Here is a 55,445-nt window from a genome sequence, read left to right as displayed (position 1 = left end):
GTTTCCTGTCCCTGGTCCCCTGCCCCTGGTCTAGCTTGCCCCTGGTCCAGCTTGCTTCTGGTCCCCTGCCCCTGTTCCCTTGTGTTTGGGTCCTTGCCCCTGGTCCAGCTTGCTTCTGGTCCCCTGCCCCTGGTCTAGCTTGCCCCTGGTCCCCTGCCCATGGTCCAGCTTGCCCCTGGTTCCCTTCACCTGGTTCAGCTTGCCCCTGGTTCCCTTCCCCTGGTCCCCTGCCCATGGTCCAGCTTGCCGCTGGTTCCCTGCCCCTGGTTCAGCTTGCCCCTGGTTCCCTTCCCCTGGTCCAGCTTGCCCCTGGTTCCCTTCCCCTGGTCCAGCTTGCCCCTGGTACCTTACCCATGGTCCCCTGCCCCTGGTCCCCTTTCCCTGGTCCAGCTTGCCCCTGGTCCCTGTCCCCTGCCTCTGTTTCTGCTTGCTTCTGGTCCCCTGGTCCAGCTTGCTCCTGGTCAGATGGCTGGTCAAAGCACGGGCACAAATGTTGGAAGAGTACAGAGAGTAAAGTGGCTCCATACCTTCTAAAACTCTCTTTATAAATCTGCAGGAGGAGGCGCAACCCGCCAGTGAGAATGTTGTGCAACTGGCAGAGAGCATCGAAGTGGATAAAAAAAGGGAAAAAACTTCGGGTTTGTTTATGGGCGCAAATAAATAAATGAATGAGCACAAATTCCCATAGACATACTTTAGATTTTGTATAAATCCTTTACAGAAGAAGAGAAGTGTTTTTTCTGACTCGTGGTCAGGCGTCCATGTACTTTCAGCCACATTTTTGTTGTATGTAGTCTGTTTTACTTTGTCAGTATAAACATCATGTGTTGCATTACAAGACCTCGGTCAGGTCGGTGTCTCTACACTGCAGGCTTTTGGTCATTGACTCACTGTTTCTGCCCCAAATATGGGCCTGGAATGTGCAGGATGGCGTCACCACCATGGACCAGACAGGGGGTGGGACAGCAGTACTTCGTCCACGCCCCCTTTTCCAGGCTGTGTTCCAATCCTAATGACGTTTTACCTAGTGCACTTAGATTAAAACCCGAGCGCAATCATCAGTGGTTGATCCAGAGTTCCTCTGTTGCACTTAGTTCCAAATGTCCAAAAGTATTCACACTCCTCTAATAGCAAGACTAGCTTTGATCTCCGTTCTTTCATATTTTTTGTTGGTCTGTCTCTTTTTGAGGTCTACCAGTATGGTAGAGGCTGTGTACAGAACAAATCAATATTAAGCTGCACATATTTAACAAAGGAAAGTCAAGTGTGGACTGCTTTTCATCAGCATCCATTAAGAATGTGGTCATGATTTAAAATGAAAGAAATAGTAAAGGGTACAGGAGATCTTTATATTTATTTAGATGGGTAGCACTGCACAGCAAGAAGGTCCTGGGTTCGATTCCCAGGTGGAGCGGTCCAGGTTCTTTCTGTGTGTGCATGTTCTCCCCGTGTCTGTGTGGGAAGCTCGGTTTCCTCCAGTCCAAAGACGTGCAGTCAACATTACATTCATTTATCTTCAGTAATGGTCAGCATGGTGGTGCTACTGATATAGTGGGTGCTGTGTAGCACATGGGTCCTGAGGATCTAAGTTTAATCTTCACCTCCTCTTATCAGCTGTAAAAAGCATCGTTCTGTGTTCTCTCTGTGTCCCACATTCTGTAATTTTCCTCCCATCCCCAAACATGCAGAAGGTGGATTGGCTGCTTTACAGTAGCCCTTGGTGTGGGTGACTATATGTGCGTTTGTATGATGCCTTTTTCAGGTTCTGTTCCTACGTGGGCAGTGTTTTCAGCAATTAGAATTTAAAGATATTTTCATTTGTTTTCACTAACAGTTTGATCTTGGTCAGGATCACAGTGGGTCCGGGGCCATCTCAGAAACACTGAGCCAAAGGCAAGAATTAAGAATACAACCTCGACAGCAATCTCTTGCAGGGCATCATGCACTCATACACACCAGCTGGAAGCATGATGCATGATTTTGGGAGATGGCAGGAAGCAAAGGTGATTAAGGGTTCGAATCCAGGTGTCCAGGATCCTATAGCTGTGCTGCACCACCATCCCAAACTATTCTACATTTTACATTTATGGCATGTAGCAGATGCTTTTATCCAAAGCGACTTACAATACACAGTTCAAGCAATTAAGGGTTAAGGGCCTTGCTCAAGGGCCCAACAGTGGCAAACTGGCAGTAATGGGGTTTGAACCAGTGACCTTCTGATTACTAGTCTCCTCCCTATTTGTGTCATTTATTGCAAACCTCATCTTCAGTTTATTATACTTGCACCGCTCATCGTAGTTCACTGAAGGTTCCTAAAACGAACACCATTTTTGGTCAGTCATCATTTCAAGTGGCTGCAGCCATAGACTGGAATAAACTGCAAGAAACTCTAAGGCTGGATACATTTATTTCTAAGACAACTTTAAAAAACAAATTACAGATATCTTAAGAGATACATGCAGCTGTATGACAAATTGATTCTCCTTTTATACTGTTGCTGGGTGATTCGACTATGGGTTGTGTGTTATATTGTGATCATTGTTGTTTGTTTAAAATGTCTTATGTAAATTTGTTTGTATGATTGTTCCTTAGGAGGCTTTGCCTTTTGCCAGGCCGCCATTGTAAATAAGAAGCAGTTCTTAATGACTTGCCTGGTTAAATAAAGGTTAAATAAAATAAATAAAATAAAATAGTCCAGTACTTTAACCACTAGGCTACAACTGCCCTTAATTCTATACTGTTCTGTGAGATAAATGTAGACGTTTTTACAGAAGTCAGTGGCGCCCTGTCTCACACCACTCTTGTGTTGTATAGGAAAGCTCCGGACTCGCCACGATCCTGAACAGGATAAAAAAAAAAATGCGATACCTTGTCTAGGGGCAGTTGTAGCCTAGTGGTTAAGGTACTGGACTAGTAATTCTAGAGTCTATTCACTCACAAAGCTCTCCATAATCAGGCCCCATCCTACCTCACCGACCTGCTCCATCAGCACATTCCCTCCCGTAGCCTTCGCTCTTCTGAGGCTAACCTACTGTCCATACCCTCTAGGACCAAGCACCGGACCTGGGGTGACAGGGCCTTTTCCATAGCTGCTCCATCTTTATGGAATGCTCTCCCCAAACACCTACGAGATTGTCCTGACCTGTCCAAATTCAAGTCACTTCTCAAAACTCATCTATTCAGAGTGGCATTTAACTTGTAACAACACAAAATAAATGCTTTTATTTTTTGCTATTCTTTTTAATAGTTTTTATACTTAGATAGATATACTTATAAAAGATATACTTTTATAGATCACGACAGAAATGTGAAGTCCTAGATCCTAAAACTTGTAAAGTTTTCAGTTTCCTGATTGCATGTAAATCTGTCCTGTTTCTGTCTAATTTTAAGAAATTGTTCTATATTTGTTGTTCTCTCTCATAATTTAGCTAATTTTTAATGAACTGTCTTATGCTGCTCTCTTTGTTTTTATCTTAATTATTCTTGATGTTGATGTACTATTTTGATTTTGTACTGTGATTTGTATGGTGTATGTACGTATTTGTTTTGATTATTTGTCTTATGTAAAGCGTCTTTGAGTATCTTGAAAAGCGCTATATAAATAAAATGTATTATTATTAAATCAAGCCCCACCACTCCCAGGTTGCCACTGTTGGGCCCTTGTGCACGGCCCTTAACCCTAAATTGCTTAGATTGTATACTGTTGCACCATTGTAAGTGTAAATGTCTATTAAAGTGCACTAGCTAGTGTACCTACTGTATTTAGGACGCAGCCCTGTGTGGAGAGGGGCGACAGGAAAAGGGGGCGGGGATTAGGAGAGGAAGCCACGCCCACAGCTCACAGAGGCTGCGGCGCGCCGTCAGGGAATAGCGGTCCAGCCCGCACAGCGCGAGCCCCTCTATCAATAAGAGGATCAAGTTTATTATAGAACAAATTCTGGATTTTCTCCCTTTTTTATTATTTCTTTGCACTGGAAACGACTTTCAGGAGTTCCGATGGACGATCTGGGTATGTACTGATGTTTATCTTTGGCTTTTTTCTCTGTCTTTTTGCTTTGGTAGCTCTCGGTCTGGTTGGCATCCAGATGATGAGGAAGAAGAAGGGAGGAGTAAAGCAGGAGAGAGGAAAAGAAAAGGAAAAAAAGAAGGGCATGCATTTCCTCCAGAACATGCAGAGTGCTGCATATCAAATGTTAAATAATATCAAGGGTAAAAATCATAACCGTAGCAACACCAACCAGACGAATGCACACACTGCATGACATAGTATACAAACATTTTACTGATAAAAGAAAACTGATAAAAGTCATTAAAATGTCTAAATTGTCCCAGTGTGCAGCCAGTTGTCCATTTGTCTGACCTTCAGTCACTTTTGCATTTTCATGCATAAGGTATCTACAGTTTGGTCAGGGTCTCACTGGATCTGGTGCCACCCAGTAAGGCAAATGTATTTATGTAGCGCTTTTTACAACAGACATTGTCTCAAAGCAACATTACAGAATCCAGGACCGACAGACCAAAACCCCTGTTGAGCAAGCCGAGGGCGACAGTGGCAAGGAAAAACCTTGAGAGGAACCAGACTCGGCAGGAACCGCCGTCCTCCTTGGGTGACCTGGGGGATCATTTGAATGAATAGGATTCATACAGGGCGGCACGTTGGCTCGATGGGTAGCACTCTCGCCTCACAGCAAGAAGGTCCTGGGTTCGATCCCCAGACAGGGTGGTCCTTTCTGTGTGGAGTTTGCATGTTCTCCCCGTGTCTGTGTGGGTTTCCTCCGGGAGCTCCGGTTTCCTCCCACAGTCCAAAAACATGCAGTCAGGTTAATCAGAGACACTGAATTGCCCTGTCGGTGAATGTGTATGTGTGTGTGTGTGTGTGTGTGTGTGTGTGTGTGTGTGTGTGTCTGCCCTGCAATGGACTGGCGCCCCGTCCAGGGTGTTACTGTGTGCTTGCGCCCACTGAAAAGCCGGGATAGGCTCCAGCACCCCTCCTCGACCCTAATTGGATAAGCGGTTAAGACAGTGAGTGAGTGAGTGAGTGAGTGAGTGGATTTAATACACCCTGGACAAGGTGCCCGTCCATCTCAGGGCACCACACCCTTACACGTTCACTCCATCACTCACAGGCCACAGAAATCTACAGCCTTCAATCAATTTTATGTGTTTGAAAGCCAGACAGTGACAGTGTCCTTGGGGCTCACGTTGCTGTGCAGCTCTCACTCTAACAGATCCATTTCAAGTTCTGATGGATTTGTTCATTCTCTCCAGTGCTACTTTGGGTCAGGGTGGTTCATTATATTGCCAAGAGACTTTCTTTCTGGGTAAAGAATCAGAATCAGAATCTTTTTATTTGCCAAGTAGCAGATGTACAAGGAATTTCTTTTGGTGCAGGTGTCAACATACATACAAGTTAAATAGTAAAAGGTAAACTATATCTAAACGTATAATAAACAATAAACAATGGTATATATATACATAGAATAAAATAAACAATATAGTAGTGATAAAAAATTGTGCAATAGAGATTATTTACACATAAGGTGCATATGTGCATTAACTATTAAAATGCGAGAAGCTTGTGTGAAACCCACAAGCATTTATTAAAACGGAGGGATGTGGGAGTAGTCCTTGTTGAGTAAGCTGATTGCCTGGGGAAAGAAGCTGTGGAGGTGGCGGTTTGTACGAGTCTTTAATGCTCTCACTCTCTGTCTCCGCTGAGATGAGAACCTCTGAAAAAATGAGTGACCGGGGTGAGAAGAGTCTGCCATAATCTTCCTTGCCCTCTTTTTCATCCTAGAGGAGTATAGATCTTCTAGGGTGGGAAGACGACAGCCGATGATTTTCTCTGCACATCTCACTGTACGCTGTAGCTTACGTTTGGTGTGCAGAGACGCCAGATTTTTTTTAAAGGCAGATTTTTAAAATCTAGATCTGTTTGTTTTGTGCACCAGTTATTTTACCTTCAAAAAATGAGAAGGCATGATGCTACCACCACCAGATTTTCAAGTGGGAATTAGTGTTACCTGGTTAGACTGGCACCACAGATGCTGCTCAAAAGGAAAGAAACAAAGGAACATTCTTCCACTTTGCAGCCAGTAGTCCATTTGTCTGACCCTTAGTCAATTTTGCATTTTCATGCATTAGGTATCTACAGTTTGTTCAGGGTCTCTCTGGGTCTGATTAATTAATACACCCTGGACAAAGTGACCGTCCATCTCAGGGCACCACATGTTCACTCCATCACTCACAGGCCACAGAAATCTACAGCCCTCAGGGCTCACGTTGCTGTGCAGCGCCCACTCTACCAGAAACATATTTGTGCTATTAGATTAATTTGACCAGATCCATCTCAAGGACATGTTCAACATATCCAGTACTACTTTGGGTCAGGGTGGTTCATTATATTGCCAGGATACTTCTTTTCCAATTAAAGGCTGATTTTTAAATTCTAGATCTGTTTGTATTGTGCAGCAGTTATTTTACCTTCAGTCCTGAGAATAGAATAGAATAGAATAGAATAGAATGGAATAGAACGCCTTTATTTGTCATTTATACACATGTACAGTACAACGAAATTTTTTCTTTGGGTATCCCAGCCATTGTACAGCGCCTTTGGAGCAGAGAGGGTTAAGGGTCTTACTCAAGGGTCCACCAGTGGCTAGGATTCAAACTCTCAACCTTTCAGTTGATAGCCCACTAGGCTACCACTGTCCCTGAGAAGGCATAATGCTACCACCACCAGATTTTCCAGTGGGATCAGTGTTACCTGGTTAGACTGGCACCACAGATGCTCAAAAGGAAAGAAAAGAAGGAACATTATAGTTAAATGTCTCACCATTAATCCATATTCACAATATACTCCATCATCATGACAGGGGGCAAGTCAGATTACCTATCGAACCCTCTGCATGTTTTTGGGAGATGGTGGATGTGGAAAGCATGTGCATTACTCCTCACAGAAAGTGACTGTAATCCAGGTACTAGTCTAGAACCTCAGAACCAGGTAGCTGTGCAGCACCCACTCTACCCACTGCGCCAGTCACAAATGTCTCATCATGGTAATTCCACTGTGGTTGTGTCTTAATCCACATCACTTGTTCACTAAATATGGTACGGACACTACCACAATGCTTTGTCTAGATCAGTCAAACCACACACCCTACTGTAAATGGAATGTGTGGTTCTAAATCCACTTGGGATTGATAGCCAGGCATTGTACTACCATGTGCCATTTTTCTTTCCTGTTGAGCAGTATCTGTGGTGCCAGTGTAACCAGATAACACCGTGCCCACTGGAAAATCTGGTGGTGGTAGCATCATGCTTTCTCAGGATTGAAGGTAAAATAACTGGTGTGCAATACAAACAGATCTAGAATAAAAATGAGAATAAAATGACTATGAACTACACAGGCTACCTGTTATATCATCATCAGTCCAAAGTGGACACGTCCCAAACCACACATACATAGTACACAAAGTATAGGTTATGTACATCCCACCATTCATAGTCCACTCTGGTTGTGTCCCAAACATTTACATTTACATTTTCAGCATCCAAAGCGACTTACAGTCCTGTGACAGTATACTGTCTAAGCAACTGAGGGTTAAGGGCCTTGCTCAAGGGCCCTACAGTGCCAACCTAGCAGTGATGAGGCTTGAACCAGCAAACCTTTCGAATACTACAAGGCTACAGCAGCCCAAACCACGCCCTATTTAGAATAGAATAGAATGCCTTTGAGTTCATGAGTGTTCTAATCATGCCGAAAAACAAAAACAAACAAAACAAAGTACCGTTCAGGAGAGCAAAAGCCGCTGCGTCTGTGCGTGCCGCCATCCACTACTCCACCACTACTGCCACTCCATTTCATATATAGACCAGCGTGTCACATCATTGTATGTCCACTGTGGACGTGTCCCAAACCACAACACGTTTTGTAAACCGTAAGCATTATTTCAGGATAAATTAACTGGCAGCCGGGCGTGTCCAGTAGAGCATAAGGAGCTGGATCAGTTATGTTTAGAACAGGGAAACCTTAAAACTCAGCAGGCGTGTGGACCTACAGGACTGGAGCTGAGGAACCCTGGTCTACACCCTCTGGAGCGCCGTGTATGATCTATGGAAGTCATTTTGGGAACAGACAGACTATCTTGAGTAATTATAGCCCAAATATGCCTATTGTACATGAAACCGCCATTCACGGACCATCTGGCAGCGATCAGAGAGCATTAAAGAGGGCGGGAAGAGATGTAACATGGTTGCTGTACTTTTTAACGGGCACCAAAATGGCCTCTGCTGTACTTGCTCACAGTCGGAGTCGGGTTAGAATTAACGAGCTTCCTCGTGATTTTACGGCCAGATGTTTTACCGTCGGATGTGAGCTCACTATGGTCCGATATTAATTATTAGGGTACACTGCGGGGTCCGTGGGTGTGTGATGTTTTCGAAAGACCGTAAAAATACCTTGTAAGCGCGGTAAAGTGGCTGCTGTTGTTTCCTGAACTACACACATCTGGATTAGATTGGAACTCGACTTGTTTTCTTTACTGTCTGTGTGTGTGTGTGTGTGTGTGTGTGTGAGTGTGAGTGACTTGGCTATGCCACGCCAGACGAGCGTGGAGCTCTAAATATGGTCAGAAGTCCTACGGAGGGGATTTTTAGCTCCTTACATGAACACACTGGTGTGTGTGTGTGTGTGTGTGTGTGTGTTTATGTGTGTATGTTACACACCATGAATCACTAAGGCTCGATGCCAAACACACTTGAGTAAGCCGGTCTTCATCGCCTTCTGTGGATGTTAACGTCTCGCACATCCATCCAAACTGCAGTGCCCGATCGATCCCTGGCTCCTTACTCCCTGTACCCTATCTAGTCAACCAACAAATGTCCCGTTATCATAATTCCACTGTGGTCGTGTCTTATTACATTTACATTTAGGGCATTTAGCAGACGCCTTTATCCAAAGCGACTTACAGTACTGTTACAGTGTATTGTCTAAGCAATTGAGTCTTAGGGGCCTTGCTCAAGAATGATCCACCACCTAAATAATACCTGCTCTGTGGGGGTCCTGTGGGGGTCCTGACCATTGAGGAACAGGGTGAAAGCAGGTTAAAAAGGTATGTAGAGAAACTGATGGACTACAGTCAGTAATTGTAGAACTACAAAGTGCTTCTATATGGTAAGTGGAGCTGATAAAATGGACAGTGAGTATAGAAACAAGGAGGTGGTTTTAATGTTATGGCTGATTGGTGTATAGCTTGATTGACTGTGCACACAAGTTCCATCAGCTTCCAATTAACAGCAGATGATAATGAGAGTAAACGGTGATCCTGGTATATCATTACAGCCTGACTGAACTTTTCATAGGAAGTAATTACACACTATCAGGCGTCCTGCACTCTTCCCCTTTGGCTTGCTGCTTCCGGTTTGCTGCCGCCTGATTCTCTGTCTCTGTGTGTGTGTGTGTGTGTGTGTGTGTGTGTGTCCGTTCTTGTAGGACCTCCCGAGGCTTACTACCCTCTCAGCCCTCGTATTGTTGTGTTTGGTATGTAACTGTCAATCTGCCAATCCTCATCATTTCCATCTCTAATCTCTGTCTATCATGTATGTAGCTGTATGTATGTATGTATGTATCTATGCATTTCTATTGTTCTTTCCATCTCCCAGCATGCCTTGCGTCTGATTGCATTAAGCTCATTTGAGTCACTGTTTTGTGGTTTACATAATTACATAAATACATTACATAGTATTCGTGGTAACTACATTACTGTGAGGCTGTTGGCTATGAGATGAAATGTGTATTTTTTTTTTATTTGTGTGGCAGCCGCTGCCTGTTGCATGACCCCATCGCTGGCTGAGAAGGTCAGCAGGCTGGCACACACCTCCTCTGGCACGTGTGATTCTTACACAGAGCCTCAGCATGCATTGCTGCTCATGCCGACTCCTTGACCTGACACTAGGGGTCGCTGTCGCAGCAACAAGGAGGTGATTTTTCCAGAACAGGCCAGTTGCATCTTTTGAGCACCCAGCCTTGAGACTCAAGTTTTTGCGATGGTTGGCATTCATATCAGTCTGCTGCGCCACCTGAGTTTTGTGGTTAAAGCTTTTAACATTTGAAAAATTTACCTCAATTGTACCTCAAATAAATCCACTGGACATGGCATGAAATGCACCACATGCAATACTGCCAATGTCCCAACCACTGACCTTTGATTTGAGATAGAACAGCAACCGTGAGCCAGGCTTAATCTTCTAACATTTGTGCCTGACCTCACTAATGCGCCAGTGCAATCGTGTCATAAAATGTAGTTAAATGCCTCCTGAAAGAGTGCTGTTGGTGGTGGGCGCTCCCAGATCTCTTAAAGATACCAAAGATGGCGTGACTGTAAAGGCCACAGCATATAATAACATTCATTCATTATCATCCTCATCAAATCATCCATCGTCTCTTGTTTTCCCTGGTATCATCCTGAAAAAGACCACTCCCCTAGAAAATCACCAAATTTTTTCCCCTGATTAGGATCAGGATTCATTTTGTCATGATCAGGGTCACAGCAGTTCCAGCTTTGATGGGAAATGTGCAGACGCCGGCCGACAGCGTCACCAATATTTCACTAGCACACCAGCGCCAAGATTCTGAACACTCGAATCTTGCCTCTGTTACCGATCAACTGGGCGCCATCTAGCAGGCACAATTGGCATAAAATGCCAGATAATTGGCCACCGAGTCTGCTGGGTGGGGAAATGACCGGACTAAGTGGGTGGGGTCTTCAAACGCTGTGTAAGGACCCTGGTTAGCAGACTGAGGCACCTGTGCAGAAAGTGGATGAACCTCATGTGCAAATCCACCGAAGCAAATCCACGGGCGTTAAAAAAGGGGTCTGCTAAGACGAGGAGGGCATGTGAGCAGCAATACACCCTCCTCGAATGCTACCAGGGATCCACAGCAGCGAAAGACAAATTAACTACGCAAAAATCGGGAGAAAAAAGGGGAAAATGCAGAAATAAATAGAAAAAAAAGATTAGAACCCAGATCTCAGCGGTGGTGGGCTACTGCTGCACCACCTGAGTGCAAGAATAGAAATGTTCATCAGGAATTATATTGGTCAGGTGATCAGTCACATGGGTCACATGGGCCCAATGTTCTTTGTATTTTCTCCCTTTTTCTCCAGAATTTTAGCGCCTCCAATTTTTACCCAATTGCGTTACGCTTTCTCTCTACTGGTGCTGACCCCCGCCCTGATTGAGGAGAGCAAACTGACACACACCCCCTCCGACACGTGTGCAGTAGCCGACTGCATCTTTTCACCTGCACAAGGCGAGTTCTCATGCCAATCAGCCTTGTGCACAGAGAGCCACACCCTGATCAGCTTTATTCCTCTACTCTGTGCAGACGCCATCAATTCACCAGCAGAGGTTGTAATTGCACCAGTTATGAGGTCCCTATCCGGCTCCCTACCTGGATGAACAACAGTCAAATATTGTTCATATAGCCGCCCAGCCCAGAGCTGAGATTCGATACGATGTATTTGAAATCCCAGCTCTGGTGTGCTAGCGTATTTTACCGCTGCGCCACCTGAGTGGCCTAATGTTCTTTGCTAAGGGTACAAGTGGACTCATGCCAATTTCGGTCCCCCACTAACGATAAAAACGTGGACCTTATGAGCATTTTTTACCTTTATCTCTACACGTCACCTTTCTGTTTAAATCCATCAGTTCTTCATTCATCCAAAAATCTTCTCATCATTTCCCATGAATCTCATCATTTAGTCATCGCTCTTTCTCTCACTCTCTAGACGCTCTCCTGGCTGATCTGGAAAGTTCCGCCTCTCCTCTCGCCCGTGTCCCCGTCCTCCTGACCTCGGAACCTCCGGTGACTGCCAACAGCTCGCCCACTGCTGGCCAAGACTCCACCCAAAATCGACCTCCTCCGCCCGCGTACACGCCCCAGCAGGTGAGCGATGATAATACGTTTATTACATTAGAACCTCCTGAACAGTGTTTCAATTACAATTAAAATTTGCATTAATTAATTGTTGAACTGTGTTGTATTGTGTAGTGCTTCGGGATATTTACTGAATTGTACTAATTTTTGTATACTATTTTAGTCCCTTACTTTATAAATAAAGAATATTATGACGTGTGTGTACAATTTTAATTTCTGAATAATTATATTTCTAAACACGTCCTTGTTTACAATTTTATCCTCAGACTGTTTCAGCCGCCATGAAGTCCAACGGCTCTCAGAACCCAGACAAGCTTTACAGGTATCACTGATCTCATAAACAGATTTGTTATAACACTCGCTTATTACAATCTTTTGTAATTCTAGTCAGCTGTGTTTGTTTGGCAAGACTCAGAACCATGCCACAGGGTGCGTGAGTTTACATACCCGCTGGTTTCTGTAACTGTGCTTCACATCAAGCTTTACATAGCAATGGGTTTAGGGCCTGCTGTGCCAGGAAGGTGTCTCGACTTCAAAACCAGCACCGTCGACCTTCAGTGAAGTTTGTGGACTTAAAAAAGTAGGAGAGGCGCTCAGGTGGTGCAGCGGGATATTCCTCTAGCACACCAGCGCCGAGATTCTGAACTCCTCGGTTCGAAACTCGGCATTACCACCGGTCAGGTATAATTGGCAGTGCCTGCAGCAGACACTAATTGGCCACCTTGTCTGCTAGGGTGAGACGACCGGACTATGTGGGTGTGGTCTTAAAACGCACACCCTGTTCAGCAGATAGAGGCGCCTGTGCAGAGAGCAGCAGTATACCCTCCTTGAATGCAAACAGGGATCCCCAGCAGTGGAGGACAAATTGACTACGATAAATCGGAAGAAAAATGGGAGAAAATGCAGAAATAAAATAGAAAAAAAACCCATCTGCATGTAAAGGCTCGGTTGACTGTGGTCTCTGTCAACAGGGTTTGTCATGTTTTGGGGTTCCTGGATTACCTCTGGCCATCCAAATATATATATTTTTTAATTGTCTATTTTTCCAGCCTTTTCCCCCAAATTTTCTTCCCTAATCTAGTCGTGTCCAATTACCCTGATTGCATCCTCCACTGATTCAACCCTCCACCGCTGACTGAGGACGCTTCTCACTGACACACGCCCCTCCGACACATGCTCAGTACAGACTGCATTTTTCACCTGCACGAGTCGAGTTCATATATACTGATCAGCACTGTGCACGGAGAGGCAGACCCTGATCAGCATTGTTCCTCAGCCCTGTCAAGAGAGTCAAGAGTGGTTTTATTGTCATTTCAGCTATATACGAGTACATATTGAAATGAAACGGCGTTCCTCCAGAACCAAGGTGCAACATAGAACAAAGTGCAAGATCATCAATCAGTGCAGGCGCCATCAATCAGCCAGCAGAGGTCGTAATTGCATCAGTTATGAGGACCCATGGTCCGACTTGCCCCTAACCCTATGAACAACAGGCCAATCGTTGTTCGTGCAGTCGGATGGCAGAGCTGAGATTCGATACGATGTATTCGAAAACCCAGCTCTGGTGTGCTAGCGTCTTTTACCGCTCGCTGCGCCACCTGAGCGGCTATCCAAACACATTTTTCTTAGCATTCAACTTGTGTGTTTTTCAAATCAATCCTATTTATATAATGTCTTCAACTGCAGATTTTGATCTCTGGAATAAACAAAGACTTTAAAGAGGTCAGCAGATTGAAAATTGAAGTCTTCTAATTATTCAGTCACAGAAAAGAACACTTGCAGAAGTCGTTGTGATCTCGTAAGTGCATGAAAAGTCTGGACTGCATGTTAACGTTGAAGTATGTCTGAGGTTTACACGATTCTGTTCTTTCTCCTTCTTCTGTCTCTCAGTACGGTGTGTAAGCCTCGTTCTCCACGTTCTCCAGATCCTCCTCCTGCGTTCTCCTCCTCCTCCGTGTTGGGCGGCGGCCTCAGTGAACTCGACCACCTACTGCAGGAGCTCAATGCCACCCAGTTTAACATCACCGGTGTGTGTTTGTGTGTGTGTGTGTGTGTGTGTGTGTGTGATGCTCATCTTTGGTGTGTTTTCCTGCTGTTGAATAATGTCCCTGTTTGATCTTCAGTCTTGTGATTCTAATAATTTTCTTTTTCTGTAACTGAATGACAGGAACACGTACTTCATTATCTGAGAAAAACACAAACAAACAAAACCGTTTATCCATTTCAGTTTTACAAGTTTATTGAAGGGTTTCTCAGCACTTTTCTCCCTCTTCTTTGCCCCTCAACTCTCAGTCCTTTTCTGCACATGCCCAAACCATCTCAATCTTGGCTCCCTAACCTAAAACTCCTTCTTAATCTTTTCCATCCTCATAAATGATAAAATGATTAAAACATTTTGAATGGGGGTCGCTCGGGAGGCGCAGCTGTTTAAAGCTCTAGACACTATGGATGGGGAGGGGGATTTGCCTCTGCATAGCACCCTCCCTGTGATTGGCTAAGACACCGACCTCGCAATAGAGAAACTCAAGCAGAGTCTCCTAATGTGATAAAGCTCTGTTTGAGCCCTCGCTTCTGGCTGGCGAATAAGAAGTGTTCTGACAGTCTGCTGCAGTTCTGCGGCCAGAGGATTGCAATATGCATGGAGAGTTGTGGAATTGTGAACCACTAGAGTGGACCATAAAGTGGAAAAAAAATCTTACAACTATTAAAGTTCAGCTACACATCATGCTATGTTGTAATGCTAAAAGTCTGTCTCTGATTGCATACTGCACACTACAAAGTATGTTTGTTTGTTTGCTTATTAGGATTTTAACGTTCATCAGTTCACAAGGTTTTATCGAACACAGTCTTGGACAATTTATTACCTACAGTTCACTTCACTTGCATGTCTTTGGACTGTTGGAGGAAACCCACGCTGACATGGGGAGAACACGCAAAATCCACACAGAAAGGACCCGGACCGCCCCACTTGGGGATCAAACCCAGGACCTTCTTGCTGTGAGGCGACAGTGCTACCCACATAGCCACCGTGCCGCCCCACACTACAAAGCATAACACCGTAGTTAGTGCGTAGTTAGGTGGCTGCCTGGTGTTACTGATTGCCAGAGACCATGGCTGTGTTTCTAATATATTCTACTGTTGTATAGAAGGGAGGTGAGGGCGACAGGCAGTGTCATCTGTCTCCATGTCAATTGCTATGGTTAATACGGCTGATTTGGCTGGTCAGGTGTCCCCCCTTTACCCTCACCTTACTTCTATAGTAGGCATTGCTGCCTGTATAGGAGTACAACCCCCAACAAACCCCAAGACAAATGCATCCAAAGGAGCACTGCTTTTCTTTTCTTTACTTTGGGATCAGTAAAGTATATATCTATCCGTCTGTCTGTCTGTCTGTCTAATATATTCTCCCTGTTATAACTCACACTTACCTGCTGTTCCTCTCTTATGTTGGTGTTCTCGTGCTAGATGAGATTCTGGCGCAGTTCCCCACAACTAAGAAAGAGGATAAAGAAAAGTCATCCAAGCCTGCTAACGCCTCTACTGGGTCAGTTTATGTCTATATTACAGTCATTCTTTTGGTTACTATTTTCTACTTCCATGCACTACATTTTGAATGAAAGGTTTATGTATAACTAGCTGTGATGATGAGTTTTCAAACCTCCAATCCTCTTAATAAACAGTAATGTTTGTTTATGTGTACAGCTCGGTGAAACCGTCGGCCACGTCGGCCACTTTGGAACTGGACAAGCTAATGGCATCATTGTCAGATTTCCGTGTGCAGAGTGCAGTAAGTAGCAGTTCAGTGCTCAGTGACTGTGTATCTTTTATACAGCGTACTTATAATTACTGGTCTCAGTTCGAGGTTAATCTAAATTCCCACACTGACCTGCTGTTTCTTTTTGTGTTGAATATTAGCCGGTGTTTCAGGCCAATCCTCCGCCTTCGCAGCAACCGTCAGCCCCACCACCATCCTCCTCTGGCGGCTCATTGGACAGCATGCTGGGCCTCCTCCAGTCAGATCTGAGCAGACAGGGAGTGTCCACTTCCTCCAAAGGAAACTGCTCTGCATGTCAGAAACCGATTGTGGGACAGGTTAGCTTAAGCTAAAGACAATTATTGCTAACAATGCAGTGTTTCAACATCCGTTATGTGTGTATATAATTTGCATGTGTGGTTTAAGTCAAATGTTGTCATAAACCTGACAAGTACAACGATCAGCCATAACATTAAAACCACCCCCTTGTTTCTACACTCACTGTCCATTTTATCAGCTCCACTTACCATATAGAATCACTTTTTATAGTGCTTCTATATGGTAATTGGAGCTGATAAAATGGACAGTGAGAGTAGAAACAAGGGGGTGGTTTTAATGTTATGGCTGATCAGTGTATATTGGACTTAAATGTCATAATTTCTGCAAGTGTCATTCACAGTTTTACAACGTCATTTAGCTTTGTAACATTTCCCCCAGTTTCCTTTCCAGTGATTATGATTGACTATTATATATGACTTCTGTATGTCATATATAAATAGGGCTAGTATGTCTGCACCCATCAAAAAGTACATGGAGCAGTGGTTAAATGCCAAAGTCAGGAAGAAAAACCCCACCCATAAAAACAAGCATTACATCCACATGGGCTTAGAAGAAATTCATAAATATGATAAAAAATTGTGAAAGCTTTTTTGACGTTCAGTCATTCATTCACAGAACAGTTGCAGAAATCCCAAAATGACATAGTTTGACTTCTGAGTAAATAGTGTGCCTTCAAACCTTTTTTTTGGCTATGATAACTAATGCTGGGTCGAAACCATGGAAGTTGTCCAAAGCTTTCTCATGAAAACACATAGTGTAGTTTTTGTGTGTTAAAAACACAGAGTTTCTTACATTTACTTTGACTTTTATTTGATCTCAGACAGGATGAACCTGAGATATTTCATGTTTTATCTGCTCAACTTCATTTCATTTATTAATAAACATCCATTCCTGCAGGTGATGTTGACAATCACAGGCAGGGCAGTTGTAGACTGGTGATTAAAGTACTGGACTAGTGATCCAAAGGTTGCTGGTTCAAGCCCCACCACTGCCAGATTGGCACTGTTGGGCCCCTGAGCAAGGCCCTTAAGCCTCATTTGCTTAGACAATATATGCTGTCACAGTACTGTAAGTCGCTTTGGATAAAAGCGTCTGCTAAATGCTGAAAATGTAAATGTAAATGACAATCACCTGTTGACATCACCTATTTGGAATCACATCATTATTATTTTTTTTTTACCTCATTACCAGCCTAAAATTGCCCCAGTCCCATTTTTGTTTGGAATGTGTTGCAGGCCTGAAATGCAGGAATGGATGTTTATTAATAAATGAAATGAAGTTGAGCAGATAAAACATGAAATATATCAGGTTCATCCTGTCTGACATAAAAAAAAAGTCAAAGTAAATGTAAGAAATGTAAGAAGCATTTTTAGTTTATTTGCATTTTTCATACTGTCCCAGCTTTTTCTGATTTGGGGATGTACATTGTAGCCGTGCAGAACCAGACTTTTACTGGTGATTTTGGTTTAAAGGAAACTTAGTGCAGGTCTGACGGTATAGTTACACACTATGTAGCACATACTGCAGGATGCAGCCTTGAAATTTCCAGTAAACAATGTACACAAAGATTAAAATCAGCAGATAAGATGTAAGTTGAGTTTGAAGTGGTTTGTGATATTCTGTAAGATACAAGGACTGATACTGTACTGTAGTATGAGAGGAAATGTCTAAGGTAAATGTGAAATTTTCCGGTGTTAGGGTGAATTTTGGAAACACTTGGAAGGTTGATCTTCTAGCACCATCTAGTGACAGGATGGTAGAATTACATAACATTCACTCAGCCAGTGTGTTCTGTGGTACCACCTACTGTAGGTTCTCGTACAAAAGCACATACAGTACAGCAGTACCTTGTACTTCGACGTCCCCTAAACTCGAAATATTTGAAACTCGACGCACTTAGGGGAGAAATTTGCACCCTTAAACGTTCCCTTAAATAAGACGTTCCCTTAAATTCGATGACATTTTAATTTAATTTCAAATTAACAATGAAAAGCCTCTTTGTTCAGCGCTCGGCTTGAGCGGTGTGGTAAAACATCATCAAAGTGTGACGAATATGAGACGAATAGCAATTAAATCCGCTCTGTTTTTAGCTGTACACTTCTTACCTCACTGTATCACTTATGAACTTGTGTTACGGTGGGGAGGGGTTCTGAGAAATTGTGAGAATCAGCTTCTCCGGAGCTAAAACGCTTCTGGTTAAAAATAAAGCGTAACGTGGTTTAATGTAGTAAAAGAAAAACACAGGAGCACTAAACTTCTCTTCATTTTTACTGCTTATAAGTTTCTCCACTAATGAAAATCCTTACTCGCTGTTTTAGTACAATAAATCTACACAGAAGTACAATAAAAAAACAGTTAAAAATCTATATAAAAATACAATAAAACCTGCACTTTACCTTTACTTCTTTATTGTTTCCTTACGCTTAATTTTTTAACTGTTTTTTAATTGTATTTCAGTGTTTTTATATTATATTTGTGTTATTTTCAGTGTATAAATGTCAAAAACAACCCCATTATTTTACATTAGCCTAAAATATATGCAGTTCCACGGGACCATGGAACACTTTAACAGGTTTCCCCATACATCCTTATGGGAAAAAATACCATGAAACTCAACGTCTTTAAAACTCAACGCCACTCCCAGAACCAACTGACGTCGAGTTTAAGGTGCCGCTGTATTCTGATTTGTGCTGTTTTTTGTGACTTTTGCAACAATTATTCACTCGTTACTCATTATAATGCGTCTGTATTGTAGGTGGTGACAGCGCTCGGGCGAGTTTGGCACCCTGAACACTTTGTGTGCTCCGAGTGCGAGTGTGAGCTGGGCAACCGCAACTTTTTTGAGAAGGATGGACGACCGTACTGCGAGCCGGATTACTTCAGCCTGTACTCACCACACTGTGCTCAGTGTAATAAACCTATTCTTAATGTGAGTGTGTGTTTCATTCGAGAACAGTACATGTGCAAAAGTATGTGGACACTCGTCTCACCCACATCTGCTTACATATGCTTACTAACTCCTCAGCATCAATGAATACCCTTAGGAAGAATTGGAAGGGTATTGGAAGCCTGGGTATCTCCTGTAACCCTAGTGCCTGACCTTACAGATGCTCTTCTGACTGATTGGGGACTGAATCCCACAAACACACTTCAAAATCCCAGTTTAATGCCCCTGGGTGGCACAGTGGCTCAGTTGGTAGCCTCACAGCAAGAAGGTCCTGGGTTTGATTCCTCCCAAAGACATGCAGTTAGGTTAACTGGAGATACTAAATTGGCCTAGGTGTGTGTGTGTGTGTGTGTGTGCACGTGTTATCCCTGTGATGGATTGGTTCCTGAATTTCGCCCAGTGAATTGTACCCACCACGACCCTGAATCGAATAAAGTGGTGGTAAAACAGAAAATGAATTACTGAATGAGTTTAATGCCCATGGTTTTTAAAGGGATGTACAACAAGGTCATGCTCAGGTGTCCACATACTTTCAGCCATAGAGTGTACTTTAAACCATTCTAACCTGTAAGAGAATTTTCAGTAAGTGAATATTTGTGTTTATTCTGTAGAAAATGGTGACAGCGCTGGATAAAAACTGGCATCCTGAGTGCTTCTCCTGCGTTAAATGCAGCCGAACCTTCGGAGATGAAGGTAATGCTCATCCACACCAACATCCTAGAGCACTGCTCATATACTCATAAATCAAATCAAGCATAAGGAAAAAATGGTTCCTGTTTTGGCACTGGAAATGTCTGACATCCAGTTGGTGTAAATACAGTAATGTGAAAAAACCACAAACCATCACTTTGTATGCGGGGCACAGTAATGATGGAACACTATAAGAGCTTTCCTCAAACCATTGATACAAATCTGAAAGCTTATCATTTATTTTACATCATTGATTGTATTCACCTGTTAGTCCAAGGTAAAGCCTAAGATGACCGACTCAAGCAGCAGCAATAGATGAGCGATCGTCTCTGACTTTACATCTACAAGGTGGACCAACTAGGTAGGAGTGTCTAATAGAGTGGACAGTGAGTGGACACGGTGTTTAAAAACTCCAGCAGCGCTGCTGTGTCTGATCCACTCCTACCAGCACAACACACACTAACACACCACCACCATGTCAGTGTCACTGCAGTGCTGAGAATGATCCACCACCTAAATAATACCTGCTCTGTGGTGGTGCTGTGGGGGTCCTGAGCAGGTTAAAAAAGCATGTAGAGAAACAGATGGACTACAGTCGGTAATTGTAGAACTGCACAAAGTGCTTCTATATGGTAAGTGGAGCTGATAAAATGGACAGTGAGTAAAAACAAGGAGGTGGTTTTAATGTTATGGCTGATCAGTGTATACATATATGGTGAAATTAAAACTTTTTATATTCTATGTACTTATGACAGTAAAATCAGCCACAGACATATAAAAAGTGCCAGTGATTTACCGTGAAACCGTCAGAATCTTAAAAAATACCGTGATACAAATATTTGGTCATACCGCCCAGCCCTAGTGTCTACATACTTATGATCATATAGTGTGTGTGTAATTCTTTTATTTCCAGTGTTTTATGTCTGTTTCATCTCAGGTTTTCATGATCGTGAGGGGCAGCAGTACTGCCAGCAGTGTTTCCTGGCTTTGTTTGCATCCCGCTGTGAAGGATGTTCTCAGCCCATCGTGGAGAACTACATCTCTGCTCTGAACGTGCTGTGGCATCCTCAGTGCTTCGTCTGCAGGGTGAGCTACTGATTCAGATGCTCAGAATATGTTCAGTTCATTTCTCCTCCACCGTTTAACATAGAACCTCCAAACTCAAACTGATTTGAGCTCATATAGCCAGAAGGTGTGTTTGAAGGTGTGTTTGAAAGTGTTTTTTACATAGGAATACTTGGTAAAATGTTTGGAAATGTTAGATTTCAAGTCACTGTAAGTATCTCACACTCGAGAAACCACACACAAAATTGTATCGAGTCACATGAAAATTATTTAGACACATTTATACCCCTAATCTATAAATGTGCCCCTGAACAATGAATACTGAGAAACCCAAATGCTTAAAAACCCTAAATATCCAAATATCCAGTCTATGCCTGTTCCAGCCAGCATGTTTGTTCACAAACTCCTACCTCTCTATGATCATTCAAAGATTTTAAAACAATTCCAGACCATTTAAACTAGATGCCACCACAAACCCCCGCTGTGAAGGTAAAAATCAGGTTTGATATGTTTGAGGGGTAAAACGATACTTCTGTGGCAGATCTTTAAAAAAGGTTAAAAACTGATGTTTAACAAAAGATAAATTGAGAACATGAATTGAGTACTCTTGCACAGGATTATTCTAGTCTATCTACTTTTCTGTTCCCAGTTTTCTCCCTACATTAGTTGTTTCCAATGACCTGATTCGTATTTCGACCTCTACTGCTGAAGTCATCTATTCCTGATCTCCGGCCACCTCTCATCACCCATATGCGGGGGGTTCATATGGGGATCCGTATCCCGTATGGAAAGCCGTAACTGCAGCAGTGAGGAGGAATCACCTCCGGCAATCCCACCCTCAGACGAGCACATCATTGTCCTTATAGGTTCCGGACCTGTCTGTAGCAGAGCTGAGATTCAAACTCATGCCAGCTTTGGGCTGTTAGTTGCACCACCCGAGCGCCCTATTTGTTTTTTAAGGGTAGAACAAAATATTCCAAATTTTATGTTGGAATAGGAGTAAACTTGGGTCTATGTTTAATAAATATACTTTTACAGTTAATAATTTATGTTTAAATAATCAAAATGCATTTTGTCTTTAGTTTTAGCAGCTTCTCTATGTTTAAATTTTAAAATGTCTTTTAAATTTTAAAAAAGGTACTTGTAGCGATGGTAAAATGTCCTTTTTTAAAGCAGATTTTGCATTTGAAAGATTTAAATAAGGATTTAATGGTGAAATGAAATATAAATAGTATCTATATATAGCAAATATATGCACGACCCGTTTTTCTATTTCTGTTTGTTTGTTATTTGATTTTTGATCTTGAAACAAAAAAACAAATAATGTCCCGTTTCTTGTTTTTAATTTTGGGATTTGAAGTGAAAAACGAATGACCAAAGGTACACGGACTGTTTAGATACTTAATTGTAAAACAGCTTTTTTAAAATTTTTATTTTTGTATGTTTAAAAACTAAAACCAAGTATTTTTATGGCAAATTATATATTTATGTTTATGAGATACTTTTGTATAAAAAAAGTGTTAACTTCCGTGTTCTCTTACAGGAGTGTTTCAGCCCGTTTGTGAACGGAAGCTTCTTTGAGCACGAAGGCCAGCCACTGTGTGAGGTTCACTACCACCAGTCCCGGGGCAGCATGTGCCAGGCGTGCCAGCAGCCCATCGTGGGGAGGTGCGTCACCGCCATGGGCGCCAAATTCCACCCCCACCACCTGGTGTGTCACTTCTGCCTGAAACCGCTGAGCAAAGGCTGCTTCAAGGAGCAGGACAACAAACCGTACTGCCACCCGTGCTTCCTCAAACTGTTCGGCTGAACACCAGCGTGTGGGGCTCGAGCTCCAGTACAGTCAGAATCTCCTGCTTCATTTCACAAGAAAACATAGAAAACATATCTCGTGTGCTAAAGAACAAGTGAAAATGAGAAATAATGGAAATTAAATGATTTTTTAAACAATGTTGCTTATCATGAACCTAAAACCATGTGTTATTTTATATGAAGAAGTTTTTTTAAAGGAAACTTGTTATATAAATAAATTGTTTAAATGCTGTTCTGTAACAGCAATAAGTGATTGCTGTTAAAGTGACCCGACAATCCTGGATGTTTTATAAGCCTGACAGAATTTTGCCTGAATGATTTTTTAAATAGGTTCAGTTTCAATTGAATATGAAGTAGATTTTTTTAAAACAAAGAGCTGAAAATAAAATGGTTTTGTTTAATATATTTGCTTCATGCAGCATATCGTCACTGCTTTTGCATACTTGTTATAGATTTTATATTTTGTTTTTTTGTTTTTTTTTACCAGCAGTGAGAGATGTAACAAAGTGCCAAAGATTTTTTAAATGTTTACGCTTGCTGTTATGCATTTCTCACTCAGATAAGCCGTGTTTTTGCTGTTGATGCCAAACGATGCGAAAAACAATAAACATTTTACTTTATACAGTATGGGTCTGTACGTTCTTTTAATATACCTGTCAAACTCAGGGCCCGACACATCATTTATGTGGCCCACGAGAGCTTAAAATACATATGATTGTCTTAAATACACTGTAAAATCGTACATAAACTGCATCTCCCACAGTGCATGCCGATTTTGGGACTGGCAGAGTTTCCACATCAGCGTTTAACTGAGGCGGTTTTCCAACAAGTGATGCTAAGAAATATTTACAAACAATCCCAAAATGCACAAGAAGAGAAAATTGAAGCAGAAGGAGGAAATTTAATGAAAGATGGGAAAGTGAAAACAAGTTTGTGCTTCAAGAAGAGAAACCGGTACGTCTCTTGTGTTATGAGGCGTGTCTGTGGTACAGGAGTACAATATAAATGTCGATATACATTATAAATATACAGAATAAATTTGGCATTTTGACACCAAACGCAAAATTTAGCCTCCAAGAAAAACAACAAATTGTCCAAGACTTAAAAGTCAGACTGCAATCACAGCAGGATACGTAACAATCGGCCCTTTGAGGGCCACCATAAGCAGATGTGGCCCTCTGTGAAAATGATTTTGACACCCCTGACTTAATATATAAGATATATTTTATTTCATGTGTCGATTCATCTTCTTTGGTTTCAAAGTTCCACGAACCTCCTAGTTTATGAAGTTACGTTGAATCTTTGGTGCTAAAGGCACAGTTATGTCACTGGTCCTGCTCTATTTTTTTATTGATAAATTTTTACTAAAAGCTCTGGCATTTACAGCCTTTTTTATTGAAATATTAATATAAACTAAACCCAAAATAAAACCGATAAAAAGATCATGATGAATGGAGTACTGCATAGAAAAAAGGGAAAAAGCTAAAATGTTATATATATATATATATATATACAGTGTATCACAAAAGTGAGTACACCCCTCACATTTCTGCAATTATTTCATTATAACTTTTCATTGGACAACACTATAGACATGAAACTTGGATATAACTTAGAGTAGTCAGTGTACAGCTTGTATAGCAGTGTAGATTTACTGTCTTCTGAAAATAACTCAACACACAGCCATTAATGTCTAAATAGCTGGCAACATAAGTGAGTACACCCCACAGTGAACATGTCCAAACTGTGCCCAAATGTGTCGTCGTCCCTCCCTGGTGTCATGTGTCAAGGTCCCAGGTGTAAATGGGGAGCAGGGCTGTTAAATTTGGTGTTTTGGGTACAATTCTCTCATACTGGCCACTGGATATTCAACATGGCACCTCATGGCAAAGAACTCTCTGAGGATGTGAGAAATAGAATTGTTGCTCTCCACAAAGATGGCCTAGGCTATAAGAAGATTGCTAACACCCTGAAACTGAGCTACAGCATGGTGGCCAAGGTCATACAGCGGTTTTCCAGGACAGGTTCCACTCGGAACAGGCTTCGCCAGGGTCGACCAAAGAATTTGAGTCCACGTGTTCGGCGTCATATCCAGAGGTTGGCTGTAAAAAATAGACACATGAGTGCTGCCAGCATTGCTGCAGAGGTTGAAGACGTGGGAGGTCAGCCTGTCAGTGCTCAGACCATACGCCGCACACTGCATCAACTCGGTCTGCATGGTCGTCATCCCAGAAGGAAGCTGACGCACAAGAAAGCCAGCAAACAGTTTGCTGAAGACAAGCAGTCCAAGAACATGGATTACTGGAATGCCCTGTGGTCTGACGAGACCAAGATAAACTTGTTTGGCTCAGATGGTGTCCAGCATGTGTGGCAGCGCCCTGGTGAGAAGTACCAACACAACTGTATCTTGCCTACAGTCAAGCATGGTGGTGGTAGCATCATGGTCTTGGGCTGCATGAGTGTTGTTGGCACTGGGGAGCTGCAGTTCATTGAGGGAAACATGAATTCCAACATGTACTGTGACATTCTGAAACAGAGCATGATCCCCTCCCTTCGAAAACTGGGCCTCATGGCAGTTTTCCAACAGGATAACGACCCCAAACACACCTCCAAGATGACAACTGCCTTGCTGAGGAAGCTGAAGGTAAAGGTGATGGACTAAACCCAATTGAGCACCTGTGGCGCATCCTCAAGTGGAAGGTGGAGGAGTTCAAGGTGTCTAACATCCACCAGCTCCGTGATGTCATCATGGAGGAGTGGAAGAGGATTCCAGTAGCAACCTGTGCAGCTCTGGTGAATTCCATGCCCAGGAGGGTTAAGGCAGTGCTGGATAATAATGGTGGTCACACAAAATATTGACACTTTGGGCACAATTTGGACATGTTCACTGTGGGGTGTACTCACTTATGTTGCCAGCCATTTAGACATTAATGGCTGTGTGTTGAGTTATTTTCAGAAGACAGTAAATCTACACTGCTATACAAGTTGTACACTGACTACTCTAAGTTATATCCAAGTTTTAGTTCTATAGTGTTGTCCCATGAAAAGATATAATAAAATATTTGCAGAAATGTGAGGGGTGTACTCACTTTTGTGATACACTGTATATATATATATATTTACACACTGATCAGCCATAACATTAAAACCACCTCCTTGTTTCTACACTCACTGTCCATTTTATCAGCTCCACTTACCATATAGAAGCACTTTGTAGTTCTACAATTACTGACTGTAGTCCATCTGTTTCTCTACATGCTTTGTTAGCCCCCTTTCATGCTGCTCTTCAATGGTCAGGACCACCACAGGACCACCACAGAGCAGGTATTATTTAGGTGGTGGATCATTCTCAGCACTGCAGTGACACTGACATGGTGGTGGTGTGTTAGTGTGTGTTGTGCTGGTATGAGTGGATCAGACACAGCAGCGCTGCTGGAGGTTTTAAATACCGTGTCCACTCACTGTCCACTCTATTAGACACTCCTACCTAGTTGGTCCTCCTTGTAGATGTAAAGTCAGAGACGATCGCTCATCTATTGCTGCTGTTTGAGTCGGTCATCTTCTAGACCTTCATCAGTGGTCACAGGACGCTGCCCACGGGGCGCTGTTGACTGGATATTTTTGGTTGGTGGACTATTCTCAGTCCAGCAGGAACAGTGAGGTGTTTAAAAACTCCAGCAGCGCTGCTTTGTCTGATCCACTCATACCAGCACAACACACACTAACACACCACCACCATGTCAGTGTCACTGCAGTGCTGAGAATGATCCACCACCTAAATAATACCTGCTCTGTGGTGGTCCTGTGGAGGTCCTGACCACTGAAGAACAGAATGAAAGCGGTTTAACAAAGCATGCAGAGAAACAGATGAACTACAGTCAGTAATTGTAGAACTAAAAAGTGCTTCTATATGGTGGGGCTGATAAAATGGACAGTGAGTGTAGAAACAAGGAGGTGGTTTTAATGTTATGGCTGATCGGTTTTATTTTAATAAACATGGCACAATGCATATATTTCTTAAGTGTCACTACGATTTCCGACTCTGGTTATACGCGCATGCGCGTTTTACTCTGCGCAGGTAATTGCAGGTAGTGAATGCAGCATGGTTAAGCCACGCCCCCACAGGTGAGCGCAGTTATAAAGGAGTTAATGAGCTGCACAGCGTGTTGGATGCAACATTTTGGCGGTTGGGCAATTTGGCAGAATTAAAACTTTACAGAATAATTAACACGTCGAGGCCAGATGAGTGACTCTGAACATCCGGTAAGAGCTTCTGTGTTGGAACTGTGCGCAGTATGTGGGGTTTAAATCTGTGAACCAAAGCTATGGGGGCTGTGTTGCACCCACCTACCCACCCACTCACCCACTCTCTCTCCCACTCCTGGTTTCTGATTTATGGGGTTGCACAGTTTTGCTTTGTGCAGCCATGTGAGTTTAAAAGTTATGAACAGATAAATGCATGTTCTAGACTAGACCAGACCAGACCAGGGGTGTCCACACTTTCGTGGCTTGAGATCTACCATTACAGTCCACAGGTCATCTACTTTTTAAGGTTGGCTTTGAAGCTTTTTTTAAATGCACTTCAGTTCCTATATTGATATTCAGCCTTACAGGACAAGCAACTGAAAAATCACACTAACCTTAACCTGATGATTTGCTATCCAGCCTCTCAAGCAGCTTCCAAATGTTCATCAGTAAGTGTGGACTCATATTTAGACTTCATTATTTTTAAGTTGAAAAATGCTGATTCACACAAGTAGGTTGATTCAAAAATGCTGTCAAATATGTGGAACATTTTCTCATGTTTGGATGTTTTTCCTCAGCCAGTAAGTTCCAAACTTGTCCAGCAGAGGTGCATAACTTTATATAAATATAAAATTTCTCCGTCAGCTCCCTCTTTACAGTGAACTTACCTGAATCGAATTGTTTTTGGTTTCTTTGTGCTTGGTTGAGCCCTCATCTTCACAAACAGTGCAGGTTACAAAAGGAAAAATGGTGCAAACTGGCTACTGATGAATGAAAAAACTTTCTAGATTAATGCAGCTTTATATGGGATGAGGTGTAGCTACTGTAACAAACTGCATATTAAAGAAACAGCGGCCACATTTCATGTCCATCATGTTGATCTGTTTGAATTGGGCGCAATGGAAGTATTGGGCACCCCTGGTGTACAGTTACTGACTAGTTCTTCTGTTGCTCTGTGCAATCGATCAGTCCCCTTCTACCCTGTCCATTAAGAGAAAGATCACTGAATGACTACTGAAAGTTTCTCAGCACGTTTATCATTGTGATTGTAACGTTAGTGTTTTGGTAATAGTGTTAGTGTATCGTGGTTGGGTGTTTGGTGCTAGTACCAGTGTATTCTAGCAGCTGTGATGTGGTAGTGTATATGGTATACGAGAGCGTGGTAGTGACTGGGGTGCTGGACTGGTACAAGCATATAATGGTTGTAGGTGTTGTGGTGGAGACTGTGGTGGAGACTGTGGTGCTGGTACAAGCATGTATTTGTAAGGTTTAAACATTTTGCGTCTGTGACCATTTCTGACCACTGCTTACTGATTTGGTTGGTGAGCCATAGACCTGCACTGACACTGTGGTATATCAAAAACCTAGTAACATGATGCACTACTGCCATAAAGGCTACCACAATGCACTGGTACCATGCCAACACTAGCACTGCACTCCCGTACCTGTATCATATGTTGTTATTAAGATACACTTGAACCAGTGCTGCTCATACAAGCACTTTGTAGTTCTCCAATTACTGACTGTAGTCCATCTGTTTCTCTGCATGCTTTGTTAGCTCCCTTTCATGCTGTTCTTCAATGGTCAGGACTCTCCCAGGACCACCACAGAGCAGGTATTATTTAGGTGGTGGATCATTCTCAGCACTGCAGTGACACTGACATGGTGGTGGTGTGTTAGTGTGTGTTGTGCTGGTATGAGTGGATCAGACACAGCAGTGCTGCTGGAGTTTTTAAACACCTCACTGTCACTGCTGGACTGAGAATAGTCCACCAACCAAAAGTATCCAGCCAACAGCGGCCCGTGGGCAGCGTCCTATGACCACTGATGAAGGTCTAGAACAGGGGTCGGCAACCTTTTATGTACACTGTGCCAATAAAAAAAAAATTAATTGAAAATGAAGTACTCAGTGTGCCATGGAATACATTAGTCATATAACACAAACAGTTGATGTGTATGTGACATAAACCAATAAATCAGCTAATTAAACTTACATGTCAGTGTGATCCTTGTCCCTGACTTTCTCTGCAAAGATGATCTATCTGTGGTGTATATGAGGTGACTTTGAGCTGAACACAGTTCTCAGAGTGGTCTGCAGTAAGCCTGCTTCGTGAGGGGTTGAGGATGGAATTCATGTGTGAGAAGATCTGCTCACACAGATATGTTGATCCAAAGACTGACAGCATCGCCAATGCAACCTTCTTCAAACAGTCATATTTTTCTGGCAGTGATGTCCAACACATGAACAGGGACTGTGCATTTTCTTTAGATGTTTCAAGTGAAGTCCGCAGTTCACAGAACTTCATTGTCCACAGAGATGAGCTCTGAAAGTCAATCAGCTGCATTTCAAAATCATCACTGCCTATCCATTGGAAAATTGACAAGTCCATGTCTTTCACACTAAGTTTGTCCGGATGAATGAGAAAGGAAAACATTGGTCCATGTGTCTGGAAATCTTGGAATCTCCTGGCAAATTCCAACTCAAGTTCTCTCATGTACATGGAAATGTTGGCTGTTCTGACTGAATTTCGAGTGGAGAGCTCTCAAGTGTTTGAAATAGCGAAATGTCCCCTTTTCTATATCTTCTGCAAAAACTTTAAGCTTGGATGTGAATGACTTCCATGTCTCAAACAGCCCCATGACTGTTTGTCCAGTTCCCTGCATGCAAACATTGAGTTCATTCAAGTGTGATGTAATATCAGTCAAAAACATAAGTTTCTCAAGCCATCTGACATCTTCCAGCTCTGGATAATTCTGGTCCTTGTCAACAAGAAATGCTTTGATTGCATCAATGCAGTTCACAAAACTCTCAAGCACTTTTCCACTACTCAGCCACCGGACACTGGAGTGAAGCGGGATGTCTTTGTATGCACAATCCATTTCATCAAGCAGTGCTTGGAACTGCCTGTGAGTTAAGGCAGAGCGAGCTCGCAGAAAATTCACGATTTTCACAACCGTTGCCATCACTGTGTTAAGATCAGAATTCGACATCTTTGCACACAGATTTTCCTGGTGTATTATGCAGTGAAATTTAAGAACAGGGTGCCCAATTTTGTCTTCAATTATTTTGACGAATCCTTTTTGCTTTCCCACCATTGCAGGGGCGCCATCAGTGGTGATTGCAACGATTTTTCGAATATCAACGGCAATCCTTTCAAAATATTCAACAAAGGTTTTAGCCAAGTCCTCACCTTTTGTGGTGCCGTACATGGGTTTTAAACAGCATAACTCCTCTCGTACTCCAACAGAGTCACAGAATCTGGCCACAACTGCCAAACGAGGCAAATCATTAATATCCACGCTTTCATCAAGCGCAACGCTAAACACAGCGCAGTCCTTCAGTCCGGTCACCTGCTGCTCCCTGATATTACCCGCCATATCTGTGATACGGCGCTCAACTGTTCTTGCTGAAACAGGCACGTCTTTAATCCTAGCAATGATAGTGTTTTTGTTCGGCAAACCGTCAAACAAATCACTTGCTGCACAAAAGGCTTCTTTAATGTATTCTCCATCAGTAAATGGCTTTCCACGTTTAGCAATGCACTGAGCTATCTTGTAACTTGCAAGTGTGGCATAACTTTTACCATGGCTTAAATTTTGAAGAACACTCGTCTGTTTATAGTACCTTGAAATTGCTCGTTTGATTGATTCGTTTTTTTCAGCATCATCCCTAAATGAGCTTTGGTGCTTTGTCTCAAAATGACGGCGCACACTTGATGTGCGACTAACGACGCTTTCACAGCATATGGCACATACAGCCCGGTCTTTTTGTTGAATAAATCCATACAAATCTGTCCAGTCTTGTTGAAATGAACGAACATCCACTTTTGCGCGTTTAGCAGCCATATTATACTAAAGTTCGCATTGAAAGTCGACTCACTCCGACACCTTGATTACCTTAAACAAGCATAAATCATTCCACCTTAATTGGCCATAGGAGGAGGTGGCGAATGGAGTTAAGGTGGAGTAATTTATGCTTGTTACGGTTAATCAAGAGGTAGGGAACGAGGCATAAAGTGTAGGGACGGATCCAACTAATAACTCGCAGCCCTGCACATAAAATACACTTTTTATGTGCAGGGCTGCGAGCGTGCCAGGCAAACGTGTATCGCGTGCCAGCTTTGGCACGCGTGCCTTAGGTTGCCGACCCCTGGTCTAGAAGATGACTGACTCAAACAGCAGCAATAGATGAGCGATCGTCTCTGACTTTATATCTACAAGGTGGACCGACTAGGTAGGAGTGTCTAATAGAGTGGACAGTGAGTGGACATGGTATTTAAAACCTCCAGCAGCGCTGCTGTGTCTGATCCACTCATACCAGCACAACACACTAACACACCACCACCACCATGTCAGTGTCACTGCAGTGCTGATGCATTGAAGAACAGGGTGAAATCAGGCTAAAAAGGTATGTGGAGAAACAGATGAACTACAGTCAGTAATTGTGGAACTATAAAGTACTTCTGGAGCTGAGAAAATAGACCGAGTAGAAACAAGGTGGTCATAATGTCCATTTCTAATCACTATGCTGGAATATCTCCCACTCTGTGATACCTGCTGAATACTCGTTTCTACACATACTAGCTGAATGCACTAAATATAAATACAAAAGACTGACAAAAATATTTAACCAAACCAAAAGGAAAGCAGTTCTTAATTTCTTGAGAAAATTGGTGTGAAAGAGTGCATTTAAAAAAAAAAAAAAAAGACTGACATGAGAATCATCTACCCTTCCTGCCATGAATATAACCATAGCACGAATTATTAAATATCACTCTGCCAAGAATGATTCCTGCTTAGTGGAGATCCTCTTATTGTCACATCCCTTCTCTGTGTCATATTTTAATGTAATGCTTCCCACTTCTTCAGAAGGAACAGACAGACTCTGTTCCTGAGGCTAGCTGGCCTGAAAATGGAGGTCAGTGGAGTGATGCGGAGGACCTGGAAGAATCTGGGCTCGTTCAGGAGATGGTGGAGGAGGATGAAGATATTGACCTCTATAATGAGGAGACCTTTGGATTAGGTTGTTGCATTTCTTGTTGGTCACTCAAGTCTTTAGTTGCTTAGTCTGGACTTTTACTAATTTGTATGTTTGTTGTAGACCTTACTGCTGAAGAACTGGCAGCAGATCCTGTAGATCTTCTGTTCATAGAAGGAACCAAACCCTCCTCACCCCCTCCATCGCCATGCGAGCCTCCTTCTCCTCCCAGTCCTAAACCTGGAATCAAGCCCCAGCCTCCGGCAGGCCTGAGCGAGAAGACCCGGAGCCGCAGGGAGCGAATCATCAGGGGGCAGCTGCTGGATGACCCGGCCGTGATGAGGACTGTGGAAGGTCCACCCAGTCTTAAGGTTTGACTTGTTGGTCCTGCTGATTGCACTTGAACATTGTAAAAGTACCTCATGATGTCTGGCATTCAGTCAGGAGGGGCATTTGTGGTTTTGCCTCTAAGTGTTTGTTTAAAAATATCAGTTTAAATGCTGCTTTTATTCTGAATGTTCTTGCAATTTGTGTCACCTGATTAAAGCTACATCAAAGCAAAATTTGATGTCCATTGGTCTAATTGGCAGTGGGGCAACTGCATTTCTTTAAGCCTACTTGCACCGATCAGCCATAACATTAAAACCGCCTCCTTGTTTCTACACTCACTGTCCATCTCATCAGCTCCACTTACCATATAGAAGCATTTTGTAGTCCATCTGTTTCTCTGCATGCTTTGTTAGCCCTTTCATTCTGTTCTTCAGTCTGTAATTGCTGAACTACAATGTTCAGGACTCTCCCAGGACCACCACAGAGCAGGTATTATTTAGGTGGTGGATCATTCTCAGCACTGCAGTGACACTGACATGGTGGTGGTGTGTTAGTGTGTGTTGTGCTGGTATGAGTGGAGTTGTTACATCTACAAGGTGGACCAACTAGGTAGGAGTGTCTAATAGCGTGGACAGTGAGTGGACACGGTATTTAAAACCTCCAGCAGCGCTGCTGTGTCTGATCCACTCATACCAGCACAACACACACTAACACACCACCACCATGTCAGTGTCACTGCAGTGCTGAGTGATCCACAGCCTAAATAATACCTGCTCTGTGGGGGTCCTGTGGGGGTCCTGACCATTTGAAGAACAGGGTGAAAGCAGGCTAAAAAAAGTATGTAGAGAAACAGATGGACTACAGTCAGTAATTGTAGAACTACAAAGTGCTTCTATATGGTAAGTGGAGCTGATAAATGTACAGTGAGTGTAGAAACAAGGAGGTGGTTTTAATGTTATGGCTGATCAGTGTACATCTTTATTGGTTGCCTTCACTTAAAGCTGTTGAAACACAAATGCGCAAGTCAAGTGAGCTTTCAGGCTTGGTGGCTGCTGTGAAGAAGCAAAGAAGAAAGTAGCTGCTGTGCTAGAACTGTTCATTCTATGGTGGTTCTAAGAAAAAGCAGGAACATGGGTTCCTTTCTCACACAACAGCCTCTATGCTCATAGTAATCTAAAGCTTGCTTTACCATGGTGTCTGTGTTTTGAGCAATTTCTAATTCTTGGCCAAGTTTTAACCTCCTTTTCCCTTTGACATGGTAAACTAAAATGTTTTTGTTTTCCTTATTTTGTTGAATGAGCTACTGACCTTGTCCCTTTACCACAAATCTGTGTTGTGTTCTTTGATGCAAAATCCTGCCCTGTCTCTTAAAGTTGTTCCAATTTGACAGTCATTGTTTTTATTGCTGTTTTAGAGTTTGGACAGTGCAATTGTAGACTGTGGACGTAGCTCCTGCTGGGGAGATCTAAACGCTAATACGGTGAGTGGACCACGCCTGGCTTTACATTGTATGTAATTTAGCCTAGATTTGCTCTTATTATTGAGAATAACTGCAGACTGTTTAGTCCCTCTACAAGCAGACAGCTAATGTAAGTTCTGAGATATTTCAGTGCCTCAGAGGTTGGCTTAAAATCCATCTTTTATGTAAAGCAGTTGCATCTTTTTACTGACCGGTGGCAGATGGAACATGCTGTCCCCTCCATATTCCTCCACCACTTGTGCTACTGCTTTGACCAAACAGTATGAGTCCCTATTGTTGCAGCCATTTGGACACCCTGAATCAAACCTTCACCCCTTAATCACGGTCAGCTGCTTATAGAGCACTCAAGCTCTAAGTTTTGCTTCTTTTCCTCACGTCTTTGAAAGTAGGAGTCAGTAGTCAAAGAAAGGAAGCTAGAAAGTGATGTTAAAACGCACAACCCAGTCACTACATATTCTTATAGAATAGTTTTGCTATCCACTTGGGCGTGTCTCAAACCATACCACTGTGCAGTACGAGTACCCGCTAGGGTTCCTTGTTTTGCTTGTTGATGTTCCATTAATTAAATGTGAGTTTGCTGATTTCTCTCAGTGGATGATGTCCCCTTACTCCTCACCAAGACCCACACCAGGACCCCTCTTACAGGTACCAATACAGAGTCATCTATGATGTACAGTGGGGCCAAAAAGTATTTAGTCAGCCACTGATTGTGCAGGTTCTCCTACTTAGAAAGATGAAAGAGGTCTGTAATTTTCATCATAGCTACACTTCAACTATGAGAGACAAAATGAGAAAAAAAAAATCCAGGAAATCACATTGTAGGATTTTTAAAGAATTTATTTGTAAATTATGGTGGAAAATAAGTATTTGATCACCCACAAACAAGTGGGATTTCTGGCTCTCACACACCTGTAACTTCTTCTGAAGCTCTTCTGTCCTCCACTCGTTACCTGTATTAATGGCACCTGTTTGACCTCGTTATCTGTATAAAAGACACCTGTCCACAGCCTCAAACAGTCAGACTCCAAACTCAACCATGGCCAAGACCAAAGAGCTGTCGAAGGACACCAGGAAGAAAAATGTAGACCTGCACCAGGCTGGGAAGCGTGAATCTACAATAGGCAAGCAGGTTGGTGTGAATAAATCAACTGTGGGAGCAATTGTAAGAAAATGGAAGACATACAAGACCATTGATAATCTCCCTTGGGGTCAAGATCTCATCCCGTGGGGTCAAAATGATCATGAGAACGGTGAGCAAAAATCCCAGAACTACACGGAGGGACCTGATGAATGACCTGCAGAGAGCTGGGACCAAAGTAACAAAGGCTACCATCAGTAACACTACGCCGAGAGGGACTCAAATCCTGCAGTGCCAGGCGTGTCCCCCTGCTTAAGCCAGTACATGTCCAGGCCCGTCTGAAGTTTGCCAGAGAGCATATGGATGATCCGGAAGAGGATTGGGAGAATATCATGTGGTCAGATGAAACCAAAATGGAACTTTTTGGTAAAAACTCAACTCGTCGTGTTTGGAAGAAGAAGAATGCTGAGTTGCATCCCAAGAACACCATACCTACTGTGAAGCATGGGGGTGGAAACATCATGCTTTGGGGCTGTTTTTCTGCAAAGGGGACAGGACGACTGATCCGTGTTAAGGGAAGAATGAACGGGGCCATGTATCGTGAGATTATAAGCCAAAACCTCCTTCCATCAGTGAGAGCATTGAAGATGGAACGTGGCTGGGTCTTCCAGCATGACAATGATCCCAAACACACCGCTCGGGCAACGAAGGAGTGGCTCCGTAAAAAGCATTTCAAGGTCCTGGAGTGGCCTAGCCAGTCTCCAGACCTCAACCCCATAGAACATTTGTGGAGTCCGTGTTGCCCAGCGACAGCCCCAAAACATCACTGCTCTAGAGGAGATCTGCATGGAGGAATGGGCCAAAATACCAGCTACAGTGTGTGCAAACCTGGTGAAGACTTACAGGAAACGTTTGACCTCTGTCATTGCCAACAAAGGTTATGTTACAAAGCATTGAGTTGAACTTTTGTTATTGACCAAATACTTATTTTCCACCATAATTTACAAATAAATTCTTTAAAAATCCTACAATGTGATTTCCTGGATTTTTTTATTTATTTATTTTTTATTTTTATTTTTTTCTCCTCATTTTGTCTCTCATAGTTGAAGTGTACCTATGATGACAATTACAGACCTCTCTCATCTTTCTAAGTAGGAGAACTTGCACAATCAGTGGCTGACTAAATACTTTTTGGCCCCACTGTATGCACTCTAGATGTTCCAGAAATGGTTTGCAATATCTGCGTTCCTCTTTCTAATCAGGACCAGGCCATCGTGGGTGTGATTGATCGATCCTCTTGCGGCAGGATCCCATTCGGTTCTCCTGCCTTACGAACCCCCATGCAGAGGCGTCTCCCTCAGGTACTGGTTAACTGGTGGGTTTTGTGCAATCCACAGTTTTCTTACAGGTGTTGGAATTTAATGTTTTTTTTTATTCCTTCTTTCACCCCAAGTCCCCTGTGTGTCCTGTGATGCCTGGAACTCCACTGCGCCCTCAGAGTCCTTTCTCCATGAAGCAGAGGTTCAATCAGGTGACTCCTCCACTCGTCTCTGTACTTTTCTGTATCCAGAGAGCAAAACAAACAGAACTACATTTTTCTGAGAACTAAATAAGGAACTAAAGTGGACAAGGTGTGAAATAGGCTCTCTGTATTAGACACGTCCTTGTGCAACAGCTCGGGGTGTGGGACTGGTATGGATGTTTACAGGTAGGGAGTGGCTGGTCATATAGCTAATAAAGACACCAAAACTATGGAATACACTTCATGGTCAAAAGTATGTGGACACGTCCACGAACCTCCGGCAGGCCTGAGCGAGAAGACCCGGAGCCGGAGGGAGCGAGTCAAGGGGGGGCAGCTGCTGGATGACCCGGCCGTGATGAGGACTGTGAAAGGTCCACCCAGTCTTAAGGTTTGACTTGTTGGTGTGTACAAAGCCAAAAATGGACCAGCCCCAAGGTACCGCCGAGGTCTAATCAAAGCCCGCTTTGTACCACGCAACCTCCGAGCCACTAGTCTCGCTCGACTTTATCGTCTACCCAGAACTCAAGGAAGATGAGCATCAAGGCTCTTCTCTGTACCAGCACCCAAGTGGTGGAACGAGCTTCCTCTGTCTGTCCAAACATCTTCAAAAGATGATTAAAAACCTTCATCACCTCTTTACTAAGCACTTAAGCTGACATGTACTTACTGATGTTCTTATTTATTTCTTGCATTAAAATTAAAGGAAAAAAATACTTTGGTTCTAACAGGGTTTTCAGCAGATTTGTGTTCTTGGACTGTTGTCTGCTTAAACTAGAGTAGAGTAATGCTTACTATGGAAGCACTTCTGTAAGTCGCTCTGGATAAGAGCATCTGCTTAATGTCGAATGTAAAAGTAACTTGGGCTACATTTAGCTGTCTGATTAAGAAGCTGCTATTTTTCACCACTGTTTGTTTATCCGTTTTGTTTTCCAGCCAGCCGTTTTATTCTCCCCCTCGACTCCACGCTACCACTCTCCCAAAATGATGCCGGTGCAGTTTGGCCCGAACTCCCCTCGCCCCGGTCCCTGCTTCAGCCCCTTACCCAGCCCCCTCCCTCAGAGATTCAGGTTCTGTCCAACCAGCTTCATGTTTTTTTATTTAGTGAATTACATTTCTGTATTTTTTTTATACAGTGGTGTTCAAAAAAATAGCAGTCCAACACCATTAACTTGATAAATCAATGTTTTTAGTAGAAATGCTATTTGTACATAGCAAAAAATTTACTTGAAAGTGTAGTAGAGTATTGAAAACAAAACAAACCCAACAATTAGGACATGCATGCCATTCATTCTGAGTAATCAAAGCATTGATTGAAAGGGGGTTGTTCAAAATAATAGCAGTGAGGAGTTCAATTGGTGAAGTCATTAATTCTGCACAAGAATGCGTGTCAATTTTGGCCCTTATTTAAGGTAGGAAATGTGCAAATGTTGCACAGGTTGGTCATGGTGCATTTCCTTCTGAAATACTGGGTAAAATGGGTTGTTCCAGACATTGTTCTGATGAACAGCGTACTTTGATTAAAAAGTTGATTTTAGAGGGAAAAAACATACTGAGAAGTGCAGCAAATGATAGGCTGCTCAGCTAAAATGATCTCAAATGCCTTAAAGTGACAACCAAAACCTGAAAGATGCAGAAGGAAGCGTGGAACTACTGTTTGAATGGATCAGAGAATAGCCAAAATGGCAAAGGTTCAGCCAGTGATCACCTCCAGAAAGATCAAGGAACATCTGAAGTTACCAGTGAGTACAGAAGATGATTAAGTGAAGCCAATTTACCAGCAAGAACTCCTGCAAAGTCCCATTGTTAAGAAAAAGACATGAATGGGTTCAAATTTGCCAAAGAACACATTGACTGGTCCAAAGAGAAATGGCTCAACATTTTGTGGACTGGTGAAAGCAAAATTGTTCTTTTTGAGTCAAGTGGCTATAGACAGTATGTCAGTGGACCCTTAAGCACTGAATTCGAGCCAAAGTACACTGTGAAGACAGTAAAGCATGGTGGTACAAAACTATGATATGAGGATGTTTTTCATACCATGGTGTTACGTCTATTTATCACATACGAGGGATCATGGATCAGTTTAAATATATCAGAATACTTGAGATCATGTTGCCCTATGTCGAAGAAGAAATGTCCTTAAAATGGGTGTTAACATGACAATGACCCAAAACATCTTGGTTACAGACACAAGATTGAGGTAATAGTGACCAGCCCAATCCCCTGACTTCAATCCCATAGAGAACTTGTGGGCTGAAATCTGAAACGTGTTTTTTTGAGGCAAGACCCAAAATTGCAGAAGAACTGTGGAATGTAGTGTAATCATCCTGGACTGGAATACCTGTTCAGAGGTGCCAGAAGTTGGTGGACTCCATGCAACACAGATCTCGGAAACAATTGTTATGCCACTAAATATTAGTTCAGTAATTTAAAGTAAAGTGAAACCTCAAACATTTTCAGTTTATAGATACATTTTTTGAGTTTTTAAAGAAAAATGCTGCACTGCTATTATTTTGAACAGCCTAATATTCATTTTTCTTAACTTTCTGTAAAGGATTAACACAAACTGGCTAAATGTTGTTAATGTTTTGATTTAGAATTAAAAGTGTAGTATTTTCAGTGCATTTGCATTTATGGAAATAAAAGTTATTATAATTTTGTGCTTTATTCACTTTTTTAAAATCACTGCTATTTTTTTTTAACACTACTGTATATACATTTTCTGATGTGATTTAATGCTTTTGAATTTTAGGTTCCCGGTCCTGGCGACACAGCTCCACCCGCAGCACAAGAGGCTGCTGAGCCAAAGACCTCCAGGGTCTCGCAGGTGGAGTTTTATTTCATAATTTAATTAGGTCACCAAAATATTAACTTTATAGATCATTGATTTTTGAATACATTATTGATCCCCGTTATTGAGGGAAATTGCAGAGTTACAGCAGCAACTCACAAACATCACAAGCATCACACAAAACACACCAATGTAGTGCAAAGGAAATACAATTCAATTAAAAACTACGTTATACAGATATGATACTGTATAAAAAATTTATGTACTGTATATAAAGACATAAGACAGTACAAAAAAAACTAAATGAGGAAGCATTAAAGGTGCGGTGTATTAACATTATGGTGCAATTGTGCGCTGTGCAAATAAAACAGTACCATGAGAAATGTTTGCATATCGGTATTTGATATGCACAAGTAATCACTGCAGCTAATGTGCTAATCAACCTAAAATAGTACTGATACGATTTGCCATTATTGTTGCTTTTAGCATAGCCTTTAATTCAGTGCTAACATTATAGCAGTATGATGCTAAAGTAATATGCTATATAGTTTTAATTGCATATTAGTGACCAGTAATATTACTGATTAGCACACTCAGTTCCCTGTTGTTATTAGCTCTCTTACTGTTAATACTAAACAATGGATATGAACCATTTATGACTTGAAGGGAGTTTGGCCTTTAAAAAATGTATGAAAAATTATTGATCCTCATTCTACATTGTTTCCTAAGGCAGTAAATAGTCCAGTGGGACAAAACATCTTGGTAATGTTATTAAAATGTTCGGCATATATATATTTTTTTTTCTTGCACAACAACTGTTTCAGTGGATTTTTAACCCTTCATTGCATTGTATAGCGAATTTGCAACAAATTGAAAAATTGAAAAATCGACACTCTGCCAACATCTATTGATGAGATTGTGTAGCTGTGAGTGTAGCAGAGTCGCTGGCTGACCTACTTTACATCTCACTCATGTATCTGTGCCATATATGGCGTATGAATCGAGAATACGTCCTTTCGTTCTTTCGTTCTGGCTAACGGCTGCGTCCACACTTCAGTGAATTAGGCTGTGAAATAGTAAGAAATTTAGCAAGTAAGCTTTCCAAAAAAATCCTAGGTGAAGCTACAGGTATGTAGTTCTTATCAGTCGCATAACCGCACACAATCGTACGCTGCGTCCTTACGGTTACGTTATTTATTTGTAGCACATTAACAACAACGTGCGGTAAGGTTGGCTCCTCATGCCGAAAAAGGGGAACTCGTCTGATCACCTGGGAGATGGTGCAGATAGCTGCTTTTTTGGACCTCCCAAGCAACAGCAAAGACGAACTGTGTGGTGACGACGATGACTATCTCTGGGCTGCCGACGGAACCAGTAGTGATTTCCACGGAGGAAAAAAAAACATGCGATGAAGGGTTAAAGATATCCAAGTGTGCCAAGCTATGCAAAAATGTACATTGCTACACATTTTGCAAGCATCCCAACCCCTGAAAGTACTACAATTACTCCACCACTAGAGAATAAATAGTGTGAAGGCCTCAGAAAATGGAACAATGTGGAGTTTCTGGCACCTCTACAGAGCATGGCTGTGGAAGTGGCTGTGTGATGCTGGGGACAGACAGGACATGTGACATAATGGTTAAAAGTCTTAAGGATTTAGAAGAATCTAAAAGATTAAGGGTAGGATTGTGTGTGATGGGGATCAACCGTTATACAAGATCTTTTTAGCACAGACACCTGACTGTAAGGGGGATCAAGTTAAGTGTCTGCACAACTAGTAGCTGGAGAAAGTTCTGGTGTTGCTGCATAACGTTGTCTAGTTGTTTGTTTAGCTGACGTGGTTCCATGTAATGCATTCTTTTTTTTGTTTGCTGTTGACAGGAAACCGAAGGACTGGGATCATTACGCTGAGCTCATGTCTGCTAAAGAAAAGGAGTGGATCATCAAGTTGCAGATGATGCAGCTGCAGAGTGAGAACCCACATCAGGATGATTATTATTACCAGGTACTTTGTTTGCATACAGTCTGATCGGGACTGTACAGATGGTTTAAAATCAGTCGTTTTACTTGGTTAAAATTTGAGTATTGAATGTATAGGAGTACTATCGGAGGCTGGAGGCCAAGCTGGCAGAAGAAGAAATGCTGGGTGACCGCTCCAAAAGGGAACCGCCCAAACTCACCACACCATACGTGACCAAAAACGTATCGTACATACCAGGTTTGGATCTGTGCACCACTGGACTCATTGTTTTTGCATATAAAGGCAGATTGACATAGGGATTTGTGTGTGTGGAGTTTATATGGCATATACACTGTCGAGTCACATTATTATGACCACCAGTCAAGGTAATATCCAGAGTAACTGGCTAGACAGGCTGGGAGTGACTCAATAAGGTCCTGGTAGGTTCTCACGGGTATCTGGAGCCATGCTGACTGCAGTGCATCCCACAGCTGCTGGAGGGGGTGTTTGGGAGGATCCATAGATCCAACATGACCATCAAGGTGGTCCCACATATGCTCAATTGGGTTCAAATCTAGGGATTTAGGCAGACAGGGTAGTACTTGGAAGTCTCGGTCATGCTCTTCCAACCAATGTGGAACATTTCTAGCCATGGGACATTGTCTTGCTGGAAGATCCCATCCACCCCAGGGAAGGCAATGGGAAGACGGTCATCATGTATGGGTGCACGTGATCTACAAGGATGGATTCATACCCAGATCAGTTGAAAGTGCCTTCCACACCTTATATACCCAACAAACCAGCTCACGAAACGTAGAAAGTGGTCATAATAATGTGACACAAGTGTAGTTCACCATTACCACGATTGGGGTCATGTCTTAAACCACACACCCTACTCATCATTGTAAGAAGTGTCTTTAATACACTGCTGCATACATGGTAACTGTTTTAATACCCTAGTGGTTCATATCGAGGGGTCGTTGGGGCAGGTTGCCGTTTCTACGTGTTACTCGCCACGCAGAGCCATCGATGCCGTCCACGCTCATACTGTAGAGGTGAGAGACTTCACTCACTCACTTTCTTAACCACTTATCCAATTAGGGTCGTGTGTGGGGGGTGGTGCTGCTGCTGCTGGAGCCTATCCCAGCTTTTCAATGGGGGCAGTGCACACGGTAACACCATGGGTGGGGTGCCAGTCCATCGCAGGGCAGACACACACACATTCACCTATAGGGGGCAATTCAGTGTCTCCAATTAACGTGACTGCATGTTTTTGGACTGTGGGAGGAAAACTGAGCTCCTGAAGGAAACCCACACAGACACGGGGAGAACATGCAAACTCCACACAGAAACGACCCGGACCGCCCCGCCTGGGGATCGAACCAAGGACCTTCTTGCTGTGAGCCACCGTGCTGCCTGAGAGACTTTAGTAAAGAACATTTACAAATTCCTTTCTTTCTGGGTGTCTCTTTTCTGACTTGCTTGTTGGTTTTCTATGAGCAGAAGGACATCAGGCAGCAGAGGCTGGAGGTGCTGAACACCATCGAGAAGGTGGAGAGTTGTTTTATCTGAGCTTTAACTCGGCCGATGTGGATGTTTGTGTACCAACCTTCTCCTGCTCCTTTTTCTCCAGTGCTATATTATTTTGTTGGGAGTTGAGGAAGCCGATAGGACGAAGAATAACGTTTCTGACGATGAGGAGAAGCTAAGACTGAAGAAGAGCGTTCAAAGAGGGGTGGAGAAAATCAGCACGAAACTGCGCAACCCCAACTCATTGTACGATTTATTCAGCTTTTATACGTAGCATTTTACTTATTTGTTATTGCTTATGATTTTTTTCCTCCTGTAGAGATTCTTCAGAGGAGTTTCTACCTTCACTTTTGGTCTCGAAAGGGAAAAAGTTACTCGCCAGGCTCCTGCCGTTCCTGTCCCACGATGCGTCGTTGCACATTCTTCGAGCCATCTCGACGCACCTGCCGGCGCTGATGAACCGAGATGCTGATGAGGTGTAAAATGCGCACGTATTGTGATTAAGAAATCTGGAACTTGTACGTGATTCGTATGCTAAATTTAACTGTGCTTTCTACACAGGCTCTTCCTGTCCTTTACCCGCCTCTCCGATCGGTCGTCGGCACTTTGACCTTCACCCAACTGGTCAGCATTCTCCGGGACTTTACAGTCAACTTGCCTGACTCCAAAGACTCACGCTTAACGCTGGCTTGTCAAAACAAGGTGTTTTAACTTTTATTCTGTTGAATTAAGGTGTAATCTTTAAATTACATGCAAGTTGAGCTATTGGCTGGCTAGGCGTGATGAGATTTGAGATGGTGGGAGGTTGGGGCTGCCTAGTTTTACTTAATGTCTTCATCTGTTCTTCATTTTTAGTTTGGCTTGTCGTTGCTGTACGCATTGCTGTCACAAGGCGAGAGGCTGCTGACCTCCGACTTTCCTATGGAGCCGAGCATCGGTGACTTCGAAACCTGGTACTGCCCTGTGGAAATATCATGTAACCTTAAATTATGAAGGTGCTCGGTCAGCTGGGCGCCATCTAGCGGGCGTAATTGGCAGTGCCTGCAGGGAGGGATGACCGGACTATGTAGGTGGGGTCTTCAAACGTTGTGTAAGGACCCTGATTGGCAGATAGAGAGGCGCCTGTGCAGAATGCATGGGTGAAAAAGGGTTCTGCTAAGGGCTGCGCTCGGGTTGGAGGAGGCGTGAGCAGCGATCTACCCACCTCAACTGCAATCAGGGATCCACCAGCAGCGGAAGACAAACTGACTACGATAAAATGCAGAAATAAAATAGGAATTATGATGGTGCTTTCATAATCCTAGTGAAATTACCAAATACTTTCTCTCGTTATGTTATGAACTTTATTTTTAAAGTCACATATCGATGTTAGATTTAACCTTTTGCATCGTTTTCTCTAAGGACGGACACGGTGTTCAACGTGGCCAGGCAGCTTTCCCGTTCATCCCTCGTTGAGCCGCTGTTTTTGCCCCCGAATCTGCTTACTCTGTTTTGTCGCTATTTAGACAAACGCACTGTCCAGCAGCTCAAGAACAACATGGAGTAAGTATGAGTCTTCTGTCCCTGGCTTTTACCTCCTTTATATCTGAGTAAAAGTTGCTCCTTTGGATTATTGGATGATACATACACATGCATGTGCATACATACAGTATATGGACACAGCTGTGTTAAATGTGCTATAAATATTAATAAAACAGCAGCAATAACTATTATTGACTGACTGTTGGAAATGAATCCTAACTCTTCTTTCTTCTGCAGATCTTCCACAGGTTATCTGGCTGTCGGATCCTGAAAGGGATTGACCGACCCCTCGTTTTCTTTTCCTCTTTAATTTGTTTAGTTTTATTCTTTAGTCAGTTCCTCTGTATATGTACAGAAACCCCCTCACACTCCTGGACTCGATACTGCTTGGTCATCTTCAGAGTTGCCAGCAGATGGTGATGCTCGGTTGGGTGTGTCCGTTTGACCACAACTACCACACATACGTAAATGCTCAGAGTGAAGGGGAATAATATTAATGTTGATTTATGTTTCACAAAAAGGCTCTTTGGGTTATTTAATGAAGAAGGAAAAAAATGAGCAATGAGCCATTTTGTTTGTTTCTTCAAAAAAAAAAGAAGCATTTCTACACGTATGTTTTTGTCGTGAATCCTTCCAGCACTGAATATTTTTATTTATCGTCTTTATTTCATCACGTGATAAGTGATGGTCACTATTGTACAGCATTGCAAAATGAAAACAAAAAAATAATAAATGCAATTCCAAAAATGTACCTCTAGTCTTAGGTAGTTATTTAATCTATACAAGGTTACAAGAAAGTCTGGGAACACTGGAATTATTATTTCTGCATAGATTACACAAAATCGACAAATTGTGCGTAACGTTCTTTTTACATTTCCATTTTATGTTTTATTCAAAGCGTCTTGCAGTACTGTATACAATCTGAGCAACTGAGGGCTAAGGGTCTTGCTCAAGGGCCCAACAGTAACGACCTGGCAGTGGTGGAGTTTGAACCAGAGACCTTTCGATTACTAGTCCAGTAACTTAACCACTAGGCTACAACTGCCCCTATTTTATGTCCACTTAACATGTGGTTTACTTATTTACAAATTTACCTCTGGTTTTTTAAATAACCCGTGAAACCACTAAGCAGCAGTATTAAACAGCAGCGTATTAAGCAGCGGTAAAAACACACGCTGTTCACCAGAGCTGAGATCTCGAATACATCGTATCGAATCTCAGCTCTGCCTGCCGGCTGAGGCTGAGTGGGCCACATGAACAACGATTGGCCTGCTGTTCAGATAGGGGCGGGATTAAGCCGGATGGGGATTCTCTCTCGGACTAGTGCGATTATGACCTCTGCTGACTGGTTGGTGGTGCCTGCACGGAGATGGGAAAGGAGTGCGGTAGAGGGTGTGGCTCTCCGTACACGACGCTGTGCTGCACTGCACTCCTCAGGTGTAGGTAATAAGATGTTCGATTGCTGTGCATATGTCGGAGGGGACGTGGAGCAGCTTAGTCCTCCCCAATCAGGAGCAGGGACCAGCATTAGTGAGAGGATGATTGACTGGTAGAAATTGGATGCGCTAAAGTGGGAGAAAAAGGGAAAAAAAAAAAAAAAAAAGGTTTTGGGTTCGGTTCCCCAGGTGGAGCGGTCCGGGTCCCTTCTGTGTGGAGTTTGCATGTTCTCCCCATATCTGCGTGGGTTTCCTCCGGGAGCTCCGATTTCCTTCCACAGTCCAAAGACAGGCAGGTGAGGTGAATTGGAGATACAAAAAAAAAAAACCTTGAACTGATGAACCTTGTGCTGCTGATGCCAGTTCTCAAGCAGCTTCCAAGTATTCATCAGTTAAGGGTGGACCCATATTTAGACTTTTTGTTCATGTAGGAAAAGCCTGATTCACACAAGTAGGTCGATCCAAAAAAATGCTGTCTCGTGGCACATTTTTTTCATGTTTGGATATTTTTCCTCAACCAGCAAGTGCCAAAATTGTCCAGCAGAGGTGCATAACTTCATATGAATGTCAGATTGGGGGGTTAAAGCTTCTCTCTCAGCTTCTTCCACGTATGAATGAAACAGCGTCTCTGTTTGTGAAGATGAGTGCACAATCGAGAATAAAGAAACCAAAAACGCTTCAATTCAGGTAAGATCACTGCAATGTAGGTTACAAAAGGAAAAATGCAAAAAGTGGCACAAACTGGCTACTGATGAATAAAAACTTTCTAGATTAGAGGTGCTTTAAGTGGGCTGAGGTGTAGCTATGCTAACAAACTGCGAATTAAAGAAACCGTGGCCACATTTCATGTCAATTGACCTGTTTGAATGAGATCAACGTATTGGACACCCCTGTCCTAATAAGTAAATAATATTTCTGCTAAATGGTGAAAGAACTGAAATGTTCCAGCACTGAACAAAAAGCTTGACATGTAACATGAGGTCTGGATGCTCAATGCAGTGATGTTGGAACATTTGTAGGTGGTCCTGTAAGCTTCAAACATTCAACATTGTTTTTGGAAGGTGTTGGTCTCCTGGTGGACACACCAGACATTTAGCATTGTCTAGTAGTTCCAAAGCATTCACAAGTGTCTTCTTCTTGCATTTATGGTCACCACCTTGGCAGCTTGTTCTGACTGACAAATGATCTTTATAAGATGGTGTCTAGCTGCAGTCTAAACATCTGCGTCATGGTAAAGCATTTCGGAGAAAAATCCACAAGTGTCTAAACTATACATCTGTGACCACATGTTGGGTTTTTTGGCACATAAATCTGGGTGTAATTGTTATTTATATATATATATATATACACACAGTATATACACACAGTATATACACCAATCAGGAATATCATCATGACCACCTCCTTGTTTCTACACTCGCTGTCCACTTTATCAGCTCCACTTACCATATAGAAGCACTTTGTAGTTCTACAATTACTTACTGTAGCCCATCTGTTTCTCTGTATACCTTTTTAACCTGCTTGCACCCTGTTCTTTAATGGTCAGGACCCCCACAGGACCACCACAGAGCAGGTATTATTTAGGTGGTGGATCATTCTCAGCACTGCAGTGACACTGACATGGTGGTGGTGTGTTAGTGTGTGTTGTGCTGGTATGAGTGGATCAGACACAGCAGCGCTGCTGGAGTTTTTAAATACTGTGTCCACTCTAGTAGACACTCCTACCTAGTTGGTCCACCTTGTTGATGTAAAGTCAGAGACGATCGCTCATCTATTGCTGCTGTTTGAGTTGGTCATCTTCTAGACTTTCATCAGTGGTCACAGGACGCTGCCCACGGGGCACTGTTGGCTGGATATTTTTGGTTGGTGGACTATTCTCAGTCCAGCAGAGACGGTGAGGTGTTTTAAACCTCCAGCAGCGCTGCTGTGTCTGATCCACTCATGTCAGTGTCACTGCAGTGCTGAGAATGATCCACCACCTAAATAATACCTGCTCTGTGGTGGTGCTGTGGGGGTCCTGACCATTGAAGAACAGAATGAAAGGAGCTAACAAAGCATGTAGAGAAACAGATGGACTACAGTCAGTAATTGTAGAACTACAAAGTGCTTCTATATGGTAAGTGGAGCTGATAAAATGGACAGTGAGTGTAGAAACAAGGAGGTGGTTTTAATGTTATGGCTCAGTTCATTTCAATCTGAGGTTTGCTAAATACATCCAGATGCCGTGTGATGATTATTTTAGTGGCATTATTATAAAGTTCTTTATAAACAAGTCCAGGCTCTGATTTTTATGGTTGATTGGTCCATTGTTTGTTTGAACATTTAGATAGAAAGGTAGCTCAACCAATGCATGCTGATAAGCAATCTATAAATACCACATCCACCTTCCCACTGTCCACTCGCATTCTTTCATTCAACCATTATGCTCTACTTCATTGAGACTGGGATTTTTATGAAGTTGTTTTGTCTCTGCGCTTCACCGGACGATGTTTATAACCTGTACAGTTGGCAGACAGAACCAATATTGTCCTCACGTCTCCTGAAATGAGCGAGGAGGCGCTGGAGAGGACTTAAAAGAGACTGAGACCTTGTTATGCCTGGAATGTTTGAATAGAAGGGGGCTGTGAGTTTGGAAGGTGGTGATGATTGGATACTAGAAAACCTGAAGCCAAGTCTGTGTTTTGATGGTACACGTTAAGTGATAGACTGTAAACATGTTCCACTATTTAATTCTACCTAAACTTTTATAGTGGACACTGCCAACATGTTTTTATATGTGTGTCCTTTCACAAAACTGGTTCCATTCCAAAAGCAATATGAGGACATGTATTTTCTTAGTCTTTCATCTCTGCTAAAATAATGAAATGTGCTACCAAAGAGGGAGGTTACTCAGCTCCTTTTGGTTTAGGTTTGTTTGGGATGTACTGGAACCCTGATTGTGAGCCAGGCCTACTGATTGTGATGGTCCAACATTGTTGCCTTACCAATGACCGAATTTCCATAGATGCCCTCTAAAGCCTAAAAACCTGAAAGCCTTCTCAGAGGAGTGTCTGCCTCCCAAAAGTGTGGGAATTTGTGCCCATTAAGTCCCCAATCTTAAATAAGTAGGCCTGGCTGGCATTTGATGTCCCACTTTATTCCAAAGGATGTTCAGTGTGGATGAGTTGGAGCTTTGGGCGTGCCACTGAACTTCCTCTACGTCAAACTAAGTCTTTATGGACCTTGCGCTGTATAAAGTGTGTCGTCACTATGACGCCGGTGAAAATACTTCTCGGTGAACCTACGCTGGTTCCTTGGCACCGTTTGCAAGGGGCTGAATGAAGGGAAAGCGGAAGAGGAAGAACTTCACATGGTGGTGGAAAGTGAAGAAGAAAGACTTCACTCTTCCCGACTTTTCTTCTCAGTCCTTCCCTCTTCGATTACTCCTCGTTCCACCAGAATGATGGACGGCTTCCAGGAACTAGCTGCAGGATCCTCCGTTCTAAGTGTACAGTTGTTCATATTTACCTCTAATAATGTTAATTGGGAACATCTGATCATGACCAGTTCCAAATGGAATAGTTGCAAGAGAAAAAAAAATAGCACTTTATCAAAGTTTCATAAAAAGGAAACATGTATTGTTAAATGTGATCAGGGAACCATCAAAAACAGTTCTTCCAGACAATTTTACCTTCAGTATGGCAGGACGCTTTAGGTTTTTCTTTCACACATTGGTGAGAGACCAGAGTTTGATGTAGTTATAATTAGGGCCCTACTAAATTCATGTGCTTAATTTCACGGACCTCATTTTTCAAATATCACGGAGTTCACGGATTTAAAAATAAAAAAAGAGCCACATTTCATGACGGTCATTAAATTACACTTATAAACTGAATGATAGAATAAATGGAAGCTACAATGCACAGCACAGCTCCCTTAATAAATGAATGTAAACCTAGAACCAGCGACAATGTTCTGTCTCAAATATGATAATTTTTTGCTTTTTCACAGTTCAACATTGACATTTTGACTAAGCGATTGCTGACTGAATTGCCGTAGGATTGCTAGGACGCCTCATAGAGCAAATTAACCAGTAAACGTGAAGCACTTGAATTGCACAATAAATCGCTAAACACAAACCTTAAAATTTGAATTTCACGTGATTTTTTACGGATGGAAAAGTTAAGGACTCTCTGAGCACTCCACAATGCTTCATTCAGTCTGTTTTGGATGCTTTGTGTTTTGTCAATTTTAACAGAAGAAGCATTTAAATTATGTACTTGAAATTTTACTTGTGTTCCCTCTAAAAACAGTTTCTCAAACTGGCGGCCCTTTCACCAGTTTAGCTGCGTCACAAATTGTTCAACAACATACGTTTGAAATGTTCTTCAAAAATTCCAACTTGGTCACCAAGCTGGTCACTTTTTCCTGACATTCATTATTTATATCCCCAGTATCCTCACACTTTCTTACATTACACACACACACACACATGTACACTGATCAGCCATAACATTAAAACCACCTCCTTGTTTCTACACTCACTGTCCATTTTATCAGCTCCACTTACCATATAGAAGCACTTTGTAGTTCTACAATTACTGACTGTAGTCCATCTGTTTCTCTGCATGCTTTGTTAACCCCCTTTCACCCTGTTCTTCAATGGTCAGGACCCCCACAGGACCACCACAGAGCAGGTATTATTTAGGTGGTGGATCATTCTCAGCACTGCAGTGACACTGACATGGTGGTGGTGTGTTCGTGTGTGTTGTGCTGGTATGAGTGGATCAGACACAGCAGCGCTGCTGGAGTTTTTAAACACCTCACCGTCACTGCTGGACTGAGAATAGTCCACCAACCAAAATCATCCAGCCAACCATCCTGCGACCACTGATGAAGGTCTAGAAGATGATCAACTCAAACAGCAGCAATAGATGAGCGATCGTCTCTGACTTTACATCTACAAGGTGGACCAACTAGGTAGGAGTGTCTAATAGAGTGGACAGTGAGTGGACACGGTATTTAAAAACTCCAGCAGCGCTGCTGTGTCTGATCCACTCATACCAGCACAACACACACTAACACACCACCACCATGTCAGTGTCACTGCAGTGCTGAGAATGATCCACCACCCAAATAATACCTGCTCTGTGGTGGTCCTGACCATTAAAGAACAGGGTAAAAGCAGTCTAAAACAGTATGCAGAGAACCAGATGGACTACAGTCAGTAATTGTAAAACTACAAAGTGCTTCTAAATGGTTAGTGGAGCTGATAAAATGGACAGTGAGTGTAGAAACAAGGAGGTGGCTTTAATGTTATCGCTGATCAGTGTCCAAAGCTTGTTAATCCAGGGATCTTTATGGACCTTTACTCAGTCCTGCAGGAATAAATAATCTGATGAACAAATTAAAAACTTTTTAGCTGGATAAGTTCTGAAGTCTGCTGGTGATTGGAGCTGGTTTAGAGAAGAAGTTCCCACATCTGCTGAGGACTTGTTGTCTAATGTTCCATCATTTAATCAGATAAAATTTGATTGACTTTCATCAGGTACGTCCAAACTTTTGACTGCAGATGTACTGTTTTTTAATATATATATACTGGTATTGCATCATAGGGAGTATCGTAGTCAAAGGGCAAATGCTGACCTCTCCCTGACCCCTCTTTACCTTGATGGTTTGGGTGCAGGATGTGAAATGCCAGTCCAAAGTGAGAGCTCTTAAGTTGGTCCTTTTTTCTTTTTTTGTGTCACTGTTCCTCGTTTCCTCTATTCGGTTGAGGGAAACTCGCTCTTTGGTGTGGCCCAAAGTATGTGGACACTTAACCATGTTCAAAAATCATCAGCATTAATATGAATTTGCCCCCCTTTGCTTTGGTATCATCCTCTTCCGGGAGGCCTTTTCACAAGATTTTGATTTTGTTGTGTATCTGTGGACAGACCTGGCTCACGAATTATGTTCCAATTCATCCCTAGGATCTTAAGAGTTAGGTTCAGTGCTCTCTGATCTTGCATTGGTTCAATTCCTGGGCCAGTGCACTGCTTCTGTAGGACAGGGGTAGCCTGGTGGGTAGAACTGGATGTTTAAATGCCTCTGCTATGCAGCCACTGTTGGGCCCTTAATGCTGTCTGCTCCAGAGGTGCCATACAATGACTGACCGTGCACTCTGACCCCCAGCTTCCAATCAAGCTGAGATATGCGGAAAAAGAAAGTTGTTCTTATTTTTCATTATTCTTAAGTACGTTGCTTTGTGCACAGGGGTAGAGTCATGTTGAAAAATAAGGGCCCTTCCCCAAACTGATTTAATGCTGTTATTTATATTGTTAGCAGTAGATGTGGCTTTTTTACTGTCTTGCTGTTGTCTAAACCAGTCTGTATTTGTACCATATGTGCCCATTAAATCCATTAGAGTGTAAGTGATAGATGCTGGTGTTGACCGAGCGTCCACATGTGGGTCATTAGGTTTTAACTAATGAGTAATTTGAACCCCACTGTAGGTTAGACCCTCTGAGTAGAGCTCCAAAGTACTGAAAGAGCATTACGAGGGGTGTCCACATACTTGGCTTGCTAACAAATGTGCATACACATAATTATATATAATATAATAATTGCTCACTGGAAGGTTTTAAGTTGGTGGTCGAAAGGAGGTCCCTTAACAAGATTCTACTACCTACCAACCAACCAACCAACCAACCAACCTACAAACCATCCTACAAACCAAAGCTTCAGGTTTATGGGAAGGACATGACCTGTTTTAGTATGGCTGTATCCATAAAATCTTGATGAGTTTGGTGCATTTGGAATGAACACTGATTGTGATAAGTGCCTGAACTTATCAATGGGCACAAATTCCCACTGATACACTCCAAAATCTTGTGGAATAACTCTATTTAACTGTAGGAATGGTCAGTTTTGGCAAAACAGCGTTAAAAAGTTTCAAAATCTCTGAAAAATCTGTACTAAAAATTCAACACACTGAAACATTTGTGATGGTAGTAGTTTCTTTCAGGATGATAGTGCCCTTATCTACAGAACATCATGGTTTACTTTGATGAAAGCTTTGATGAAGATAAAACTTACATAAATGCGGAACATCTGTGGGAGATTTCTGGAGTGATGCTTTGGACAATGTACTTCATCACTCTCTCAGTATTTAAATTTCAAAAACATGCAGAAGGTGGATTTTCTGCTCTAAATTACTCCTAGGTCAGAGTAATGCTTATATCTCCCCCCCTTTTAGTCAACATCCTCAGTTTGACACGTGTGTGTGAAAGCGTGAGAGTAAAACGTTAGTGTAGAGGAGGAGTTCAGAAACTCTACAGAAGTATATATAAACGACTCTCCTCTGTCTCTGCCGTCTCTTTTCTTTTGGCACCATGCTGGGACGGGCGCTTCTCAGGACTGTGCTGCTGTTGTGGCTGGCACGACACACTCTTCAGGGGGGTACAGGTATGTACAACAGGCACACAAACTCGCTCTGAATGTCTTGAAGATGTTTTATGTTTTGAGACCAAACTCATCTGTGAAATCTGGTTGTACAGGGTGATATTATTATTATTTTCTTAACTATAGTCCTAGACCAAATTTAATCTTAATGCTCCAGTGTGTAACGTTTAAAGTGTAAGATTAAATTATGATCCTGAGGTTCTGGACTGGAGTAGTCTGTAGTTCTGTCTAGTCTGCATCTGAAAATTTCTGTGCTCTGCATTTCAGAACTAAGTTTTCATGTCCATATTTAGATTCCTTGAAGTTTTAGATCAGTTTGAGGCTTAATCTTAGTCTATAAAATGAATGATTTAAGGGCTACAATAAGGAACAGATCAGATTTCTTCTTCTATATCTAAATATGTCCATGTTCTTGGAAATGACGTTTTGGATTGGGAAAAATTAAATGGAAGTTAAAATTAGAACAAATAATCTTTCATTTCTAAGCAGTTTTAAACTCTATAAAATGACTTTTTATCTAATAATGAAAAGAGTAATGAAATGTTTGCTATGGAAGCACTTCTGTAAGTTGCTCTGGATAAGAGCGTCTGTCAAATGCTGTAAATGTAATAATCAATTTGAGAGTCCAACTCTTAAAATATCTTATTGAACAGAAAGGGACAGTGGTAGCTCAGCGGTTAAGGTACTGGACTAGTTATCATGAGGTTGCCATTGTTGGGCCCCTGAGCAGGACCCTTAACCCTCAATTGCTCGAGTCGTTTTGGATAAAAGCATCTGCTAAATGCCACAAATGTAAATGCTTATCCACCTGAGCATTTTTAAACTTTCAGAAGTTTTAGATCAGCTTTAGTCTCAACCATTTGTCTTGGAGACCATTTCTAGTTCCTAAAATCTAAATATTAGCCTGTTCATGTACTGGGCTGAAATGATGTCTATAGTGTTAAGACTCCTTATTAAGTCCTACATCTGCTTTAGGCTTAAATCTTACCCTGAAGTGAATCGGTTTAGGTCAGATCAGTTAAAAATGTACCAGTCTAAAGTACTGCGGACTTACATTATGGTCCAATAATTGGACAGAAAAGTTTATCCACCTGTCTGTCTCTCAGGATTCCACTTTTAAAAGTTTTAGACCAGCTTTAGTCATTACCATTTCTAGTTCCAAAAATCTAAATATTAGTCTGTTCATGTATCAGGTTGAAATTATGTCTATAGTCCTAAGACTCGTTATTAAGTCCTACACCTGCTTTATTTAGGATTAAATCTTGCATTGGTTTAGGTCAGATCAGTTGAAAATGTACCACTCTGAAGTACTGCTTTAATTTTTACTGTCTTTAAATAAAAGATGTACTTTGGAAAACACATTATGGTCCAATAACTACATTAAAATAAAAATAAACAACATTTGTTCTGCAAACGTCCAGTCTTCAGTTTTTGTCCTGGAAGCTATTTTTATGTTCAGGACGTACCAGATTGAAATCTACCCATCAGAACATCCAACAGCCTGCTTTACATCCTGACTAAGCTTAATCTTGGTCTCATAACTCACAACATATATTAGACTCTGTTGGATGAAAATCATCTTCACCTGAATAGCCTTCAGTTCTCTTCAACTCAAGACTTTGCTCCAACTTCCAGTGTTCAATTTTCTCTCTCAAATCATTAGACCAGTCCAAGATTTCATGTTTGTCTCTATTTCCACTTTAGTCTATTTATTGATACTGATTATTTGTACCAAAGCTTCTGCCAGCTAAATTGCTGCCTGATTGAATAGGATAGTTAACTGGACAGAAAGGTTTATCCACCTGTCCATCTTTCAGGATTCTTAAAGTTTCAAAAGTTTTAGACCAGCTTTAATCTCAACCATTTCTAGTTCCAAAAATCTTAATATTAGCCTGTCCATGTATCAGGTTGAAATAATGTCTATGGTCTTATGACTCTGTATTAAGTCCTACACCTGCTTTAGGCTTAACTCTTGCCTTGAAGTAGATCTGTTTGAATTAGATCAGTTGAAAATGTACCAGTCTGAAGTACTGCTGATGGTTTAGGACTTACATTATGGTCCAATAACTAAATAAAAATAAAAATAAACATTTGTTCTGCACTATTGGACGTCCAGTCATTAGTTTTTGTCCTGGAAGCTGTTTTTATGTTCAGGACGTACCAGATGGAAATCTAACCATAGAAATGACTGTCCAGAACATACAACAGCCTGCTTTACATCCTGACCAACTTTAAGCTTAATCTTGATCTCATAACTGGATCTTTGTTTTAAAATCAACATATATTAGACTCTGTTGGATGAAAATCATCTTCACCTGAATAGCCTTTAGTTCTCTTCAACTACAGCTATGCGCCAACTTCCATGTGTTCATTTTTCTCCCAAATCATTAGACCAGTCCAAGATTTCATGTTTGTCTGTATTTTCACTTTGGTCCAAATAATCAATATCAATAAATAGACTAATATTCCTGCCAGCTAAATTGCTGCCTGAATAGAATAGTTAACTGGACAGAAAGGTTTATCCACCTGTCCTTAAAGTTTTAAGGATTCTTAAAGTTTCAAAAGTTTAAGACCAACTTTAATCTCAACCATTTCTAGTTCCAAAAA

The 55,445-nt window shown here is 42.2% G+C and overlaps 2 protein-coding genes across 3 annotated transcripts; both read left to right on the top strand.

The window, feature by feature from the left end:
* Window positions 1-3,874: 3,874 nt before the first annotated feature.
* LOC134322013 (transforming growth factor beta-1-induced transcript 1 protein-like) lies at window positions 3,875-23,138 on the top strand. Of its 2 annotated transcripts, none has more exons than XM_063003882.1 (11): window positions 3,875-4,009; window positions 11,793-11,950; window positions 12,208-12,263; window positions 13,832-13,968; window positions 15,407-15,485; window positions 15,644-15,728; window positions 15,857-16,033; window positions 18,790-18,963; window positions 19,593-19,674; window positions 20,609-20,757; window positions 22,280-23,138. In XM_063003882.1, the coding sequence occupies exons 1-11, from the start codon at window positions 3,997-3,999 to the stop codon at window positions 22,544-22,546; spliced, it is 1,377 nt and encodes a 458-aa protein (XP_062859952.1). In that variant the 5' UTR covers window positions 3,875-3,996; the 3' UTR covers window positions 22,547-23,138. The 2 variants fall into 2 exon arrangements, with proteins under 2 accessions (XP_062859952.1, XP_062859953.1); XM_063003883.1 differs by lacking the exon at window positions 22,280-23,138 and adding an exon at window positions 21,386-21,667.
* A 3,652-nt stretch (window positions 23,139-26,790) lies between these two features.
* On the top strand, window positions 26,791-44,633 carry patl2 (PAT1 homolog 2). Its single transcript, XM_063003880.1, has 19 exons — window positions 26,791-26,811; window positions 31,663-31,816; window positions 31,895-32,142; window positions 33,516-33,581; window positions 34,173-34,226; window positions 35,922-36,020; window positions 36,113-36,190; window positions 37,115-37,248; window positions 38,931-39,005; window positions 40,851-40,974; window positions 41,067-41,187; window positions 41,890-41,984; window positions 42,430-42,480; window positions 42,563-42,705; window positions 42,779-42,935; window positions 43,021-43,161; window positions 43,315-43,412; window positions 43,861-44,001; window positions 44,218-44,633. The coding sequence occupies exons 1-19, from the start codon at window positions 26,791-26,793 to the stop codon at window positions 44,249-44,251; spliced, it is 2,034 nt and encodes a 677-aa protein (XP_062859950.1). The 3' UTR covers window positions 44,252-44,633.
* The last annotated feature ends 10,812 nt before the right edge of the window (window positions 44,634-55,445 follow it).

The sequence above is a fragment of the Trichomycterus rosablanca genome, chromosome 10, assembly GCF_030014385.1.
Source record: "Trichomycterus rosablanca isolate fTriRos1 chromosome 10, fTriRos1.hap1, whole genome shotgun sequence".
Taxonomy (NCBI): Eukaryota; Metazoa; Chordata; class Actinopteri; order Siluriformes; family Trichomycteridae; genus Trichomycterus; species Trichomycterus rosablanca.
This window is presented reverse-complemented; position numbering and strand designations above follow the sequence as displayed.

What these genes read in the sequence shown, in the direction of transcription:
- LOC134322013 (XM_063003882.1), top strand. An exon ending in AACCCAGACAAGCTTTACAG is followed by an intron (nt 12,264 to 13,831) that starts GTATCACTGATC and finishes TCTGTCTCTCAG; the next exon opens with TACGGTGTGTAAGCCTCGTT. An exon ending in CCGAACCTTCGGAGATGAAG is followed by an intron (nt 19,675 to 20,608) that starts GTAATGCTCATC and finishes GTTTCATCTCAG; the next exon opens with GTTTTCATGATCGTGAGGGG.
- patl2 (XM_063003880.1), top strand. Translation starts at nt 26,791, where the DNA reads ATGAGTGACTCTGAACATCCG. An exon ending in AAACGTATCGTACATACCAG is followed by an intron (nt 41,188 to 41,889) that starts GTTTGGATCTGT and finishes TTAATACCCTAG; the next exon opens with TGGTTCATATCGAGGGGTCG. An exon ending in TGCTGAACACCATCGAGAAG is followed by an intron (nt 42,481 to 42,562) that starts GTGGAGAGTTGT and finishes CTTTTTCTCCAG; the next exon opens with TGCTATATTATTTTGTTGGG.